The sequence below is a fragment of the Vitis riparia genome, chromosome 6 (genome assembly GCF_004353265.1).
Source record: "Vitis riparia cultivar Riparia Gloire de Montpellier isolate 1030 chromosome 6, EGFV_Vit.rip_1.0, whole genome shotgun sequence".
In the NCBI taxonomy this organism is placed as follows: Eukaryota; Viridiplantae; Streptophyta; class Magnoliopsida; order Vitales; family Vitaceae; genus Vitis; species Vitis riparia.
The window spans coordinates 20,383,408-20,433,919 of record NC_048436.1 but is presented as its reverse complement, the minus strand read 5'-3'; the positions used below and the strand labels follow the sequence as shown (position 1 = coordinate 20,433,919).

The following is a 50,512-nucleotide window of genomic DNA, read 5'->3' as shown; positions in this document are numbered from 1 at the left end:
ATTTTTAAATTATTTAATATTTATATTGATGAGTTAAAATAAATAAAATGAGTTTGAAGTAACAAAAAAAATGATTTATCAACTTTAATTTATTTTTTTATTTTCCTTTACTTTTTCTTTCCTTCTAATTTTCCTTTGTATTTTCTTTCCCTCGCATTTTCCCTCAAATTTTCCGGGAACCAAACATAGACTTAAGGACTTTGAATAAATAAAGCTAAAACTAAATACACACGTAACAACCAACCATTGGAAGCCAGATGAAAATCTTAGCTCTTGAATACAACTTAAGTGACAATTAAATTCTATACCAAATCATATTTATGTGGTTAGACAATATGGGTAATACCTTGTAGGTGACTATAAATGATTATATCTAGTTCACTAAGGTTATGTTTGGTTCCCGGAAAATACTAAGGAAAGAAAAAAAATGTAAAGAAAAATGATTTTTTCATGTTTGGTTGTCATATGAAAAATATCAAAGAAAATAAAATATAATTAAAATTAATTAAAAATTTATATATTTTTAAATTATTTAATCTTTATATTAATGAATTAAAATAAATAAAATTAGTTTGAAGTAACAAAAAAATAATTTATCAACTTTTAATATATATTTTTATTTTCCTTCACTTTTTATTTCTTTTTACTTTTCCTTTGTATTTTCTTTTCCTTACATTTTCCTTCAAATTTTCTAAGAACCAAACATAGCCTAAATAAAATTAAAGAAAAAGGTAAGATTTTATACATTTAGCGAAGGGCTTCACAACCAGGAGAGAGCTCATTGATGTAAAGATCTCATGGATTTTTCTAATGGTTCCCACCACATGATGAAAGACATAGTGAAGGATTCTGGAATTTGGAATCAGTGTGAAACAACCCTGGAAAGTGAAATCAAATCAAATAATATTTTTCAAATATAAATACATAAAATGATAAAATAGATGAAAGTATTTGACATACCATGATAACAACAAGATCCAAAACGATGCCATGGGCACAATGACGATGATGAATACATCCCAACTGTGATAAAAAAACAAAAGCCTTTTTTTCTCCCTTTTTATTCCTTCCTTCTTTTATAACAAGTTTTTTTTTTTTTTTTTTTTTTTTAATTTAAAATGTGTGACTCTAAGGTGAGATATAAAAAACGTGTCTTTTTTGAGGAATTATCACATTGGTGTCCTTCTCCAACCGATCCTTTCAATAATTTTTGTTATATGATATAATCTAAAAAAAATACAAAATCCATTAAAAAAGGAATAAAAAAATCCATTACCTAATGTTTTTAGTAAAAACAAAATGCAAAGGAAAAAGAATTAGTTAGTTAAAATGAATGAAATAATTTTCCTATTTATGAATTTAATATTTTTCATGTTTTTTTTTTTATATAAATATTTATAACTATTTTAAATATTTACATACAATTTTGAAAGAATAAATTATTTTTACCAAAATATGGTAAAAAAATGATGGAAGGTGTTAAAATTTTAAAATTAGGTTTCTAATATCCTTTTTAATCAAACGACCCAAGGAAATATTTTTGGATTGTTAAAATCAGCTTTCCATTGGCATCGTTTTCAACTATAATAAAAAATAGAAAAAATTGGAAAAAAGAAAAAGAAAAATATGACATGTTTAATGTTTTTAATTATTTTTATCTTATATTCTAAATAAAAAATTTAAAAATAAAAAATATTTTAAAAACTTTAAATTTAAGTTTCCAAAATAAAATTTTATTCTAAAGAAATAATGACAACTGTTTCAAAACTTCCCAAATCATTCGTCAAATGGATGACCAATTAAAAAGGGATAAATTAAAAAGAACAAAAGAAATATTATATTATAAATCTAAATTTCTAATTTTTTACCCAAAAAATAGCCATTTTGGATAAGAATATTGTTATTATTTTCTTACAAAAATAAATTTTTTTAAAAAATATTGAAAGATATTTAAGTATTATTATTCCAAATTTAAAAAATGATCTAGACTAATTATACAAATTTGGGATTTTTTTTTTATCCTTTTAATTAATTAATCCTTTTGCAATCAGCTTTCCATCGGCATCATTTTCAATTACAAAGGAAGAGAAAAAAAAAGGAAAATCAAGAAATATCAGCTTTCCATTCACATCATTTGTGTATATATATATGGAAAGTCTCGTCTCCCTCTGCTGTCGCATTTGAAGCTCTGAGTTGGAGTCCCTTTGGTATACACAGAGGTAGACTCTCTCTCCATCTTTCTTCATTATCTTCTTCATTATCATTATTTCTGTTGTTTTCTTTCTCCCATTTCTCCAGATCTGACGATATCGATTATTGGCTTCATCTGATTCTTTTAATCGGAACTGTTTGGACTGTAGATTTGGAACTGAAATCTCTCTCTTTTTAAATTTTGATTTGTTTCTCTAATTGTTGTTGATTGCTGTTAGTGAAGTGGAGGGATTTTGTGGTAGATTTTTCGTCTTTTCTTGTTTTTTGAGTTCGGCTGCTCTTCAGTTTTCTGTTTTTGCGGGGCATTTTGAGCTCCATTTTGTTAACAAGCTGTTGCCATTGTGTTCTTGTTGGAGTCTATGTTCTGATTTTAGTGCTCTCCTTATGCTTCGTGGAGCAAGGAGTACGAAAACTGAAGTGCTCTTTTGTATAAAGAAGGGATGTTTGGTTGCTGAGAAAAGTTTAGATTTCTGTTTGGTTGCCGAGAAAGTTGAGATTTCTGAATGTTTAGGTTTTCTTGGTGAGAAGTGTTGAGTTTTGTTTGGTTGCAGGATAAGTGAGCGATGGAACATAAAAGAGGTCTGTAGTCTATATCGAGTTTCATGTTTTATATTGTTTTCTTTGTTAAGAACTAGTAGATTTTCTGGTGTTTTACATTGGTGATTAGGGGGGTTGAAAAATAACAGTCATTAAAAAAGCAATTTTCGAAAACAGTTATATCATGTATTAGGTCTGTTTGGGAATTGGAAATGTCCTCAATCTATTTTCTATGGTTCCAAATGTTTTTGCAAAATAACGTATGGTGCTTTATTTTCAATTATTTTTTAAAAATAGCCTCAAGAAAATAAGTGAAAACAATTAAAATGTGTTATTAGAAAACATTCTGTTTTTCTGGACAAGTTCTCTCAAAAAACTGTTTTATGTGAAAAAATTACCAAACGTGTTTTCAAGTCTTGAAAACAGTTCCTAAACATGCTCTTAAGTTTTCTGTTGTGTTGAAAAAAAAAAAAAGCCAGGATTTTTGTTTTGTTGCACAGAAAAGGAGGTTAGAATGCATTTTTCTTTTTCTTTTTTAAAGAAAAATTGAATAAGGAAAACACGAGTTTCATCTTTGTGTTGTCTTGATTGTTGAGAAAGTGTGGATTTTCATTTTTTTCTGCAAATGTTCTCTATTATTTTCATCGGTGAGGAAATGGTAATCTTTCTTGTTTATTTTGAAAACGAGTAAGGGGAAAATGAAGGTTTTTCATTCATACTTTGTTTTGTTTTGTCTGGTAGGTAAGAAATTGAGAATTTTCCGTTTCTTTTTCTGGGAAATTGAGTATTCCCAGTACTGGTTTGATTCCTATTATGCCCTTCTAATGATTAGTTTGATTGTGTGTGTCTTTTTTAGGCGAAACTTTGTGATTCTGCTCTCAATTTGATCATATTTATTCTAAAAGTAATAAAGGGTATTTTAACTAGCATCCAAAACTGTCAAGTGCAAAATTCAGGTTGGCAGTTTTCAGAGCATCTCTAGTGCCATGCCAATATAGGGTGCTATTGCCAAACAATCACATCACTTTAAAGTATTGGCACTTCAGTGGGAGCTGCCATTATTTGGCATTGTCATTTGAAATTCTATATTTGACATTCCTTTTAGTGATGCCAATTGCAATGCCACCTTTTAGCATTTGGTTGAAGAATGACGGTTGGTTAAAAAAATTAGCATTTTTCATTGGAACCTTGTGCTAAGATTTGACACTGTTATTTTATCATTTGAATTGGTGAGCAATTATCAATGCCAAAAAATGAGTCAGACAATGTTATTTTAGCATATTTCATTATAGATGCTCTCTTGAGCCTCACAGTATTAGTACCCAGATTTTGATTAGCACCACATATACAGGTTTGGATTTTATGCAGCCCCTATTCACTAGTATTCTTAATCTTGTCTTTTTAGTATGGTAAAGATATGGATACCTATTAATTAACCTTGCCTAGTATTTGCATGTACAAAAAACTAGCTTGATATCATCAGTTTAGTTATATGATTGTTGTTGATTTATTTATTTTTTCTGATAGGTATGATTGTCATTGATTTATGGTCATCTCTTTGCATAGATAAGTGAATTTTGATATTGTTTCATAGAAAACAAGTGTGAACCATTTGATCAAACTGATATTTTGCATTTTGAATATTAAATTTTGATACCTAAGTTGATGGATTCAGTTCTTTCTTCATGCTAACATAAAGGACAAGGAGACTAGTGAGAAAATGAACAGCCTGAACCCCCTTTTTCTCATTGTTGAACCATGTGAGTGGGGTCTCTTAGGGGGTAATCCATACTGCCAACCATGTTTTTTGAATGCTTAAGGTTTGATATGGCAGGGATTGACACACTGGTGAGGATCTCCATCCAGCCCTGCAATATCAAAACATATTCTAACAACCAAACAGATCCTTCTTTTGACTTTTTGTAGAAGGAGAATGGAGGGAGCGCCTCAAAGCCACCCATATGTGCCAAGAGATCTAAAACTGCCAGGTTATGTGCCAGTTGTCCTCTCACAGTCCACCATTGTCGGAGTTTATGGCCTCTCTTCTCTGCTTGTTGTATCTGTAATATGGATCATCTCTGGTATGCTTTCATTTCATCTCATTTCTTTTTTCTATTCTTGAACATCTGAATGCCAAGATTGACTTTAGTTGGTCGCTTTTGAGCAATTAGCAACAGGAAGGATTATATTTATGTCCTGGTAGTGCAAAACCATTTCAAGAGTTGCATCCTCAAAGCAAAAGTCACTAAATTTTGTTAGTTTTTGAGGGAAATAATTGCTGAATCTGACTTCAGTAACTTATGTAAATAAGAATATAAAAAGAACTGGAATGGAAAGTAGAGAAATGGCTCTTGATGTCGGGCTCAGGTAGCAAGGAGTTGGGGTGGGGATAGGGGAGGTTAGGTTCAATTTTTAGTAGGGAAAAATGGATGAAAAATACCAATCAGAAAGAGAGAGAGAGAAATGTGATGAAATAAAAAGATACCACATTCACTAACAGGTAAATAATGTCATGCTTACAACTAAGGAACAAATTTGCTCTAATCACTAGTGCTTCCCATATGCAGTAGAAGTACATAAAGAAGCTGCAATTGAATAGGAGAAAGACAGGACGAGGAGGACAGTTGTGACAAACACCCATGTTTGGATTTTGGAAAAAAATTAAGCAAATGACTTAAAAGTTGAATCCTTGCTCAAGGATATTTTCAATAGTTTTCTTTCTGACAGTCAAATGGAGCCTTTGAAGAAATAGAAGTTTGGAGGCAGTCAGATTTGATAGTAGAGATCCTTTTTTTTTTTAATAGGTAAAATATCTTGCCTCCATTGGGACTTGAAATTGGAACCTCCCACAAACCCTCCCCATCCTTTACTTGGTCCAGGCCTCAAGGGCATTTGATAGTGCAGATCATAGATGCAACTTTATAGTATGATTTACTTGGATAAAGGACACAAAATTCTTTAGTAAACTCAAAATTGTAAGAGAAACAAATCAAGAATTTCTTTCTGTCATGCCTCAAGCTATCTAGGTACCTCAATCAGAATTTGACTTTACTTGCCTTCTTACTGTTATCTCTGACACGGTTACCATACATTAGGAGCTTGCATCAAAAGTTTAATTGCCTTTTGATATAACTTGGTGCCTAAGAATGCTATGTTCTATTTTTTTGGAAATAAAAACTAATTCAGTCTAAAAGCAGAAAAGAATGATAAGGAAATGGGAACCATGTTATTGTTGCTTCAAATGGCCTAGTATCTTGGTATACCATTGTTGTTGTTGTTGCCATTTGTTGTTGTTATTACTTTATTATAATCATTAAAACTTTACCTCCTTACATATAGAGATGGTTCTGGAGTATCCATTTACATTTAGTCATCTTCTTTTCCTGATGGCAGGGCGGTTTCCGAAAACATCTAAGATTGATAGATTGCTCATGTGCTGGTGGGCATTCACGGGTCTAACACATGCAATCCTTGAGGGCTATTTTGTGTTCTCTCCAGAATTCTACAAGGATAAAACTGCTTGTTACCTGGCTGAAGTGTGTAAGTTCTCTTTTTACTTCTCTTTTATATGACCTCTATTAAGTAGTTAGGTTGGGTTTAGAGCACTTAGGTCCTTGGTGGATGATGCCTGTAAATAAAAATTGGCAGGGAAAGAATACAGCAAAGGTGATTCAAGATATGCAGCCAGAGATGCTGGCGTCATTGCTGTTGAAGGGATTACTGCAGTTTTAGAAGGTCCAGCTAGCCTTCTAGCACTGTAAGTTCTGATTTTAGAGAATTGTTAAGTTCATCAAGCTGCAAGAGTCAACTTTATTTCACAGGCCAAGATTTGTTTATATGTTTTGACTGCCATCTCTTCTCTTACCAATCCTCATAATTTGATGCCTGGCAGGTATACTATTGCCACAAAAAAGTCATACAGCTACATACTTCAGTTGACCATTTCTCTGGGGCAGCTCTATGGCACTGCTGTATATTTTATAACATCTTACTTGGATGGTGACAATTTCGCTGCAAGCGCATATTACTACTATGCATACTATGTTTTTGCAAATGCTTTTTGGGTTGTAATACCCTCACTCATTGTTATCCGTTGTTGGAAGAAAATATGTGCAGCATTCCAGGTCCAAGGTCAGCAAAAGACCAAAGTTCGGTAAGGTAAAAACCAGAATCTCACATTTCCAGATTTGGACTACAATTTAGCAGTTTGTTGTGTATTGATTTAAGATTTTGGTCAATTTATGCCCCAGGAGTGGGTGATTCATAACATTTAACTTTAGTAGCATAACAATTTGAAACATGATGATCTTATTTGTGCCCTTTTTATTTTTAATTTATTCTTCTGAAGCAAGCTTTTGAGGCTATGGTTGATAACTATGTTGGTTGAGTTTTGATTAAGTGGGATTTTTCACTTGCTTTTGGAGCAATAAAGAGGTTCTTCCTGCAACTACTGTTCTATTTTGATATAAGTTCTGATACTGAATATGCCTATGGTCTCAGAGAACATGTAGGAAGTGTGTTAATTGCTCCTCAACACTACTGATGAATGTGGCGGTGGTCTTTAAAACTAAGCAGGGGCTGAATTAAGCTTTTAATAAATTAATTGGAGTAAAATAAATTAATTGGTTTTTTTTATATGGATTAGTGAAGTACATAGGCCTCAGTGGCATGATGGCCCTGATTTAAGGCATGTGAAGCTTATGTACATTAGCATGAAAATAAACAAATGAAGCTAATGCAAGTTTAGCGTATTAGATATGGTTGCGTGTGATTTCAGTTTGAGCAGAATTATTCTTACGTTCGGTTGGATTGATTCACATGCCTCAATAGTTCAGGAGTTAGCTGGGTTGATTTGGACTTCTGGGTTAATGTAAAAATTGATTGAAAAAATGATTGTTTTTGTGGGTACCAGTGATTTAAAACAGATGAAATGTTTCCTAAATGCAAAACCAATTTTTGAGCTGAAAAGTGATGGTGCTTTCCGGGACAATTACTTTCAAATGACTGAAAGGTGGATTTTTTTTTTGGTTTCCGGGAAAAGTGATGCTGAAGAGTACTTTGCAATCCAAAACTCAATGATCAGGTCTAACTGGGAGAATTTCCTTTTCAAATAGCCCCTGAAAAATTCAAGGGTGGTAAGGAGATGGATCACAATTGTTTCCTCATAGGTGTGCCTCATAGATCCATTAGGAATAAAAACTTAAAGAACTGGAAAAATAAGGGACTGCAAATACTCAGGTCTGGCTCAGATCTGTTGAGCTGAGACACAAAATCCAGACTTAATGGTAAAACTTCTGAAACAATTGTGACCCTCTTGGAACTGAAAGATGAATACTGGGAGTATTCTTAGCCAAACTGCCAGAGAATAAGGCTTGAAGCAGGTAGTCCTTCCAAGATTTGGTGTCCAAACCAATAAAGTCTAGCTCCATTTCCCTCAAGTTTTCTCAGCAACAAGATTAGGAGAATTAGGGATTCATTTGTTCTCAGAAACACTGTTCATCTTTTAATCCCCTATCTGTGGAATTTACCTCTTTATCCAGAATCATTAACCATACAAAATACTATGCTGTGTTCCAGATAAATTGAAAGAGGGAACTCCTTCAGCTGAATTCTAGAAATGGAAGTGTATGATATTTATTTCTTTCAATTGATTGATATTCACATTTGAAGTGATGATGCCACACATAAATGCATAATTTGATTTTTACGCATTGATTCTACTTGTCATTCCATTAAATATCAAGTTGATCCCATAGTTCTTGGTGGGGTGGTTCTTGAAACAGGGCAGTGTGTGTTTTGCATGTGAATAGAACATTGAGCATGACAGATGGATAGGTGCCTTTAGGAGTTCATCAGCACTGAGGGCCCCTAAATGTAGAAGCTAACCATGGTCTATCGGTCCCCCCTCTATGTGTGAGTCATAGCCGTGCATGGGACCTACCTTACCTGAAATTCAAGGTGAGTATGGGAAAGTTTTTCTGGTGATATTTTTTCCATAATGATCTATGATGTTGTGAAGAGATAATAGTTTCTCATAAGTAGCCAATTCTTTTCATGCCGGAAGGGGAATCTTTGTGGCCTCAAAACATTAGCTAAAAGGGGACAAATGCAGCTTTCACTTCCATTTTGGCAAGCCCTACTAACATCCTTTTTGATGGCTTTTTCTCTGGTGTTTTTATTGGATTGATGCATATTGGAATCTCTCTCATTTGGCCCCTGCATTTTGAAGATAGGGCATTTCCTTTTTCTTTCTTTGTGATGGATGCACATTCTATGACTAGGTTTCTCTTAAGTTGAATAGAAGGCCAGTCCCCAGTAGGGTCAATATCATCACTCCAATGGCATGTTTGCTTATTGGTAGGGTAACCAACATGAACAGAATGAGACTTTGGCAAGACAACAGTAAAGAGAAAGCATAGAAAAGTTGAAACCTTTGGAGTAGCTCCATTGTTTCCTTGCGCCCTTTTTCCCTTTCCTCATTTTTTTTATATTATTGTCTGTCTTGTATCTTTTTCTTGCATATCGACACCTTTGGAAGTGGCTTCATTTAGGATCTATCTATCTCTCTACAATGATCTTGTTCTACCATCAAGCATCTTTACTTTCTTTCGTACTTCTCATGAATCATATTGCACTTCCCTACTTCTTTCTGGTCATTGGTTGCAGTCATTATATTTTGCATATAAACAGGTGTTGTATTACTTGATGAAATGTATAGATGGCTGAATACATCATAGCTTTTCTCTTTGTACCTGGGACTATATCCATATTGATTGCCCTTCTAGTTTTGCCTTGAAACCTTTTAGACTCCTCAACCTTTTTCCTTCTCTGTGATGGAGAAGTTAACTGGAAAAAAGATTGTATATGCCATGAGCAGGATGTAGAGGGTCCACTTTTGACAGCCATTAACGCCTGTTTGGTTGATGGAAAACCAACATCATTCAAGGGTTTGATCCATTTTTATGTGGGGTTTGAAGGGTTTGCAATGGTTTAAGAGATTGTAATTTGGGAGAAGGGAGAGATAAATGGGATGCTGATTCTCTAGTAGGTCTTGATTTGTTAAGGGGAAAAAAAGAGTATAAACTTGCTAAGTTTTCTCTCATACACTTCTCCTAATTTATCTTTGGAGAATTTAGATTGGCTTACCCTATGGTGGTGGGTGTCAGGTGTTCGAGACCTTTTCTATCCACGATCTACCATTTGATAAGATTTTTCCATTTTCAGCAAATGAGGATGGGATAAAGGATTACCCTTTTCATGGTTGAATATTCATTTTTTATTTATTATTAATTAAACTAAAAGTTAAGAGCGATCTATTTCTTTATACTTGTTCGGGAAGTAGAAAGCGTTTCATTTGTTTCTAAATAGTTTCTTTCAAAAGTGTATCTACGATCTACCCATGATCGAAATAGAACTTTGGGTAAAACTAAGTGGAGGTCCGAGCCCACCCCAAGATGAGTGCACCATTACTTCGGGAGCACAGGTGAGACAAAGAAGCCTAATGGTGCGATTACCATCCAAACTTGGAATAAAATTAGGCATAGGAAACAAAGGTGAATCATAACACCATATAAAAAAATGAATCAAAATCCTATAAAGAGTGGAATTTGATTCCCATGATTCCCATTGGGAATAAATAATTCAAATTAAAAGTTCATGTCAGTGTTTCAACCATAAAATATTTGTTAAACAGTGAGTCTTGACACAGAAAACCCTGGAGGAAGAGGACAAAGAAAAGAGAATTACAAAAGCAAGCAAACTTTTGGTTGCTGGGGCTCCATTTATCTCCATGGTGGGGTTAAGGGTTAAAGCTTACAGGTATAATGGCTTTAGAAAGTCAACAATCTGTTGCACCATTTCTTTCTTGTTTATTTTTTTCTTATCATCCATCATCCTTTTGTTAATTAATCCTAACACTGAATTGAAAATTCCCTTTACAAGACTGAAAATTTAAGGCAACACAAAGAGAGAATATCTCACTTCCTTCAATCACAATTCATTCATCCTTCCCTTTTTGTGCTCCCCCCTTCTCCTTCTCTCCATTTTTCTTATTTGCATACAAATCCACACATGAAATTCATGCATGCCAGTTCATAATTGAGACCCCCATCCATTCATTCCAGATCCATCGTTGGATCGATCAACCACCACCGTTGGATTTGTCTTCTTCCTAATTATGATGTGAGAATATTTATGATTGTTCTTAAAAATATCTTGGAGTCATTTCTACTTCTTCTTTTCCCCTTTTCCTTTTGTTACAGGATTTTAGGGTTCTAGGCCATGGGTGTTAAAGGTTTGAATCTTGTGGCAAACAGAACTTTGTTTGGATGACATGGATTGACAGGCATATGCAGGTGTTATTTATGATTATCATATTATATATTTTTCATGGGCCTTCAAGTGCACGTGTGGGTTTTTGGATGATGTGGACTTATGGGCACTTGCCACATGTATCATTTACTACACGTGGAATGACCAATTGAGTAATTTTAATTCAATGAATTTTTATATGATATCTTATAAAAATAAAAACATTTATGTATTCCACACACCAATATCCATATTATTGGAAAATCTAGATAAATATTAATAAAATATCATAATTAAGATTTTGGTAAAAGAGACGAGGAGAACCGTTATCAAAATATAAGAAATTTAATAATAATTTTTTTTCAAAAATTGATGATAAATGCAAATACATGAATTGAAATTAGAATATTATTTTGAGAATGTACTAATGAGTGATTTAGAAGAGAAAATTGTTGATGTATGTTAATAATAATCACGAAAAAAGTAAGCAAAAAAAACTAATGAAATATTTTTTAATAATTTAATTTTCTTTCCATTTATATATATATATTTTTGTATTTTCTCTCTATTTTCTTCTATTCAAACTTTTCAAAAATCAGGTATAATAGAAGATGTGATGAAATATCTGTTTCTTAAAATCTACTAACATGAAGGTAAATGGTAATATCATATGAAATAAAGAAATAGAAATTTTGATAAACTAAAAATAAATAAATATTTTGATAAAGATTACAAATTTGGTTTTCACGTGAATATATATTTTATTCAAATTTTTATCTATAATAAACAATCTAAACATAATAATTAATGAATGCTGACCAAAAACATTTTCAAAGGGAGGAAGGTAGTTTGTTATTTAAAATAAATTATAAAAACATTTGATATTAGAAATTATCATGATGGAGACACAAATTAATTAATTAATATATAAATAAACACATTGAAATTATAGAAAAAAAAAAGTAATTTTTTTTAATCCTTGGTCTTGCCACATTGTTTATTATCTCATATTATATATATATATATCTTCAAATACACGTGTGGGCGTGTGTATATTTGAATGAAAGAGTGAGAGATTATGTGAAGTGAAAGCAAAAAATGTTGGCTTGGTTACAAGTTACAACACAAAACAGTATACATATATATATATATATATTGCTAGTAGATTTTCAAGAAGCCTATGATAGATAGAAGTATATGATGATTGGCTTGTGAGTGAAGAAAAATGCATAGAAAAGGACAAGGTATGGAGTCAAAGACAAGACGACCACCTATCTCTCTCTCTCTCCCTCTCTCTCTCTCTCTCTCTCTCAATGAGGACAGGTCCCTCTCCATACCGTTTAATACTCACTCTCATCGACCAACCAACCCCTCGCTCTTTCTCTTTCCATTATTCTAAGCAAACCCCACAACCATCTCCATCATCTTCATCATCATTTCCTCCCCATCAAGCCTTCTTCTCTCTCTCTATAAAGTCTAATTACTCCTCCCCATCAACCCAGTTGGGTGTTGTTGTTTTTGCCGTAGCAGTACAACGGGGGCCTGTGGCAATGAGGAAGCCTGAGAAGAGTACTGCCAATGGTGCCGGCAGCAACACCACTTCTACTGGTAGCAAGCTTAGGAAGGGGCTGTGGTCACCTGAGGAAGACGACAAGCTGATGAACTACATGCTGAATAATGGGCAGGGCTGTTGGAGTGATGTTGCCAGGAATGCCGGCCTCCAGAGGTGTGGCAAGAGCTGCCGCCTCCGCTGGATTAACTACTTGAGGCCGGACCTTAAACGCGGCGCCTTCTCTCCTCAGGAGGAGGAGCTCATCATCCACTTGCATTCCCTTTTAGGCAACAGGTCCTTCATCATCTCTCTCTGTTCTCCATTTTTAATTTCCTCCCTAGTAATTCAAAATCCATCTCAAAAACCATCACATGTTGCTTGATCAGTTTTGATTATCCTCGATTTCTTCATTGATGTTTTGTATACTATACATGCTTTAATTTTCCTTTTTATTTTGAAAAAAAGGGAAATCTAGCTAGGAGCCTTTGGCTGTGGGGAAGACTATACATATATATGTCACAACACTAGAAAATAGTTGTTTTTGCAATGTATTTGCTCATTTATACAGTATACCCTGTATATGTATACAGGAAAATGTATAGATGTACGAAAGCATAATCTAATAAGAAATTTGCATGAAGAGGAAATTGAGAATTATGGGGAGTTGGATACTCATAATCTGGAAGCAGTCCAAGTGAAAAGGACATCGGTATATATTTTTCAATTTTGGTGTCAATGTCTGTCCTTTGAGTTGAAGACACTCCACTCATCTCCCATGTTTGTTTTGGGATTGAAGCTTCCATGCATGCATTTATGCTTTCACACTATCCTCAACTGATTTTGTTTGATTATCTTTCTCTACACACAAACAAACACATACTGAAAATTCATGTTGTTTTCAAATCCACTGGTTTGACATCCCTCACCAACCCTATCTTTTGTTTTGTAATTCAAGTCATTGTCCCCTTAATTCAAATATGGAGTTGTGTGTGCTGGTCTTGATATGAAGTCTGAAAAGTTTGGAATAAACGGGTTTTCTCCGTTTCGGGTATCTGAAAGCGACATGGGGATTGTGGTTTACTATTTATAAGAACTTTGAGTTGAAGACACTCCAAGTCTATTTTTGTTTTGAATTCCAAGCTTTCATGCATGGAAATTAGTTAACCATGCATTAGAACATCTTGCCTTTTCACATTTGTGACTGATTTTTGATTGTGTGGTCTAAAGGTGGTCTCAAATTGCGGCCCGCTTGCCAGGACGTACTGACAATGAGATAAAGAATTTTTGGAACTCGACGATAAAGAAGAGGCTCAAGAACTCGTCATCAGTGCCCTCACCAAACGCGAGCGATTCGTCATCTGATCAGCCTAGGGATGTCATGGGAGGGCTCATGTCGATGAGAGAACAAGGGCTAATGGCTATGTACATGGATTCATCGTCTTCGCCACCATCCATCCAAGCCATGGCAGCTCTGAACCAGATGATTGAGCCATTGCCCATGCTGGAGCCTAGCGTAGACATGACCAGTGCGAACAGCGGATGCTTCAATGCGCCTCCCTGCATGACCCAAGTTGGAATTTTGAGTGCTGAGGGGCTTTATGGGGATCATGTTGGGCTCCTTGGAGGAGGAGGAGGTTGTGTTGTTGGGGAGCAATTTTTTCCACCCGTAGAGAGTATAAGCATGGGCGAAAATGGTAACAAAACCCTCGAAAATACCTTTGATAGGAACCCTCATAACAACCCCTATAACAACGTCATCATCAACAACAACAGTAGCAACAAAGTAGAAAACATGGTTGGGGTTGGAAACTTTTGGGAAGGTGAAGATCTTAGAATTGGGGAATGGAACTTGGAGGACTTGATGAGGGATGTCTCCTCCTTTCCTTTCCTTGATTTCCATGTTGAGTAACTTGGTTTCCCTACCTTCCCAATAATTTTCTTTTCCTCTCCATCCCATTTTAATTTTCCTTTTCCTTTTCCTTTTCTTTTCAAGCAAACAACAAAGCCCTACGACCCAAATCCTAAACCTCAGAGTCTTTATCCCCACCTCCCTAGTCTTATACACTATTCAACATTTAGATGTGGGAAGAGTGTTTTACAAATAAAGTTCATACACGACATCATCGTACATTAAGTAGTCTAATAATCTTTGCACTGTATGAAGAAGGATGTGAATAGTTCATATAAAAGTAGAGAGGAATACGAAAATTTAGCTGTTTCGTATAAATTGTACTTACTATGGAATTATGTACAAAAACAATGCTGGGGCTTGGAAGTTGTTATTACTTATTAGTGAAAGATCAATAGGTTGTACTACACGTGGATGAAAATATAGAAATTTTCTCTTTCTCTCTCTTTCTCTCCTTGTCATCAACATTTTCTCGGGAATTTTTTATTTATTTCTAGTCATAAATATCGGAAAGATCATTGTTTCTTCTAATGGGGTTTAATCACTTAGGTGAGATGTCCACTTGGAATGAAAAAATTCTCTCCACTTTGAACTAATAATCACAAGTGAGGAGTGTTAAGTCAGCTTGCTCTCATTGTAATATTGATTTTCTTACATTATTTTACGTGTTAGTTAGCTCAATGGCTGTAACCATTCTAGTAGTAATTATCACCCCTTTCCCATCTCATTGCAATGCCCTAAAAGGTAGCAAGGGAGCATTAGTGTGTGGTTGTTAATAATATTGAAAACGACTTTAGATCACAAATGAAGAATTTGTACCCCAAAAGTGAGTAGAAAGCAAGCTTAAGAAAATGGCATAAATAAATATAAGTAGCTAAGTTTTATAATATAACAAGACAATGTGGCCATTTTCATTTGAGTGACATTTGAGCTATGAGTGCTTTAAATCATTTCCCCTTTAGATTTTTGAAGCATCATTATTAACTAACATGTTCCATGTGTTCTTGGATGTATTATCTTCTAAAAGTGGTTTGATTAATTTTCTTCCATGTTGATTACTTTGTAGAATTTTAATGTATTAATGACGATGTCTTGGACCATTTGTCGTGAAATAATTGGTTCATAAAGCAAATGGTGAGTCTTTTCGGGTCATTAGCATGTCATGCTTCGTTTACTTTTCAAGCTTCACATAATTCAAACCTAGAAGTTTCAAAAATGCATGTTTTTACACGTTATTAAACTATCAACTATGACTATATTAAATTAATTAAAAGCCGGTGATTAACTCTATCTCGACGTGTTTAAACCTAGTTTGGTCTCCATTGCAAAGTTAAAAATCTAACCCGAACTCCATCATTAAGGAATCTACGAGTAATTATTATGTTTTGAATTTTTTTTATTAGTAAAATATTTTAAAGTTAGTAAAAACTTAAAATCAATTATATGATTAAAAAGCTTGGAAATTTAGATGGATTACACCAAAAACCTTCTAGAATTTTGATAAGAGTTGTTAGGAATTATTGTGAAGTGACAATTTAACAATATAATGAGTAAGTTCTTTCCCCCAACCACACTAAACTCTCTTTACTTCTTTCCACTTATTAATAGTTGAATTTCAACCTCTTCTAACTTTTTAGCATAGTGACTCTAATACTTGATCTCAAGCTTGAACAAACTTAATATAAGATATAGTGAAAGCCTTTGGTAATCAATTTCAAGGATTAATTTCAATTTTAGTAGTTTATTTTTCATTTCCTCAAATTTTGTATTTGATTAAGTTATGGTATGTAATATTGTTGTTTTAGGTTATGCGAAAGTACCAAATCATCCTTCATTTTCGAGCCATTTTTAGGATCTATTTGATTTCTAGGGTTGAGGAGAAGAAAAATAATTAAATAAAATACAATTTTGACCTCGAAAATTCTATTTATAATGTCATTTTAAGTGAGGAAACACTTTTAAAATTTTGAAAAATCACTCATAATATTGAAAAATATCTTGTAGTATTTTTACGGGAAATACTTGTCGGGTGATTCTCTTAAAAATGCTTTCAAAGAAAATACTTCCATTAAAAACATTGCGAAATGCATTTTAAATCTACTATTTTTATTTATTTTTTGTCATAATTAATGAATTGAATGGGAAATATGTTGACGCAAACCCAAAACTAAAGTCGGCTTGGGCCAATGGATGAAATTAAATTGCATCGGGCCCAGACCCAAGGGAGGCCCAGAGGATTGGACTTTACGAAGGCTTTTTAGATTGAAAAGTGTGGACTGGACTAAAAAAAGCCAAGCCCAAAATTCAAGTCCACATGGGTCAATCGGTGTGATTAAATGCAGTTGGAGCCCAGGCCCAAGGGAAGCCCAGTTAGAGGTCATTATTGTAATGGCTACAACACAAAAAGGAGATTACGTCGCCTGAGAGATTCGAACTCTCGCGGGGAAACCCCATGTACTTAGCAGGCACACGCCTTAACCACTCGGCCAAAGCGACGCTGATGAAGTTAGAAAGCTACAAAATATTCCTACCTCTAATAGACTTTTGACAACGAACATTTTTATTTAAAGCAAATTTAGTTGAAATGTCATTTTTCAAAGCGTTTTTTTGGAGAATCACTAATTAATTGTTTTTTCAACAATTATTACAAATGAATTTTTTAACTTTTTAAAAATTATTTCTAAATTTTGTTCAATGCCTAATTTTTCTCCAAAAGCGTTTTTTTAGCCCATAAGCTTTCTACAAAAGTATTACCCAACAAACTCTTAGTATAGTATGTTGTAAGTAAAATGCATAAAATCCTTTATTTGATATATGATATAACAGATCAAATCGTGTTCTTGAATTTTAAAACTACTTAGTACGGAGTGAATATATATAGACCAAGCTTTTAACATGCAATTTCAATTTTGTCCCAATTTTTTTTAGCTTTTAATTAATTCACAATCAAATTAATTAATTGAGGAGTAATTACAAATTTCAAGAAAATTAATCTAAACTAAAATATATAAGATATACATAGAAAAACACCTTCGGGGCTTCAACGAAAACTCTATAAGTGTAAACATTACAAGTTAAATAATTGTAGACAAAATATACTAATTTTGAAAAGAAAGTGCATGATTTTTACTTGATTTGAAAAGAGTTACTCCCAAGGATCTTTATACCTACTAGAACTTGCATTCTTCTTTTATGTCCTTGATGCAACATATACACTTCTTTGTGGATTACTTCTAATTCTTATTTAAGTTTGTAAATCAATCTCATGGGTCATCAAAGAGTTGGAAAGAAACACGAAAGCAAGAATGGAAAGGGCAAGCAAGGAGCATTAAAGATAAAAGTGCAATTTACCTAAATCCACAAGAAAGAACTCAAGAATTATAATTGTCATTTTTGCAACAAGTTTGGATACTATAAGAAAGATTATCTGAAACGTAAGACATGGTTTGAAAAAAAAGATAAGTTTAATGCTTTACTATGTTTCAAATCAAATTTGGTTGAAATTCCTTATAATACTTGGTGGATTGATTTTGGTTGTACTACTCATGTTTATATGAGGATTACTTATGACCTAAACTATAAATCCAAATGAAAAGTTTATCTTCATAGGAGAACCGAGTCAAAGTTCTGATTGAAGGCATTGGAATTTGTATAGATTGTATTAAAGGAAAACATACAAAATACACAAGTTAGAACGAAGGCACGAGAAGCCTACAACTTCTTGAGATTATATACGATAAGATGATGACACGACATTAAGATCAAAAAAGTATTTTATTAGGGTAGGAAGGACACGACATTAAGGGAGGAATCATGGTTTTGGAAGGCATAACACTATAATATTTTTTTTTAAAGGAATCATTAGAATTTATTTTTAAGATGGAAGATTCATAGTTTTGGAAGGATTAAGAGGGACAGAGGCTGCACAAGGGAATCATCACGGCAGATTTGGAAAGGGGGTTCGGATCCTGCGGAGAGAGGGAGAGGAGAGACGCGACCTTTTGAACAGAGAAAAGGGGGGTGCCTTAGAGAGAGAGAGAGAGAGAGAGAGAGAGAGAGGATGCACCAAGAGCTTTGTACATACCATCACCAAAAAGTAAGATTAATGTTAAAAGTTCATTTTTTGAATGTTAGAAAGTAAGATTAATATTAGTTGTTAAAAATATTTTTTTTGAATGTTAGAATGCAAGATTTAATGTTAGTTGCTATTAAAAGTAATTTTTTTTAATGATAGAAAATAATATTAACATTAATTTATGTTAAAAGTTAAATTTTTTAATGATAAAGTTTGAGATCAATGTTAATTTTTGTTGAAAATTATTTTTTGAATGTCATAATGTAAGATTAATATTAGTTTATGTTAAAAGTTGATTTTTTGAGTGTTAGAAAATGGATTACTTGAATTTGGTTAAATTGTTGGTTCCCTTTATCTTCGTACTTATTTTGTAAGCATTGCAAGGAGTTCTTAAGTTTCTATTTTTTTTTTTTTTTAAGGAAGTCTTTTTGAATGTCGTTTTGGGTTGAGTAAAAAAATCATTTTTCTTTTATCAAAAGGATTTTTCTTCATCATAGATATGACTCTTGATCACATATGAAGAGTAGTCAAAAGGGAACCAAGTTAAGTGTTTTTTTAACTTTGTCTTTTTTTTTAGTTGTTCCTTTAAGTTGAAAATCCGAAATCTCTATTTTGTGTCTATTGTATAAGATTGCTTAGCTTGCTTATTTCCCCTTTGCTTCTCCAAAAATCATCTTCAAAAGAATTTAAACCATCTAAAGACTTTAGAAAATCCATTCTAGGTCTCTAGGGTGAAGATCTCATTTTCTTAAATTTAACATAGGTTTAATTTAAACTTGTGTCCCTAAACTAATGAGAATGTTCTTGGCCTTGGTGAATTTTCAAGTATTCATTTGAGGTTGAAAATGCATAAGTTGAGTTTGTGTAAATAAAATGGGGACTTGATGGAACCCCAATATAAAAGAGTTTTCAAAACTCCTCTTTGCTACCTTTTTGCTCGGTTACAACCTCTTTTGAAATAAAATTCATTTTTGGAGTATTTTTGGAGTGCCTTAAAATTTTTGCTAATGGTGGTATGATATTGTTCTTTTCTTGAAATTGATTATGGAATTTTATACGACTCAAAAACTTCTTCTAATTGGGAGTTATGTTAATTTACCCATTGCACTAAATTAATTTTGGACATATGACAGGATCGTGTGTTTTAAAAATTATTTTGCATATTTTTTGTTTTTCTTCTTATTTTTAATGTAGAGTAGATACCAGGAAAAGTTTGTGTGTATTTTTGTGTGATTTTAGGAGACTCTTTTTTTTTTTTTAAAAAAAAAGAGGTTGTAATGTATTTATTAGTAGATTATGCAAATATCAATTGTATTAAAAAATGAAAATTTTAAGAACCCTAAGGTTTGGTTTTCAAGACAAGTAGGGTTAAGTTGATTATGGGTTTTCTTAATTTTTAATTTTCCATGTGTTATTTTCAGTCCCATGTGTATGTACAGATGGATTGCTGAGGTGGCATTGGAGTATATGACATGTCTTATGTGGCATTGGTCTATATGACCGTTGTCAGTTGTGAATTTAGTGTGAAGCCCCCTGGCCTTTTTCAGTTGGAGTTGAGTCAGTTATGAAGCCCACTGAGCTCTGACCCTTGGCCCCCAATAAGAGTCAGAGAGGCTTAGATCAGGACAGTGTCCCCCACCTTTTGGGTCACTCTCTCACAGCCTCAGAAACTCGCTGCAACTCCCTTCCTCACACCTAACTTTCCCTACAACTAATGGCCCTTCATTCATGTGGTCTATGTTTCTCCAGGGGTGTTTCCGTCTTTTTCTCACTCTCTCTCTCCATCCGTCCCATCTGGTCTCACTTCCTCCTACCCTCTTGGACTGTCCCTTTCACGACGCGAGACATGCAAATTTTTTCCTCCAAATTCCCGCTAACGTGAGCCCCTCCAGTCGCACCTTCCAGTCTCACTTTCTGCCGAAAAGCATCTCCAAGAAGCGGCCACGCCTCACGGCGGCCCCACCAACATCCGCTGGCGCACGTTAGCATACTTTCGTCTCTCCGCACACAGTAAAGTCCAACGCCCCCGCCGGTGGCCACACGGCTGGCGACGGAACTCACAAAGCTTGCCACGCCACTCAATTAAATATTGACCTTTTTCCCAACGCCGCTCCTCCACCGACCGATCCAAATCGAACGGTCCAGAGCCCTCCTCCACTCCTGTAGAAATACGCTCTGTTTCTCTTCCATCACCTTCAGAATCCATGGCTTCTCTTCCACTCTCCTCCTCCTCCCATCTAGGGTTCCGCCCTTTCTCTCGCGGGCAATCGCCGCCGACCATTTCTTTCCTCAGATCCAGATCCACATCCAATGGCGGCAAGCAGTTCCAACAGAGTTTGTTAACTACCACCACTAACCCCCTGCGAGTTCCCTCGCCAATCTCACTGACCAATCGCGTTGCGAGAAAGCTAACCACCGTCGTTCGCGCTTCTTCCTCCACTGCCGTCACCTCTAACCCCAGTCCGCCATGGCAGGGCGCGGCTCTGAAGCCGCTCGCTGCTGCGATCGCCACCGGGGTCATCCTATGGTTCGTGCCGCAGCCGGCCGGTGTCTCGAGGAACGCGTGGCAGCTGCTCGCGATCTTCCTCGCCACCATCGTCGGCATCATCACGCAGCCGCTGCCGCTCGGAGCCGTCGCTCTCCTCGGCCTAGGCGCATCCGTGCTCACCAAAACTCTCACTTTCGCCGCTGCCTTTTCCGCTTTCGGCGATCCGATCCCGTGGCTTATCGCGCTCGCTTTCTTCTTTGCCAGAGGTTTTATCAAGACCGGACTCGGCAATCGCATTGCCTACCAGTTCGTTTCGCTCTTCGGAAGTTCATCGTTGGGGCTAGGGTATAGTTTAGTGTTCAGCGAAGCTTTGCTGGCGCCGGCCATACCGTCCGTATCGGCGAGAGCCGGCGGAATTTTTCTTCCATTGGTCAAATCACTCTGTGTTGCCTGCGGTAGCAATGTTGGAGACGGCACCGAGAATCGGCTGGGGTCTTGGTTGATGCTCACTTGTTTCCAGACGTCTTGCATTTCGTCTGCCATGTTTTTGACAGGAATGGCTGCGAACCCGTTGAGTGCAAATTTGACTTTTAACACTATCAAGCAGACTCTTGGGTGGACTGAGTGGGCGAAGGCTGCGTTTGTGCCCGGTTTGGTGTCCTTGATTGTTGTGCCATTGCTTTTGTATGTGATTTATCCGCCCACTGTGAAGAGCAGTCCCGATGCACCAAAGCTTGCTAGGGAGAAGCTGGAGAATATGGGGCCTATGTCTCGGAATGAGATTATAATGGCGGGGACTCTGCTTCTCACGGTAAAACACCAATTTGCCACAATTTATCACTCTTGCTCCATTAATTTCCTTCATCGCTGCTGATGTTTCTTGTCTATTACTGCCTTTTGACTTGATAGAATATGGTTTGCAGTAAATTTCAGAGTAATGCATGAATCGGTATTTAGTATTTCATGCTCAATGTGTGTCTTGATTTGAGTCATTGGCACTGTTGAAAAATTGGGTCTGAATTAATTATGATGTAGTGTTGACCACATTGAAAGTATGTCGTCTTTTTGGTGCCATGACATTTGGTGTTTCTATGGTTTAGTTTCCTTGTTATCCTTGAAGAACCTCACTTTCTGCCATTTGAAGGAATGTTGCTTGGTGTTAGTTTTACATGACTTCCATCTTATTAGAATTTGTGTTTTATCATTGAACTCAATTATGCTTGTTTTCAGTTGGAAATTCTACTTTTTGTACCTATTTTTAATAGGCTTTAATTTATTGTTATGAATTAGACATATAGTAATCTGGCTCTCTCTCCTGTTTATGTGCATTATTTTTGCCTATTATGCCTAAATGCACTGGTTGCTATTGGGTCCAGTTGACCCATTCCCATCTTCTAGTTGTGCTAGTTAAGATCCCAAATCCGAATAATCTGGTCTGTGCTACATTAAGATTGTTGCTAAAAAGTTGAGAGCAGGATTTCAGTTGCAAGTTTTCCATTTTAAATGGTTATTTCAGGGGCATTTTTTTGTTGGAAAGAAGCAATTGATTCTGTAAGAGCTTTGAAACCAGGTTTTATGTCTTTAAGGTGACAGAAAAAAATTGTTTTCTTGCTCTGTTTGAGAGAGGCATGGAAGTGAAGATGAAGTGTGTGTTAAATGGTGTACTTCTTGCATATCTTCTTCTGAGCTAAATTAATGAGTGGGGTTTGGTGTTTTTTAAGTGACTCGCCATCAGGTAGGTTAGACAATTTATACCTTCCTTTTTGTGATATCGCTGAGGGAAAGCTTCGAGTAGGTTAATTTGCAGGGTATATATTAGTGGTTCTTTGCTCTCTCACCTTCAATATGCTAATTGATTTGGTGCTTTCCCTAATGGCTTCTCATAAACAGCGAGGATTAATATTATCTGTCCTCTTGAATGATGTGGTGAAACTTGATTTCATTTTTTTGGTTGGGAAGATGCTGAATTAACATGTATTGACATCCCATTTGTCAATGTAGAGTGAGAACTCTGACAACTGCTTCCTTGGGCCTTCCTTTCTCATCTTTCCAGTCTTGTCCAATTTGGAGCATTATGAGATGAGATCATAATCTTGGAAGGACATGTCTGCCAGAAGGGGCTGGATCAAATTGCTTCATAGAATTGAGTTTGTTGGTCTTGTACCGGTTCAATAACTAAAGAATTTTAAAAGTATGGGAAGGATTTTTAAATGGTATGGGAATGCTGATGATATAAGGGCTTTGGTGTAAGATCCTAGTGAATTACATAAAATCCTTAGAGAAGTTCTTTTTGAGGTTTATGGTGGAGAAAACATGATCTTTGACATTTCATAGAGATTTCAAAGATTTTTGGATGTGATTGTTGAGGAAGTTGCTTGCCATGCTTTATTAGGAAGGTGGTTTGTCTTGTGTCAATAAGATAGATTTTTTCCTAATATGTATAGCATGTAATGCAGGTGAGGAGTTAATCATTTGTTCCTTAATTTGGGTTGCTCATGCCCCTGAGGCCTGGCTTCACTGCCAAGGGGTATAGGATGGCTTGGTTGGGTTGTTCTAGGTTCGATTCCAAATAAGTTTCTGATAGAAGAAAGGTTGGTTATTTTGCTCTCTTTGTAGATTTTTTGGTTCCTTCCATTTTCCAAAAGTACTCTAGGTTTCTATATGAAGAAGCGGACAAAGAAAGGGATAAGCTGTATTTCATCATATAGAATTGTTTTCCAAGTGCTTTTAATATATTTGCTTATTTACCTATTAAAAAAAATATTGTATAGAATTGTTGCCTTCACATTTTCATCTTCTTAAGAGAAGAGAAGTTAACTTTTTCAGCTGCTGTTGGGGCTGTCTTAATTGTTCTTGCCTGCAATTGCTGTACTTAGTGGTGATTTTTTTGCTTCAAATTTAATATAATGTAAGAAATGCTATTTATATTACATGCACTTTTAAGTGGATTCAAGTGTATGTGCTAACATGAATGCATCATATGCATTGGCATACATGTTCTAAAAACTTCTGTGTCATGTGTGCCTTTGTTTCTTATAAGTAATAATTGTTATTCCTGTTATCCGTTTTAATTTTATTGTCACTTCTTTCCTGTCATTCATAATATCAGGTGGGGCTGTGGATTTTTGGAGGTGTGCTGAATGTTGATGCTGTTACTGCTGCAATTCTGGGGTTATCTGTCCTCCTTGTGACTGGGGTTGTGACATGGAAGGAGTGCTTAGCAGAATCAGTTGCCTGGGATACCCTCACATGGTTTGCTGCACTTATCGCAATGGCAGGGTATCTTAACAAATACGGTCTCATCTCCTGGTTCAGCCAAACTGTAGTAAAGGTTTGTCTTCTTCTCTTCTTATTAAAATATAACTTTGCATGCCTTTTCTCATTTGTATCATTACTCCTGCATTTTGTTGTATGATTAAATGGATAAGCGCTTCCAATTTTGTAGATTGGTTTGGATTTTTCTCTAATCATAGAACTGGTCAGTTATCCTGAAAATTTAGGTTTTCTTCACCACCATCTTATAGTGGTTTCTCCAGGACTTCACTACCTCTCACTTTGCTCTGTTCATGAGTTCAATTCTGCATAATGAAACTGAACACCCTTGCTTTCTTCTTTTGTTTTTTTTCAAATTCTGTAAATCCAAAACAAGCTTCAAACAATTGGGTTTATGGCAGATTTTAATTTACCAGTGGGCATTTTTTCTGGAAGTATTCAGTAACAATTGTTTCATGTTCTGTACAGTTTGTTGGTGGATTGGGTCTTTCATGGCAGCTATCTTTCAGCATTCTGCTTCTGCTCTATTTCTACTCTCACTATTTCTTTGCAAGTGGAGCTGCTCATATAGGTGCCATGTTCACAGCCTTCTTATCAGTTGCTAGTGCCCTAGGCACTCCTCCATATTTTGGAGCCATGGTGCTGGCCTTCCTTTCCAACCTCATGGGTGGCCTCACCCACTATGGCATTGGATCAGCACCCATTTTCTATGGTGCCAACTACGTATCCCTGGCCAAATGGTGGGGTTATGGATTCCTCATATCCATCGTTAATATTGTTATCTGGCTTGGAATTGGTGGGGTGTGGTGGAAGGCCATTGGCTTGTGGTAAAATTCTTGCCAAACGAAAGTTGGTAATTTTCTGATTTTTTTTCCACCTAGGCGTAGTTTCAACTTTTTTGTTTGGTTTGGAGGTAGGCTGTTAATTTATTACTTTTGATTCTTTACCTCAAAAATAAACATTTTATTGTTACGCAAGGAGGAAAGTTATTACTTGTACCTGAAATTTTGATATGGCGGGACGACTGGTGGCGTATATGAGCTTACAATTTATGATACAGGGATTGGTTGGATGGTTGAATGTTTCTCTCTTGCTGCTGTTGTATTTATCTTTGTTTTTTTGGTGCCTTTATTAAGATGGAAGTTGGAAAATGTTGGATCCTAAACCCTTTAATCCGTTGAAAAATCATATTCTCTCCAAAACTAGAGCATCAACCTGCTGATGCACCTTCCTTGTCAGTTTATTATTAGACCTCCATCTTCCTCCAACCCAAGAGCAGCCGTGACTGTTGAGTTTGCATTGCTCTAGGAGACTTGAGGGGAGTGAAAACTATTTTACTTTTCTTGGGCTTAATGTAGTGGACTTAAAATGTTTTCTAAGCCCCGTGTTGTAATTAGATTCAAGCCCTTTAAAGTTGTTAGGTGAGCGTTTCCAGTCTCTTTATAAAGGATTAGTTTAATCTGGTTATGCCATTAAGGTGACAACACAAGAAAAAGTCTTAGCTAATAAGCAGATGGACTTAAATGTTTTATAAGTCTGTGTCGTCCTTGGACAATTCAAGTCCTTTAAAGTTGCCAGGTGCGCTTTCTCAATTTCTCACAAGAGACATTTTATCAAATAAGCAGATGATTTTGAGCAAAAAGGATAGCATGAGAGGAAATGCTTAAAAACACATCTAATAATTATTCCATATAAACATCCTCCTCCTTTTCTTTCCATTCCTTCTGTAGTCTCTTAAAACCAACTATTAAGGGCATTGCTCAAGTGTATTGCGCATGGCATTTGATTGAGTTAGTTTTTCATCTTCGTTTGGTGTTTTGGGAGTGCTATTTTACCATTCTTGGGCTTGATGTGATGGACTTGATATGTTTTCATTCAAGTCCTTTAAAGTTGTTAAGTGAACTTTCCAATCTCTTTATCACTTTATTAAGCATTAGTGAGGGATTATGTCATTAAGGTGACAGTACAAGACAAGTCTTAGCCAATAAGTAGATGGACTTATTCAATTAAGGGGCCCCGTGTTGCACTTGGACAATTCAAGAAGCCCTTTAAAGTTGCTAGGTGAGCTTTCTCAATCTCTCTCAAGAGACATCTTAGCACATAAGCAGATATCTTGCTCTTGAGCAAAACTAAAAGAGGATAGAATGAAAGGAAATGCTTAATAATGCATCTAATAATTATTCCATGTACACAACTTCCTCCTTTCCTTTCCATTCGTTTTTCAGTCTCTTAAAATCAACTCTCAAGGGGCATTACTCGAGTGTTTTGTACATGGCATTTTGATTGAGTTAATTTTTTTTTTCTTTTAGATCTTGAGGAGAAGGGGTACCACTTTACTATTTTTGGGCTTAATGTAATGCACTTAAAAGGTTTTCAAAGTGTTGTAATTAAAAAATTCAAGCCTTTAAAGTTGTTTAGTGTGCTTTCCCAATCCCTTTATAAAGCATTAATGAGGGATTATTTTAATTCGGTTATGCCATTAAGGTGACAACACAAGACAAGTTTTAGGGAATAAGTTTGAATGCTTTCTAAGCCCCGTGTTGCACTTAGACAAGTCTAAGCCCTTTAAATTTCTAGATGAGCTTTCTCAATCTCTCATAAGAGGCATCTAAGCAATAAGTAGATATCTTGATTTTGAACAAAACAAAGAAAACAAAGTATATTAAAGGATAGAATAAGAGGAAATGGAAATAAAGAAATGTTTAATAGCACATCTAATAATCATTTTATATAAACAACTTCCTCTTTTCCTTTCATTGGGTTTTATTAAGGGTAATTACAAGGTTCGGTTTTGGTTGATTATCAATTTAAGTTCGATTTTGATTGATTTTTAATCAAACGTTCGGTTTTGGTCGATTTTTAATCTAAGATTCAGTTTTGGTTGGTTTTTAATCCAATGTTTGGCTTTGGTCGATTTTTAATCCAAGGTTTGGTTGTGATCCATCTTTAATCCAAACTTCGATTTTGGTCGATTTTTAATCCGATAACTAAATTAGGTTTCCTGGTTTAGAATAAATTGGAATAGATTACAACCAATTTAATTATTGAACGCAATCTATAGACATAGGATCATTTCAATGTGATTAGGTCTATATATTTTGGACCAGAATTTGGCCCATATATTTTTTGGAAATGGCAATTGTAATGAAAATATTTTATATCAATTTGCTGCTTGCCATAAAGAGAAAAGGTCGTGAGAAAAAGAGGAGAGAATTAATTTGAAAAAATCACATAAAAATGGCAAAATAAAATTCGGTTCGAATCAATTTCCACATTGATTAACAGGTACGACACGTCTTTTTTTGCCCAACCCAACTTTTGTTTGTTTGTGTGTTTGTATGCTTTGAATTGAGTTGATGGTGGGTTTTCTCGTAGCTTGGTGATGCCTCCATGTCTCCCTTTCCTTTTTGCTCTTTCCTCTTATTGAAATGACCTCAGTTTTGTTCTTTAGTGACATGAAAACAGAATCGATAGACTCCATTTCCCATCACAAGTACCCTTAATGCCTCTCACACATCTTCCAAAAGAAAGAAGGAGGAAGAAATCATAAGAAGACGACAAGAGAAGAAGAAAGAAAATGCCCAACACTTCCTGAATTCTGTTTTTAAAAATAAATAAAAGCTTTATTTGATAATTATTTTCAAAAATAATTTTTTAAAACAGTTTTTAAAAGTTGTTCTATGATATTTTATAGAATAAAAATCTGTTTAAGAATTTGAAATGTTTTTAACTTTTTTTTTAAAATATAATTTTCATATCAAATGCTTTATTTTTAATCATTTTATATATTTGTATAATATTATCTAAAATAGTCTTTAAAAAACAAATGAAAATAATGAAATTAAAAGATATTTTTTATAAATATCATATTTTTTGTTCTTAAAAATAAAAAATAAAAAACGGCTTCTTATTACGAAACGTATGTTTTTATTGTCTTATTCTAGAAAATGGAAAACTATTTTTAAAAACGGTTACCAAACATGTTTAAAGGGATGAGATAAATGTAAAAAAAATAAAATAAAATGAAAAGGATTAAGTTATAGAGAAAAGGCCACAAAACGACACATGTGATCCAATTAATTGGAGCCTAAATAATTTGCTAATTGGGATTTTGTGAGTGGACGTATATATAAATAGAGAGTTGTGCTCCTTCATTTACACAGCATGAAGACCTAGTCAAACCAGTGAGTTTGATAGAAGCGTAGGAGGGGGGTTCCACAGGCTTGGCAAAAGATCAGAGGAAGTGTCGTGCCTGTTTGGAATCTGATGTGGACCACTATCAAGCTACTTGTAAGATAGCATATCTTCCATTCTATTCTATGATATATGGGCATCTGGGTATCTTTCCTTTTCTTCTCCCTTTTTCTCCCTTCTCTCTATGACTGATACTTAGATGGAAAACAGACTCAACTCAACTCCAACACTCCAACACTGAAAATGAGGAAAAGTCTGTGAAGCAAGCAGCCTGCAGCAAGGTAATTAATGTTGTTGAAAATAAACTGCTTTCAATGTTGCATTTATTGTCTTTTCTTCTGGGTTCATTGAAATTTTGAAAGAACCCACAGCAAAAATCTGGTTGTCTGCTGTGAATTTTGGTTCTTCTTCTCACTTGTTTGGAAGTTTTGGAAGCATAGGTTGTAGAAATATTAATGGGTTGCAGCTCTTTTGAGTGTATACATGATTTTTGGTTCCCACTTTCAACTCATGTGTCCACAAAATCTCTAGTTTTCAATCTCTTATGTGGTTCATGACAAATAAGGCAAGACAACTACTTTTAGCATTTGATTTTGTATACTAATTTTTGAGAACAATTTTGGAAAATATTTTTTTATTTTTATTTTTGAGGACTCAATTTTTGCTTTTTATATAAGACAAAAAAAACTTTAGCTTAATACTTACTAATTATTTTTGAACACATTTAAAGATCTTTTTCTTTTATCAATTATTTGATAATTATTCAACCGATATTTTTTTTTTACTGTTGATATTGGTATTCATTCAGACCTCAATACCAACCTTCTATCATTTACTTAATAACTAAGTAGTAAAAATTATAATAAATCAAGCCCATGATTCATATAATTAAACCAATTTATAATAATAAAATTTTATTTTCAAATTAAATTATAATTGAAGATGCTCAGAATCTTTATTGGTGTCGGTACGAAAGTAAAAGGATATTTGATTTTTAGTTTTTTTTAAAACAAATTTACTTTCGACTTTACTTTGTTTGTTTTTTTATTTTTTCATAATTTATTATAAATTTTTAGTTGAATAAAAAAAAGATAAAATATTTTATTTTTTTTAAATGGAAAAACTTTTTTTTTTTACTTTTTAATACTTAATAAAAATAAAATATAAAAACAGACAACTTAATATTTAATACTATTAAATATTATTTAATTTTAAGTTCAATTTAGAATTAAGTGAAAAAAACAAACCACCTAAGAAGGTGTTTGTCTTTTAATTTTTTTTTTAACTTTAAAATGCTTGTTATTTTACTTTTTTTTATGATTTATTACAAATTTTTAATCGAATCTCTTTAATATTTAATAGAAATAAAATATTACAAAAACAAATAACGTAATATTTAACACTATTAAACATTATTTAGTTTTAAATTTTATTTAAATAATTAGTTGTTGAATATACTCTTGTTTTCTATTTTTGTTTTAGGAAATAATATTTTAAAATATATGTGTTAATTATCTTTTAAAAAATAAAAACCAATTGAAAAGGAGGGCAGAAAAGTAATACGGTAGGTCATGGAAGGGCATTTTGGTCAACCCGGTGACATCATCACCGATTGTACGAAACTCTTACGTCTAATCTCGATCGTCGGCCCAGAAATCGAAATACATCTGAGCCGTCAGAGGAAACTAATCTTCGAATTTCAGCCGAAGTTGTCTGCTTCTGAGTAGGACGAGCAGTTAAGCTGATGTTTGTTTGCTAAGAAAGAGAAACGAAAACTAAAATTTTTGAGAAATTTAATGGTTTGTATTAGCTTCGATTCCACGAAAATGCCCTCGATTAAAAACCATGTACTTGCATTATGATTAATTTTCTAACTTGGACCGCTAATTTTTCAAGGAGTTTTGCTCAAAGACTGAGTTGCAGAAAGCCCATCTCCAATCACAGTGAAACACAGAAGGTTGTTCGACACCTTCTTCAAAATGAGAAAAGCGACATTTGGCAATTGTGTATACAATGTCAGTGCTGAGGGTTTTTTTGCTGGGTGTTTTTCCTTCATTCTGGTTCACACACGTCTCTGCTTTTTTGTGGTGGTTCCAATGGGCTGAATTTTCAGAAACAGCTTTTCTGGAATATGGACCCACCATATCATATGGTGACCGTTTTGAATGAAATAATTTTTGTTTTAGTTGAGGCCCCTTCTGAAAGTGAGAGATGCTTCTCTTTTTCCTCTGGCCACTAAACTTTGTAGCTCTTGTGCTGACGGGTTTTTTTTTTTTCTTTTTTTCTGTTTTTATTGTGGGGGTGTCTGTAATCTGATATTCGGTTGTTGAATCACAAGGTTGGTTTTGAGATTTCAGCTTCTTTAGGCTATGCTTTTGATAGGGAAGGACACTTGTTTTTCTTCTGGGCTTTGAATTTGAAGCGCTTGTTTTTATGGGTGTTGATCTTTCAAAGCTGATTCTAGTCTCTGAGTTTGAATTTTTGTTTCCACCAGAAGGTTCAAGGAACTTTCTTTGAATGAAACATTTTCTGCTTTTGGGACTTTAAGTTTGAAGCTCTTGGTTTGATGGAAATCTTATATAAATCTATCACTTGGGAGGTTGGTTTTGGAAACCAGGCTTTGGTGGTTCTTGGTTTCCATTTCCTTAATTGGGTCATATTATAACAAGTCTGTGGGTACTCTTCTTTTGTTTGGCTATTAATGGACAGTGGGTTTGATTGTAAAATTTGTTTTTCTATGATTTGAAGCAATGGGTATTCAATGAATGACGATGATGATGATGATGAATATTGCAGGTTATGAAGATTCAATTGTGAATTTTTTCGGGTTCTCTTCAGCACCATTTGCTTGATTAAGTCTGCTTTGTACAGACAGACCTCTCGTTGGAGTCTTCCCTCAAAAGGGTGATTTTGCATTCTCAAGTATGGCCGAGGAAGATGGTCTCTGTCCATCCCGTGATGGGAAGGGAATCCCCCTCTGGATATTCTTGAAGGATGCAAGGTAATACTTCAATTTTCAGCGCATTCCAAACAAGTAGTTACACCCATTTTCATTTTGAAAAATTTCATCTATTGTATGGTGTTAATTAAATTTTATTATTCAGAATCACACATCTATAATCCCATATATCTTGTCAAATTCTTCATTCAACTAACCTTGAAATTTTTTCAAAGACTACTTATTCCAGCAGCCTCATGTAATACCTCTTACTTAACTTTCCATGGGGTGGTTATTGATTCTCTGAAAAGTCTCATGAAGGATGTTTGTTCAAAAGTATATTTCTGCCTTTCTGTTGATGCCATGGACTTTTCTGCTCAACTTGAATATAACTTTTCAAAGAGGGTTATGGAGAAGATGTTTTCTGTAATTTCCATATAGTGAATTAACAATAAGAATGATTAACAGGATAAAAGAAAATTTGGTTGAATTACTTGTGTTTACATCAAGGGTGTGTTACATGCCTTATTCCTAGAAATTCCGATTGATTTGATGCTCAAATTTGTTGTTTTGGTTTCTTTTCCACTTGGTTCCTTAAAATGAATGGGCAGATTCGCCTTCAAAATGGATGAGCTTGGTTTGGAAATAGCACAAATTGCATTTCCAGCAGCACTGGCTCTGGCAGCAGATCCTATTGCTTCTCTGGTTGACACAGCATTCATTGGCCAGTTAGGTATGCATTTCCCTCTCATACAGTGCCTTGAGTTCTGGTTATATTAGCATTTCTTTCTTACCATGCTTTTTTTTATTTTATTTAGATTTTCAGACTTCATTGTTTGCTAAATGTTAACTCTTATGAGTTGATTCTCTGCTAGCTACTAGCTGCAAAGTTTTAGAGTCAGGCAGCTAGCTCATTAGGGGATCAACATAGTGGTACTATAATATAGCTTACATCCTCGTCTGATGGCCGCCTACCCTGATATTCTCTGATGGGTTTTGGAGACTAACTCATTGCTGTGTTCTTTTGATAATTGAAAGCACTCACACGATATTCGATTTTGTTTCATAATCCATCTAGGTCCAGTGGAACTTGCTGCTGTAGGAGTTTCTATTGCTGTGTTCAATCAAGTATCAAGGATCGCAATATTCCCACTTGTCAGTGTCACAACCTCTTTCGTTGCTGAAGAAGATACCATTGGAATACTGGACTCTGAACCTGAAGTTAGCAACAGTGTGGAAATGGGCTCAACTGTAAATGGTGAAACCAAAAAGTTGATACCAAAGGGTACTCTTTACTTTCGCCCCTTCTATTCCCTTGTTTTCTCTCTTTTAGTTAGGTATTGTCAAGGTCTCACAAGTGTTCATTCAAATTCTTTCAGTAATCTTAATTATATTCGTCTTCCACTACTTCTCTCAGGTCCTGGTGAGAGACCATACGATTCAGAAATGCATGGTAGTGGTCATGATACGCCAAAGTTTGAGCGTAAAAGGCATATCCCATCAGCCTCAGCTGCACTGGTTGTTGGTGGTATCCTTGGCCTCATCCAAGCCATATTTCTCATTTCTGGAGCAAAACCTTTATTGAACTTCATGGGAGTCCATTCTGTAAGTAGTACCTTTGTTACAGAAACAAGAAAACCCTCTTCAAATTTTTTTTTTTTCCGTCTAATTTAGTCCCTAGATTTGTAACCCATGATTCAGTGAAGGGCTGTTTTTTTTCATATAGGATTCCCCTATGCTAACCCCAGCACAAGAATACTTGACTCTGAGGTCACTTGGTGCTCCTGCTGTTCTTCTATCATTAGCCATGCAAGGGGTCTTTCGCGGATTTAAGGATACAAAAACTCCTCTATATGCCACTGGTAAGTAGAGAGAGGATGAAATGTCATATAAGAACAAGTATTCAACCTCTTTTATATGGAGGTGAGATTTTCGCTTTACTCTAATCCATTGTTTACCTGATCTAATTCAGTGGCAGGAGACGTAACAAACATAATTTTAGACCCGATATTTATGTTTGTTTTCCATATGGGTGTCAGTGGTGCAGCCATTGCCCATGTTATATCTCAGTAAGTTACTTCCTATTGCAGCTCAAAAGCTAAATTACAGTGGCATCACCCCTATTTGTCTTACACTATAGGCAAATTCTCATGGTTTTCACATTTGTATGATCACTATAGGTACATTATTTCTGTTATCCTCTTTTGGAGATTAATGCAACAAGTCGAACTCTTACCTCCAAGTACCAAAGTTCTGCGATTTGGTCGATTTCTGAAAAATGGTGAGGATTTAACTCTATTACAGAAAACACTCTTGACAGCATTCAGCATATCTCATATTACTATCACGATCTAAAAATTTATCACTGCTGAATTCAAATCCTTGCTTTTGGTCAGACAACTATGAGCATCATTGTTGAATTTAACCTATTTGGAGAAATTTCACGCATCAAACGTGACTGATCCATCACCTTTTTGTGCTCTAAACTCCAGGTTTCCTATTATTGATGAGGGTTATAGCTGTGACATTCTGTGTGACTCTAGCTGCATCTTTAGCTGCACGCCAGGGACCAACATCGATGGCCGCATTCCAGGTCTGCTTGCAGGTTTGGTTGGCAACGTCTCTTCTTGCTGATGGCTTAGCGGTTGCCGGGCAGGTGATCTTTACACTCTCATCTTGGACAAATTTGTTTTTTGAGGCTCTCTTTCTTTGAACTTACCAGTCTTCAAAATTTTTCAGGCCATACTTGCAAGCGCATTTGCTAAACAGGACTACAGCAAGGCCACAGCTGCTGCATCAAGAGTATTGCAGGTTCGTTGACTAGCCTTTAACCGAAGAACAATCATGATTTTCTTCTTTGTCTAGGGTAATTGTCTCATAAATCTTGTGTGGACCTATTTTCCAGTTGGGGTTGGTTCTGGGGTTGGTTCTGTCATCCATCCTTGGAACTGGAATGCAGTCTGCAGCAAAACTGTTCACAAAGGATCTCAGTGTCCTCCATCTCATCAGTATAGGCATTCCGGTATCCCCTCTTGACTGTAGACCAAAAAACACAAGATCTCTACCTCTTAATTCTATCATTGTCCTTGAATTCATGACAATTTCTTTGTTTCATATCAGTTTGTTGCAGTTACTCAACCTATCAACTCTCTGGCCTTTGTTTTTGATGGGGTCAACTTTGGTGCATCTGATTTTGCATATTCTGCATATTCCATGGTAAGTCTAATCTCTTCCTTGAGTGTTACACAAATCTTTCTTCATGGGCTAATCGAGATTAATCTTCTTTCCACAAAAGGTTCTGGTGGCCATAGTCAGCATCTTGTGCTTGTTCATTCTCTCGTCCAGTTTCGGCTTTGTCGGAATCTGGGTGGCGCTGACCATCTATGTGACACTGAGAGCATTTGCTGGCTTTTGGAGGTAACCCATCTTTGCCAAAATATCTAACTCATCAATTTCAACAAAGTTTCGATTTTCTGCTCATTCCTTTGCAGGATAGGGACTGGGAGCGGACCTTGGAGCTTCCTCAGAAGCTGACTGTGTAAAGCAGCAACTCGGTTTCCATGGTTTTCTTGTTATGGAAACTGTTGTTGGAGTTGAAGCCATTTTTTTCTGTTATCATCTTCATATATATGATATTGCTTTTCTTGTTCTTAATTTGTACATATATATTCATATATGGAAAGAACTTAATAGAAGTGCTTTTGAGCGTTCAAATATATGGAATAATTACATAGATGCTCCAACCTCCTTGGCAATGTTTTCCAAAATAGCTCTTTCAGAAAATGGATTCCGAAGGGTTCATAACCACATAGATAAGCTCACACTAATCCATCAATTTGGGATCCACTTTGGGATTTTCCTTGGAAGGTATCGGGAATGAATTGGAATGTAATAATATCGATATAAAAACGGTAGGGTGTTACCTTGATATGGTAAAAGTCATTATTTCAAATCTGATTATTCTTAAACCCAGCCATGTTTAAGAATAATTCTTAAAAACCATTTTCAATTGTTTTTTTGAACAAAATTTTATTTGAGGAGTTAATAGGCTATTTAGAAACTATTTTTTAAACTTTAAAACATGTTTGACAAAGTTTTTATAGAAATCGAATCGAGATTGTTTTAAAAAATAATTATATAAATACAAAAAAATGATTGAAAATAAAATATCACATATAAAAGTTACTTCTTGCAAATATTTGAAACTTTTCAAGTAGATTTTTATTATAAAAAATAGATAATTTCTAATATTTCTAATTCACATGAAAAGGAATAAATAATATAAGGATGAGAGAGAAGTCTCAATTACCATCTTGACCGCCAAAGCTCGTTAACTACTTTTTAAATGGGGATGACAACGGCCAGTATGGGCCTTCAAAGGCTGAGTCTCTCACCCACCAAAATCCAAATCAAAGACCCGAAACACTGGAATTCCGTTATCAAACACCAAGCGAATCTCAAAAATGACCAAGCGATTCTCTCTGCATATACCCAAATGGAGTCCTTAGGTGTGCTACCCAATAACACCACCTTGCCTCTCGTCTTGAAGGCGTGTGCGGCGCAGAATGCCGTTGAGAGAGGAAAGAGCATTCATCGTAGTATTCAGGGTACGGATTTGATGGATGATGTTCGAGTTGGGACTGCTGTGGTTGATTTTTTTTGTAAATGTGGGTTTGTTGAAGATGCGCGGTGCGTGTTTGATGCAATGTCTGACAGAGATGTGGTTTTGTGGAATGCGATGGTATATGGGTATGTAGGGTGGGGTTGCTATGAGGAAGCGATGTTGTTGGTTAGGGAGATGGGGAGGGAGAATCTGAGGCCCAATTCACGGACGATGGTTGCTTTGCTTTTGGCCTGTGAGGGGGCATCAGAATTGAGACTTGGAAGGGGGGTACACGGATATTGTTTGAGGAATGGAATGTTCGACTCGAATCCCCATGTTGCTACTGCTCTGATTGGATTTTATTTGAGATTTGACATGAGGGTTTTACCTCTTTTGTTTGATTTGATGGTTGTGAGGAACATTGTGAGTTGGAATGCTATGATCTCTGGGTACTATGATGTTGGGGATTACTTCAAGGCTTTGGAGCTTTTTGTGCAGATGCTTGTAGATGAGGTTAAGTTTGATTGTGTTACAATGTTGGTTGCTGTTCAGGCTTGTGCAGAATTAGGGTCTCTTAAATTGGGCAAGCAAATCCATCAATTGGCTATTAAATTTGAATTTGTTGAAGACTTGTATATCTTAAATGCATTGCTTAATATGTATAGTAATAATGGAAGTTTGGAATCTTCACATCAGCTGTTTGAGTCCGTTCCTAACCGTGATGCTCCTTTGTGGAATTCTATGATATCTGCATATGCTGCGTTTGGTTGCCATGAGGAAGCTATGGATTTATTTATTAGAATGCAATCAGAAGGTGTCAAAAAAGATGAAAGAACTGTTGTTATTATGTTGTCTATGTGTGAAGAATTAGCTAGTGGCTTGCTGAAGGGAAAAAGCTTACATGCTCATGTGATTAAGAGTGGCATGAGGATAGATGCTTCTCTTGGAAATGCCTTGTTAAGTATGTACACGGAGCTAAATTGTGTTGAATCTGTCCAAATGATTTTTGATCGGATGAAAGGTGTAGACATAATCTCATGGAACACTATGATCTTAGCATTGGCCCGCAACACGTTGAGGGCCCAAGCATGTGAGCTCTTTGAGAGGATGCGAGAATCTGAAATCAAGCCTAACTCTTACACAATAATATCTATTCTTGCTGCTTGTGAAGATGTAACTTGTCTAGACTTTGGCAGATCGATCCATGGTTATGTGATGAAACACCATATTGAAATTAATCAACCACTGCGTACTGCACTCGCAGATATGTATATGAATTGTGGTGATGAGGCAACAGCTAGGGATTTATTTGAGGGCTGTCCTGACAGAGATTTAATTTCATGGAATGCTATGATTGCCAGTTACGTTAAAAACAATCAAGCCCACAAAGCTCTGCTACTTTTCCACTGTATGATTTCAGAAGCAGAACCAAATTCAGTCACAATCATAAATGTTCTCTCGTCATTTACCCATCTGGCCACTCTTCCTCAAGGCCAAAGTTTACACGCCTATGTAACACGGAGGGGATTCTCTTTAGGTCTTGATTTGTCCCTTGCAAATGCTTTTATAACAATGTATGCAAGATGTGGTAGTTTGCAGAGTGCTGAAAATATCTTTAAAACCTTACCAAAGCGAAACATCATCTCATGGAATGCCATGATAGCTGGCTATGGTATGAATGGTCGTGGATCTGATGCTATGCTTGCCTTCTCACAAATGCTAGAAGATGGTTTCAGACCAAATGGGGTGACTTTTGTGTCTGTTCTGTCTGCTTGCAGTCATTCTGGTTTCATAGAGATGGGATTGCAGCTTTTCCACTCCATGGTTCAGGATTTTAATGTTACCCCTGAACTTGTTCACTATTCTTGTATAGTTGATCTGCTTGCTCGTGGGGGCTGCATAGATGAAGCTAGAGAGTTTATTGATTCAATGCCCGTTGAACCAGATGCATCTGTGTGGAGAGCTCTTCTCAGTTCTTGTCGAGCTTATTCTGATGCCAAACAAGCTAAAACCATCTTTGAAAAACTTGACAAATTAGAACCAATGAATGCAGGAAATTATGTTTTGCTATCTAATGTCTATGCTACTGCAGGCCTTTGGTTAGAGGTCAGAAGAATTAGAACATGGCTGAAAGAAAAGGGTCTAAGAAAGCCTCCAGGAATCAGTTGGATCATTGTTAAAAATCAGGTTCACTGTTTTAGTGCTGGAGATAGATCACACCCTCAGTCTGACAAAATTTATGCAAAGTTGAGTATTTTGTTGTCATCCATGAGAGAAACTGGTTATGATCCTGATCTTCGGTGGGTTTTCCATGAAGAAGACGATTAGGTGAGGAGTCTGAGGCTCGTGAAGCATAATGAGAAGTTCCACTACTTTGGTCTGAGAGGGGCCCCAATCTTGATGTGATGAACCTTAGGTTTCTGTACATGCATCTTTAAAATTTTCAGGAGGGAATAGTTCTTTAAGGGAGGGAAACTATCTCCATCTTTTCATCAATGGTGTGGGTTCATGCTAGGATTATTGATGAGGAGTAATTCTGGAGAGCTGGTACTTCCGGGATTTTTCTAGCAGAAGGAAAAATCTTACAAGATTATTAAGTTTATAAAAGATTGGGCAGACCATTGTGTATCAACCTGCAACACAACGAAAGAGAGGCCAACAATCGCCTCAGGAGGTTGCAAGGTCATTGACTCGATTTGAATATATATTAAAACCAGTAGGCACGCTCAATTATGATCCCTGTGATTATTTTTTGCACTCAGAACTTAATTTACAAAATATGGTACTTAGGTTGCTTGTGTTTTTCATTGTTATATCTCTTACCACATATTATCTTTCTAGTTGCTTGATCAAAGATATTGTGCATCACCAATACATATACTACTACTATAGTCTCATCATTACCTATTTGTAGTGAACAATATATACATACACACTCTTTTGGATAAAAAGGAGAAGTATATTCAATGTCTTGGTATAGTTGAAGATACATGTTTGTACAATAAGTTTCAATATATAGTGATGAAAAGTTGCTACATACAGCTTGCAGATAGGGAGATGGTGTGGCACTTGAAAGCTGGGGATAACAAGACTGGAAGTGGAACAAGATACCTTAAAACCTAGAGGTTTTTAATCAAGGTAGGTTATATGGAATACAGCTTTATTCAGAGCCATGGATGAGACAAGTTGCCACAATACTTTTAAGGATAACCATTGTCGATTTCTTTGCTCTTTCTTGTAAGGGGTAAACACATAGGGAGTCATACATATAGTTCATGTTGTATCAATCTCTTTCATCTTTTTTCATAAGGGTAAAAGTGTAGGGAACTTATGCATATTGTTTAGGCAGGGGTTTTTTTGCCCTCTTTCCTATGAGGGGTACAAACATAGGGAGCTATGCAGTTCAAGCAGGCTGGTTGCAGTGGTGGTGTGCTCATAATAAGTGAAGCATACTGACCTACCAAACTGAATGATTTAATAGACAAAACTAAAATCCGGTATTAGTTATGGTGCATGGAGTTGAAAAACTAACATGCAATGTACTAATTCAATCTGCATGGTTGATACAAGAGGAGTACCTTGAGTTGAAATAAATGATTACCCTCAATAGACTGAGGGCAGGTCTAGCTGGTGATGAAAACAAAGAACACTTGTTTGGGACCGGTTGAAGAAAATTCAAACAGAGGGTTTTTGTGAGGATTGAGTGCAAGTTGAATAGTCTAGGAATGAGAAAATGTTAAATTGCATGCGAATGCCTTGGTTAACTAGATATTCCCAATAGACTAAAATGGATAAACAAAGTCTATGTTTCTGCAGCTGTCATACTTGAGATAATGTCTTCACTATGATGCTTTCTGTGGTTTTTTTCCTTTATTCAATTTATAGACATTCAATCTCTCATTACTAAACATGCATAGGATTTTGGTGATTTCTGGAACCTGCGGAGAGAAACAAGGATGTATTTGATTCACATAAGAAAATGATCAAATTTTTATGGAAAGCATGTTCATATTAATATTTGATTAGCCCAAAATGTGAAGTTTCTAAACAGAATCTAGAATCATTGAATCGAATTCCAGCTTTCCATCTGCATTTTTTTGGTATAGAACTCTCATGCCGATAAAATGATTTGAACCATTTATTGGAAAAATGTGTATTTCGTTCCATATAGGTATATTTCAATGTCAAATTATGATGCTCTCTTTCTATTTATGCAAGCATTTCTTGGTAGGTATTGATATCTGTTTTTGAATCAGCATTTTATTGATAATTGCGATTAACATTGTGGAAGCTTGCTGGACTGTTCATATTCTCTTCCTTCCTACATGGCTTTATTACTGTGAAATATTTGTTAATATGCATTCTATTATTTAATTATGTCATTCTGTTTTTTCTTCCAAATTACTTTGTAAGATACTTAACTGAATTATTCATAACACGCCTTATTCATAACAGTTGAAGCTTCTCAATTGCAGAATTCTGCAGCAACAAACCCAAAACCTAGAAGCTAACAGAAAAAATGCTCCTGACTCAGGTGGAAGCAGCATCATTCTCTTCCTAACCTAACAGAGCCCTCAAAAGAAGAATGTTCTTCCATTGTGTAACCTAAACAAGAAAGCAACCAATCAAACCAGATAGGTGCTGGACTCTTCCATTTAACGACTGATTCAAAGTCTAATAATCTTTGGTGGTCTGTATACTAAAAGATCGGTAGTTTTTTTACTCTTATCAGGCTTTTGTTGCTATCCCACTTGCTAAAATGGACCACAACCAGGTAACAGACTGATCATGTATTTCCTCTCCCTTTCATCATGTTTACTCCAAATGTTGTCATGGATTGTCTGTGTGGTTGGGTTTGGTTTTTGGGTTTCTTTCTATCATCCATGGAGATGGATTGCAGTTTGCAGCAAAGCTATTGACAAGTGACATGACTCTCCACCTTGTCATCTTGTGAACAAGGTTTTAAACAAGGCATCTTCATCAGTTGCTTATGGAGTTCAAAACACAACCCTAGTTAAAGTTTGACAAAGCTTTGCCTTTGAGAGAGGGGCATTGGTGGGGTTGCCTCTATACACCTCTGTGAATTAAAAATAAAAAATTTCAAGTCATTTTAATTGTCTTCTTCCATATTTCCTGATGGAACTGGGCAGGCACATTGACCATCTCAACATGATGCTGAGTTGAATGATAATCCCTTTCTTTTTCTTTGATGCATAACTTTTAATAGAATTCAAAGATTTGGTTATGAGAGCATGTGAAACCATCAGATTTGGTAGAATTCAAACTAAGGTTTGATTAGGTGAAAACAATTTCTTGTTCATTTTGAAGAGCAATCACTGCGTTTGAAAATGGTTTCATTTTCTAACAATTATTTGACTGTTTCCTATCCTCTGACCATGTTCTTCCTACATATCAAAGAAAAATATTCACTCAAATGGGATATTTTTGTTGACTAATTTGGATCAAAATTGGAATCATTCACATGCATATTTTTTTTTGTGTTCTTGTTTTTAATGCTTATTATTCATTTCTTCATTTCGTCTTATTTACAGTTCCTGTGTGCTTCTTAGTCAAGCTCTACTAAAATATTATTTAGAAAATGCTTTTTTGTTTATATATCTGCAGATTTGTTTGGTTGGTGTCATTGTTGCCAATTTCAATTTCTCTTGATTTCTTCTCCAACTTGTCATCAATTGAATCCAGCATAATTAATTTGACTCTAAATCGTTCTTAGAAAATGGCAGAGTGCATTTTCTTTCTTTGGCTTATTTTAATACTTTTTTTCTTGGTTAATCTTGAAATTTTGGTGAAAATTTTCTTCTTGCTCATTACAATACTTTTTTTGTTGGTTAATTTTGAAATTTTGGTGAAATTTTTCCAAGGAGAATTTTCTCACTTGAGAATGTATGTGGGGTTTCAATTCAAACTTGAACAAACCTTGATGGCTTACAATTTTGCATATTTTTTAAAAGAACTACTTTGAACATAAACATGAATATAAGTCAAAATATTTACATTGGAAGTTCAATTCCATAATCTTTATGAGAACCAAATGAACCTTAAAAACACTCTATACCTTGCCAACAAAGTGCACCTAAGGTGAAGTCTTTGGTTATTAAATCTTGGAGATAGAACATTGATTCTCTTATGGAGGGATGGGTTTTTTTTTTAACTATCAGAATGGATTTCGCATGATAAATGCGTTAATGTATGTAATGCATAATAGACAGGAAATTCTAATTGAAAAGGGAAAGCCACTAAGGTTGGAAGGGTGATAGGAATTGGGATTTGATTTTAGAATTTGAATGCCGGTGGTGGTTGTTTTTTTTTATTTAATTCTAAATAAAACTTTAATACTTAATAATGTTAAATATTAGGTTGTGTGTATTTACAGTATTTTATTTCTATTAAGTATTAAAAATTAAAGAAAAATCAATATATTATTTTTTTTATTTAGAAAAAGTTATATATTTTGACTTTTTCTATTTAGTAAAAATTTTATAATAAGTTATAAAAAAATAGAAAAATAAACCTAAATTCTGAAAATAATTGTTTTCAGCAAAAAGCCAAAAAAACAAACATCACCGTAATGTTGAAGGTAATGGCAATGGCCCTCATATTGTCTTCACAAGAAAGACAGAAGGAGATGTGTTATTCACATGTTAAAACCTTGGCAACAGCCTCTATCATTTCTGACATTTATCCAATCACAAATCAATGAAGATTTTCCTATTGATGGGTTTTCCTTTTTTTTTCTTTTTGACCTAATTTTCTTGCAGCATGTTATTCTCTCTCTTCTGATATTGGACACCTCTCTCAATCTGACAGAAATGAGTAAGAAAGCCCAAGAAATTAACAGAGAAACTAAATATAGAGCGTCCATATGATGTTGAACCGTAAGGAAACATCAACAGAATGAAATTGTAGCCAAAAAAGAGGCTTTTTAGTGGGAAAGCTAAATCATTTTCAGGTTTGTTCTTTCCATCTTCCACTGTTTGTTCTTTCCTGGCCTGGTATGGTGCAGTACATGCTAGGCTCTAACCTACTTTCTAAGTTACATGTCCAAGTAAAAGGCTGCCTCTGTAAGAAATAATTGGACTTTTTCAGGTTTTAGAATTTTCAGATGTTCACATTGGATGCAAGAGAAGAAAAACAGTTGACAACTACAATCCCTGACAACCTTTCTGGGAATGAAAGACAATAACATAAAATACAAATCTGAATTTTGACACAGTCCTCACCGCCAAATCCATGAATTATAATCAGCAGCTGTCCAAACCCAACAAGAATACTTGGGACATAATTTAAGCTAAACTAAATACCAATTGAAAAAGGTGAATGAAATGAATGAGAACCACAGAAGGAAAAAGGTAAATTGTCCAAATCCAACAGTTTGATCATTGTAAACTCCACTAAGGCTAGCTATCATTAGCAAGAATAATAAAGATCAGATCACTACAACAACCCCATTTCCTCCAAATGAAAAGGAACCACTTTGATGGATGAGGATGCCTATTGCCCAGCCAAGATCAGTGCCTTAAAAAACAGCAACCTTGGGCAAAACCCATCATTATCGAGATCAATTCAACCCTAAATTCAGAAGTTATGGCCCACACAGCATTTGACATTTAAGAATTGTCCACTCCTACAGGGTCACATCAAGTAGAGGATTAGTGGGGCGGGGCTGGGTGGGGTGGGGTGGCAGCATCACATGTGGAATAAGATACCTTAAAGCCTATCATCTGAAAAGCAAGTTCCATATCTCATCTCATCTCATAAAAAAAAAAAAGAAATCCCAATAACCCCCCAACCTGATCTTCTCAATAAAGATTGAGAGAACCCAAATCCTTTCCACCTCCACCATGAAAAATCCGCACCCCATCCCCACTATTGGGATCCACCCATCACATATTCCCATGCTTTAGTGACACAGAGATAGGGAGAGGCACAAAAATTAAAAGAGAAGAAAATCAAATTCAGAGACAGCCAAGACGTGGAAAACGATAAAAGGCATTGAAATAATAATATTAATGATAATATGTAAAATTATTCAATGTTACATCATCAAAGAACCAACCAAATGCCCCCACATCTTGTCACTTTCTGCCCCTACAATAATTCATTCACAAATGGAACACATCAGCAGGCACCACACTTTCTTCTTCCTTAAAAAAATGTGTTCCTCTTTTCCACATGACCTGGTCAAGCATTGACAAAACCAAAAACCCCCCAAATGCAAGAAACAAAATAACATACCCTTTCCCTCTCCTCTCCTCTCCTCTTCTCACAATGTTCAAACGGATGAACATCACAATAATAAATTGAAAGTCAGAAGAAGATGGGGCAACGAAACCCATGCTTCTAGTTTCAAATAAAATATGTAAGCTCTTTTGAGAAAATAATAAATTATGGGACAAAATAGCCCTACCTTATGTGATATGGGGAGAAAAATACCTAATTTGACTCGGTCCTTGGAATAACCAAAATAGGCTTTCTCCTCCTTCCCTGACTTCTTATGTGATAAATAATATTAAATGGAGAAAATCAATGAACTTTTTCTGATCTCTGTCCTCCACCTCTTGCCTCTATGGTTACTGTTACCTTCATAACTCCCACATCAGTAAATAAATGACTAAGAAAAATTTTTTACTCTGTCTTTACTGCCTCAATTGGAAGCTCAGAAAAAAGGATTTCGTCTTGTTTTCTCTTTAAGCAACGATCTGATCGAGTTGCATCTGCTCAAGCCATGCTCCCAAAACTGCATGATCAATGGAGTCAATTCTAGAAATGGAATTAGAACCATCAGCAGTAACTGTCATGCCTGAAACTGGTAGAGTTGGGGTTTCTTGGATCCCCGGAGGTGACACCTTCACCAGTGATTGAACCCATGAAAGATCAGGCCCCTCCCTATTTTGCTCAATTGAAGATGTTTTACGGTGCCAAGCCAGTTCTTCTCCTTGAACAGACCAATCTATTTTCCCATTGGGGGATTCCCATTTGGACCAAGAATTTGCAGGGGAATTAACAATTCCAGCACCATTGGAACCAAGATCCCGTGAGCTGAGGCTGCGTAGGTGTTGCTGCTGCTTCTCACGATGAGCCAGAGAGGAAAAACGAGAGCTCAATGGGGAGAGAGGCTCAATGCCTCGAGGTGACATCCTCCCAGGAGAAGAAACACCAAAGGAGGCTTGCAAGAGAGGATGATCAACATTCTTTGGAGAGAATACATTTGTCTTTATAGGAGACAACATGCCCTGCTGGTGCTGGAATTGATTTAGAACCACTGATTTATGCGATGGGGAGAACATGGTTGAAGCAGCAACGTGATCAGCATACCGGGGAGATGACATCTCAGCAGAGAAAAGCTCATCAAGATTTGAAGGGGTTAGGGCCTTTGATCGAACAGAGAGATTTCCAGATGCAGAACTGAGATTTGGTTGTGTGAAATGAGACAAATCGTTTAGGAGCTGCTGCTGCTGCACATCAAAATCCTGCAGCACATTGAACTCCTCAACCAGCATGTCTCTTGCACTCAAAGATGATCTAAGGCGACTTGTTTGGAGATTGCTGCCTGGGAGATGCAAAGTAGGGATGCTTTGCTGTGGCCAAGCCATTGATGAGTGTGAAATAGCAACCCCTGCAGGAGACATTGGTGGTGTAAATGGTGAAGGTGACATGGCAGAAACGGCTGAAGGGGAGCCAGGAAAGAGGCTCAAGGCCGAAGCCATGTCCATTGCATTAGCAGCAGAGGCAGCAGATCGTGGAGATGCAACACCAGATCCTGTGGACATATAGAGGGGACGGAGTTCCTCAGAGGTGTGGGCAAAGAAACAGACCCGACGCATGCAACTTGTGCCATCCTTGCAGAGTCTGGTCCTATACTGTGCTGGATGAAGCCAGCACTCAAAAACTCCATGAGCATATTCACACAAGTCCCCACGCCTACAAGCCCCCTTGCGAAACTCTGGACATGGCACACAACTATAATGAAACTTCCTTGGGTCCCTTCTCCGAGCATTCTCACCTGGATGTACAAAAGGACATTCAGTCCAATCATGGGAATATGCTCGGGAGCAAGGCCGGATCTTAAACGAGTACATTCGGAACTCATCAGTGGCATAAATGCTGTTCTTGATGTCAGGAAGAGATGGGTCAACTGGGTATTCTTTCTTCTCCGGCATGGAAGACACATGGATATCACTGAGCCTGGAAGCAAGTGGTGGTGACATTGACTCTGAGACACCAGATAAAGAACAATTATCTGGGGATGATGAGAGGGATGGGGAACTGGATTTCAAACTCACAGTGGAAATCTGGAAATCCTGCTGATAAACAAAATCATCATTTTTTAGAAGCTCTTCAAGGGTAGCTTTCAAATCTGGAAGCTTTGGAGAGACATCAATAACATCAAAAGGTCGATGCCCTTTGGCATCAGTGGAGTTAGGATCAGCACCAGCCAGTAAAAGTAATTTGGCAACATCAACAGCATTGATAGTTCCACCAGACACAGCACAGTGAAGGGCAGTACTCTTATCCGGGCCGCAGGACCGATTTACATCGGCCTCAGATAGAGAAAGTATCAGCTTCACAATATCAACACTACCATACATAGCCGCCACCATTAATGGAGTTCTGTGTTCAAGAACCATCTGTTTCGACACCTTTCGATGAACATACCACAGACCAACCTTATCAATCGCAGATCCATTAAGCTCAATGGATTTCTGGAAGCCCTCAACATCATTGTTTGCTGCAAATTCAAGCAAACTAGAAAATGAATTTTCACTTTCAACCTCTCCGGTTGGCTTATTCATATCTTTGGTTGAAGTGTTGGTTTCTGGGGTCGAGGATGGAGCTGGAGTCTTGGGATCCATCTTCTTCGGACCACTACACATGCTTCAATTAACTAAAAATCAAAATGAAGAGACAAGCCATTTAGAATCAAATACCAATCTAATAAAATATACAAATAAAATCATTTCCTCCACATCATTCTTCCACAAGAAATGAATAGATAAAAAGATGCTCATATCAATGGGAATTGTATCAACAGAATCTGACAAGAAATAAAGGGGGAAACCATGGCAGACAATAGAAGGAACTCACCTTTGAATCCCAAGGAAGGTTTCAAACGCTGTTCAGAAAAGCACGTGTCAATCAACAACTAGGGTTTTTGAAAAACTTATAGTTAAAGAAACAAGGAATAAATGACAAATATGGTAATAAAAATCTCATGTGCTAAAATAGAAAATTAGGAAAAAAAAAAATCTGTAATTCGGACCCTAAAATCAATCTTATCCGAATCGGATATTGAGAAAACATCGTTATAGAAAATTATCAAAAATCTAGAAAGAGAAAACAAGGAAAGCTTATAAAAGATATGGAGTATATATGGTCTCCTAGCTCGAACCATGATGGTACAAAGATTGATTTGATTGGGAGAAACACTTCAAAAAACCTATTCAAATTTGAAATCCAGGAAAAGAAATTATCATGGCATCAGAAAGTCGCTGTCTGGTTCCTGCAAAATGTCAAAAAAACAAAGAAAACAAAATCTCGGGTTTCATACTTCATCAATGAAATCTGATTTTTTTTCAATAGTACAAAATATCCAAATCCTTCTAACGGTTTCTCGGGAACAAGTCAGGAAAACACACACACAACTTCACATTGTTGAAAACAAAAAATCAAGCAATAAATCCATAAATACTAAAAAATCTCCCTTCCATTACTACATTCACAATTAAGAAATACTCAAGATTCATCCTTCCTTTTTGTCCCTCGCCTTCTCACCAACCAAACGGAGAAGAAAGAAAGAAAGGGGGGAAAAAAAAAAGAGCACATAAAAAGGTCCCAATCGATTCACAGAAAACACTCAAAATTAACAAATTAGCCACTTCAAACAGAGAAAACCTAATTTAATAGAAATTTAAAGAAATGCATCACAAGCGCAAAAACACTTACAGAATAGGAGAATATGAGCTGAAAATGAACTCAGCAAGCCCCATTAAAAAGCCATAAAAACCCTAGGGATCGGTACGGAGCTGCTCCGCTTTTGCGAGTCTTGCGACAGAGGAGCTTGATCGACGTTTTAGAGAGAGAGGGGAGCGTTTTCAAATGGGGTGAAATGAAATGGAGGTGCATTTGAGTTGAATTTATGTGGCATTTGGGAGCGTTTGAGGTTCGTGAAATGACGTTGAAATTTACATGAAATGAATTTCAAATTTGAGTTTTGGGGGGAAACCGGCCGTGCCGATGGATAGGTATGGGGTGATGGGGTCCGGAGGGTGGGGTTTGGTGACCGGTCAGACCGGTGTGCGGTTTTTTATTTAACTAGATTTTAATAAGCCGTTGGAGTCCGGTTACCCAAGGCTCCGACACTGCACAACTGTAAATCAGTAATTGTCTTAAACCTAAATTTAAATAGACGTTACTTTATCTGTAAATTAGTATTAAATTATTTATTTTATTTTTATTAATATTTGAATTCTAAGTGTGACATTATTTGTTTTTATTAATATTTTAATATAATTATATGTTGAATAAATATTTTTTTATCCTTTGAAAATTAATAGTTTTAATAAAATAATTATTTTTTATGCTTATTTTATATAATGAATATAATGATATTTGAATAATAATAATTTTTAAAAATAGTAATTTGATATATTTTCAAACATCTTAAAATATCAAAATTTATTATTTTATTTCCTTGTATCAGAGTTTGCATCAATAAATGTGACACATACCATCGCTCTCATAATAGTGTTACAACTCTGCCATGGTGCAATGGTTCAAGACATGTGACGTATGTTACCGTCTGTGTCATGATGCATACCATGACCCATGTCATGACACATGACTTGTGTCATTGTCCGTGTCAAGATGCGGGTCATGGTATTTTATATATGAAGATGATGATATTTGAAAAATAATAATTTAAAAAAAAATAGTAATTGAATATATTTTCAAATATCTTAAATTATTTTATATAATTAATAATAACCACTTGAAAAGATTAGTAATTATCATATTTGAAAATGTAAAAATTACAATATCAAAAAGTCTATAATGATAAGCATGTAATTAGTTAAAAAAAATAGAAATTATGTAGAAATTCAAAATTTTTAATTATGTTTGGCTGATGAGAAGCTGTCAAATTTTTTCTAAGATAAATTTCATTAATTTCTCATTTATTTCAAATGTAATGCAAATACATTTGGATATGTAAATTTATGATTTAAATATCTGTCCAGTTTTTAATATTAATCATTAACTTTTGAAATGTCAATTTGAAAAATAAAGAACATTAAATCCTAATTTTGAAAAATACAATAAATTTATTTATGATCCAAATTGTTTTTATTAATAAATTAAATTGAAACATTTTTGGTGAATAAAGTTATAAAAGCTAAAAGGTTTTTTTAACAAGTTATAAAAATCATTTTTTACAATAAAATTTAATTGGTTTTTTTATGAATTTTATTTTTTTATAAATATTAGAGTTTGATGACTCGAATTCTATTTGGTCCAACACAAAAAGCTCGTGGTATAACATATGTAGTAAAGTTAAAATTATAAGATTTTTTATGAGATATGTGGTGGTGGATCATGTGGTTTTTAGGGTTACGATGATTATTCTTTTACTATAGTTCGTCCGCATCTCTCCTCATATACCAATTTTTTGCATGGGGAATTTTATTTTCCTCTCCTTATGGTTTTTCTTGTTTAGGGCTTTTTACCTAAATTCACGGGTTCTTATTCTATTTTATTTCTTATTACTTATTCTTATTATTATTTCATAAATAAAAATAAGTTAAAAATCATTTTCTTATTAATAAAATATGTCAAAGTATTTCTTAATAAAAAAAATCAAATAATTTGTTTTAAATAAGTTGAAAGATTTTAAATTGAAATATTTTTTATGTATATAAAAAATGTAAAATCTTTTGAAACTATGTTGTAATTTTTTTTAAAACAATGATTCTTATTTCCTAATTAGTTAAATAAATTAATTTGTGCAATTTTAAAATCCATTTAGCCTTTTTATATTGTGTTTTATCCATTTGTATTGTATTAATTGATTAATTAATTGAGGCTATAGGATATATATATATATATATATATATCCTATAATATCATATGCATATCATCAGATATGTTTTTAATGAAATAAGATATTTTTAGATATTATATTATATCTAATGGAATATACGATATCCCAAGATATTATATATGTAATGAGATATGTTAAATTGTGTTCATTTTTAATTTGGGAATTGAATAAGAAAAGTGAAATGTTATTTTTCAATTTTCAAATATTTTTTTTAAATAAAAATTATATTATATTCCAATACTTATTGTTAAAAAATATGAAACCTACCTCATTTATCACTAAGCGGTCATTTAGGGCCTTAGCTAG

General features: G+C 35.2%; 6 protein-coding genes and 1 non-coding gene across 20 annotated transcripts; 5 read left to right on the top strand and 2 right to left on the bottom strand.

The window, feature by feature from the left end:
• The first annotated feature begins 2,115 nt into the window (after positions 1-2,115).
• LOC117915799 (probable 3-beta-hydroxysteroid-Delta(8),Delta(7)-isomerase) lies at positions 2,116-7,125 on the top strand. 2 transcript variants are annotated; one of them, XM_034831487.1, is made up of 5 exons: positions 2,116-2,219; positions 4,652-4,829; positions 6,142-6,288; positions 6,397-6,505; positions 6,641-7,125. In XM_034831487.1, exons 2-5 carry the CDS (start codon positions 4,682-4,684, stop codon positions 6,903-6,905), a joined length of 669 nt encoding a protein of 222 aa, XP_034687378.1. In that variant the 5' UTR covers positions 2,116-2,219; positions 4,652-4,681; the 3' UTR covers positions 6,906-7,125. The 2 variants fall into 2 exon arrangements, with proteins under 2 accessions (XP_034687378.1, XP_034687379.1); XM_034831488.1 differs by having other exon boundaries at positions 2,140-2,219; positions 4,675-4,829.
• Positions 7,126-12,415: 5,290 nt separating this feature from the next.
• LOC117915985 (transcription factor MYB46) lies at positions 12,416-14,979 on the top strand. The gene is made up of 2 exons (XM_034831770.1): positions 12,416-12,904; positions 13,838-14,979. Exons 1-2 carry the CDS (start codon positions 12,609-12,611, stop codon positions 14,517-14,519), a joined length of 978 nt encoding a protein of 325 aa, XP_034687661.1. The 5' UTR covers positions 12,416-12,608; the 3' UTR covers positions 14,520-14,979.
• A 1,954-nt stretch (positions 14,980-16,933) lies between these two features.
• TRNAS-GCU lies at positions 16,934-17,015 on the bottom strand. The gene has a single exon. It is a non-coding gene; the product is annotated as a tRNA-Ser (tRNA).
• Positions 17,016-20,428: 3,413 nt separating this feature from the next.
• Positions 20,429-25,439, top strand: LOC117916485 (dicarboxylate transporter 1, chloroplastic). The gene is made up of 3 exons (XM_034832547.1): positions 20,429-21,893; positions 24,192-24,413; positions 24,824-25,439. Exons 1-3 carry the CDS (start codon positions 20,799-20,801, stop codon positions 25,184-25,186), a joined length of 1,680 nt encoding a protein of 559 aa, XP_034688438.1. The 5' UTR covers positions 20,429-20,798; the 3' UTR covers positions 25,187-25,439.
• A 3,087-nt stretch (positions 25,440-28,526) lies between these two features.
• Positions 28,527-35,220, top strand: LOC117917132 (protein DETOXIFICATION 42). Of its 4 annotated transcripts, XM_034833361.1 has the most exons (15): positions 28,527-28,645; positions 28,760-28,830; positions 31,346-31,550; positions 32,099-32,220; positions 32,566-32,772; positions 32,905-33,092; positions 33,214-33,349; positions 33,460-33,556; positions 33,668-33,768; positions 33,980-34,143; positions 34,227-34,298; positions 34,393-34,509; positions 34,608-34,703; positions 34,783-34,904; positions 34,979-35,220. In XM_034833361.1, exons 3-15 carry the CDS (start codon positions 31,474-31,476, stop codon positions 35,019-35,021), a joined length of 1,542 nt encoding a protein of 513 aa, XP_034689252.1. In that variant the 5' UTR covers positions 28,527-28,645; positions 28,760-28,830; positions 31,346-31,473; the 3' UTR covers positions 35,022-35,220. The 4 variants fall into 4 exon arrangements, with proteins under 4 accessions (XP_034689252.1, XP_034689254.1, XP_034689256.1 ...); XM_034833363.1 differs by lacking the exons at positions 28,527-28,645; positions 28,760-28,830 and adding an exon at positions 30,610-30,887; XM_034833365.1 differs by lacking the exons at positions 28,527-28,645; positions 28,760-28,830 and adding an exon at positions 30,956-31,046.
• A 592-nt stretch (positions 35,221-35,812) lies between these two features.
• Positions 35,813-41,304, top strand: LOC117915836 (pentatricopeptide repeat-containing protein At2g33680-like). 9 transcript variants are annotated; one of them, XM_034831552.1, is made up of 4 exons: positions 35,813-38,418; positions 39,133-39,228; positions 40,566-40,728; positions 40,823-41,304. In XM_034831552.1, exon 1 carries the CDS (start codon positions 35,833-35,835, stop codon positions 38,416-38,418), a length of 2,586 nt encoding a protein of 861 aa, XP_034687443.1. In that variant the 5' UTR covers positions 35,813-35,832; the 3' UTR covers positions 39,133-39,228; positions 40,566-40,728; positions 40,823-41,304. The 9 variants fall into 9 exon arrangements, with proteins under 9 accessions (XP_034687443.1, XP_034687441.1, XP_034687438.1 ...); XM_034831550.1 differs by having other exon boundaries at positions 35,813-38,772; positions 39,140-39,228; XM_034831547.1 differs by having other exon boundaries at positions 35,813-38,772.
• A 2,780-nt stretch (positions 41,305-44,084) lies between these two features.
• LOC117916204 (zinc finger CCCH domain-containing protein 30-like) lies at positions 44,085-48,212 on the bottom strand. 2 transcript variants are annotated; one of them, XM_034832118.1, is made up of 3 exons: positions 48,055-48,212; positions 47,197-47,224; positions 44,085-46,996 (listed from the first exon to the last, which is right to left on the bottom strand). In XM_034832118.1, the coding sequence occupies exon 3, from the start codon at positions 46,983-46,985 to the stop codon at positions 44,799-44,801; it is 2,187 nt and encodes a 728-aa protein (XP_034688009.1). In that variant the 5' UTR covers positions 46,986-46,996; positions 47,197-47,224; positions 48,055-48,212; the 3' UTR covers positions 44,085-44,798. The 2 variants fall into 2 exon arrangements, with proteins under 2 accessions (XP_034688009.1, XP_034688008.1); XM_034832117.1 differs by lacking the exon at positions 47,197-47,224.
• Positions 48,213-50,512: the final 2,300 nt, after the last annotated feature.

Coding starts and splice junctions, on each gene's coding strand:
- LOC117915799 (XM_034831487.1), top strand. CDS start 4,682: ATGGAGGGAGCGCCTCAAAGCCACCCATATGTGCCAAGAGATCTAAAA. Junction 4,830..6,141: donor TGTAATATGGATCATCTCTG/GTATGCTTTCAT, acceptor TCCTGATGGCAG/GGCGGTTTCCGAAAACATCT. Junction 6,289..6,396: donor TTGTTACCTGGCTGAAGTGT/GTAAGTTCTCTT, acceptor AAAAATTGGCAG/GGAAAGAATACAGCAAAGGT.
- LOC117915985 (XM_034831770.1), top strand. CDS start 12,609: ATGAGGAAGCCTGAGAAGAGTACTGCCAATGGTGCCGGCAGCAACACC. Junction 12,905..13,837: donor CATTCCCTTTTAGGCAACAG/GTCCTTCATCAT, acceptor TGTGGTCTAAAG/GTGGTCTCAAATTGCGGCCC.
- LOC117916485 (XM_034832547.1), top strand. CDS start 20,799: ATGGCTTCTCTTCCACTCTCCTCCTCCTCCCATCTAGGGTTCCGCCCT. Junction 21,894..24,191: donor CGGGGACTCTGCTTCTCACG/GTAAAACACCAA, acceptor TCATAATATCAG/GTGGGGCTGTGGATTTTTGG. Junction 24,414..24,823: donor TCAGCCAAACTGTAGTAAAG/GTTTGTCTTCTT, acceptor TGTTCTGTACAG/TTTGTTGGTGGATTGGGTCT.
- LOC117917132 (XM_034833361.1), top strand. CDS start 31,474: ATGGCCGAGGAAGATGGTCTCTGTCCATCCCGTGATGGGAAGGGAATC. Junction 31,551..32,098: donor ATATTCTTGAAGGATGCAAG/GTAATACTTCAA, acceptor ATGAATGGGCAG/ATTCGCCTTCAAAATGGATG. Junction 33,093..33,213: donor ACTTCATGGGAGTCCATTCT/GTAAGTAGTACC, acceptor TTTTTCATATAG/GATTCCCCTATGCTAACCCC.
- LOC117915836 (XM_034831552.1), top strand. CDS start 35,833: ATGGGGATGACAACGGCCAGTATGGGCCTTCAAAGGCTGAGTCTCTCA.
- LOC117916204 (XM_034832118.1), bottom strand. CDS start 46,985: ATGTGTAGTGGTCCGAAGAAGATGGATCCCAAGACTCCAGCTCCATCC.